Source organism: Dendrobates tinctorius, unplaced genomic scaffold, assembly GCF_039654945.1.
Source record: "Dendrobates tinctorius isolate UK_male_01 unplaced genomic scaffold, ASM3965494v1 ptg000117l, whole genome shotgun sequence".
NCBI classification, from domain to species: Eukaryota; Metazoa; Chordata; class Amphibia; order Anura; family Dendrobatidae; genus Dendrobates; species Dendrobates tinctorius.
In genome coordinates, this window is record NW_027361785.1 from 923,373 (window position 1) to 995,461 (window position 72,089).

Genomic DNA, 72,089 nt, shown 5'->3' on the forward strand with positions numbered 1-72,089 from the left:
AAGGTCAAGCGTATGCAGAGCCTTCTCTACCCTATGAACGGGAGCCGGGCAAAGAGACAGTAGTGATATTTCCTCATTGAGGTGGAAGCTGGACACGACATTCGGAAGGATGGTACTGTACGGAGAACCACCTTGTCCTGGTGAAAAACCAGGAAGGGTTGTCTGCAGGAAAAGAGCTGAAAGTTCAGACGCCCTGCGTAGCGAGGTGATTGCCACCAGGAAAAACCACTTTCTGTGATAGAAAGCGGAGTGAGACCACCTTAAGGGGTTCAAAAGGAGGTGACTGTAGTGCTGTCAAGACCAGGTTGAGATACAACGGACGTTTGTAGGGGGGAACCAATCGGGAAACCCCTTGGAGAAAAGTCTTCACTTGCAGCTTGTTAGCAATACGCCTCTGAAAGAGCACTGAGAGCGCTGACACCTGGCTCTTCAGCGAGCCCAGGGATAGCCCGGCGTCCAGGCCTGACTGAAGGAAACCGAGGACCTTTGGAAGAGAATAGGGAAGAGGAATCTGCCCACGAGAGTCGCACCATGTGAAGAAAATCTTCCAGGTACGATAGTAAATCCTGGCTGGAGTTTGCTTTCGAGCCCTGATCATGGTTTTAACAACGTCCGGTGAAAAACCTGCTAGGGTCAAAACCCACGCCGTCAAATTGAGAGCCCCTGAGTTCTGGTGGAAGAACGGGCCTTGTGACAGGAGGTCGGGATGTGTGGGGAGACGCCAGGGGGCGTCTGCTGTGAGTTGCACAACGTCGGCGTACCATGTACGCCTGGGCCAGTCTGGAGCGATCAGAATGGTGGGAACACCCTCTTGTTTGATCTTCCTCAGGACTCTGGAGATCAGGGGGAGGGGTGGAAAAAAGTACAGAAGCTGGAACTGGGTCCAGTCCTGAACCAGGACATCTGCTCCGAGCGACCGCGGATCGCGCGTCCTGGTCATGAAATTGGGAACCTTGGCCTTGAGATGGGATGCCATCAGATCCACGTCCGGGGTACCCCAACGATGACAGATCTGACAGAAGACTTCGGGATGGAGAGACCATTCCCCCGAGTCCATTCCTTGTCGGCTGAGATAGTCGGCTTCCCAGTTGTCCACACCCGGAATGTGGACCGCGGAGAGTACCTACCTTGCAGCCTCCGCCCATTGTAGGATACGCGTTACTTCGGTCATCGCCTGGATGCTGCGGGTGCCGCCTTGATGGTTCACGTATGCCACTGCCGTGGCATTGTCCGACTGTACTCTGATATGAGAGTCTGCCAGCAAGTGATGGAAGGCTTTCAAAGCCAGGAAGATGGCCCGAATTTCCAGGATGTTGATGGGCATGGTCGATTCCCTTGGTGACCACCTGCCTTGCTCTCTGATGTAGGTGCACCGCGCCCCAACTCGTAAGGCTTGCGTAGGTGGTCAAAACTTTCCATTGACCGGAGAGAAAGGATTTTTCCCTTGCAAGCGAGGTTGGCTTGAGCCACCAGTGCAGGGACCTCCTGGTGTTTGCTGATAACCGGAACTCCCTGTCGAGGGAGAACGGATTCCTGTCCCAGGACTTGAGGATGGCCAGTTGAAGGGGTCTGAGGTGAAACAGGGCAAATGGTACCGCCTCCATTGCTGCTGCCATCCTGCCAAGTACTCTCATGGCATACCGGAGAGATCTGGGGGACTTGCGGAGGAGTGTGTGAACTCCCAGACAGAGAGCCAGTGCCTTGTCCCTGGGGAGGATCACCAGACCCTTGGAGGTGTCGAATAGCATCCCCAGGAAGGTCAGAGACTGACTCGGGGTAGTCAAGGACTTCTGTAAATTGACTAACCATCTCAGGCGCGTCAGAGTGTCGATCGTGATCGAGACATTGACCTCGCAGTCCTTGAGGGTGGGGGCCTTGATGAGAAGGTCGTCCAGGTATGGAACGACTACTGTGCCTCTGGAGTGCAGAACGTCCATGGTAGCTGCCATGACCTTTGTAAATGTTCTGGGAGCCGTGGCGAGACCGAACGGGAGGGCCACAAACTGGTAATGGTCTTGGTTGATTGCGAATCTGAGAAACCTCTGATGGGCGGGAGCAATCGGTATATGCAAGTATGCGTCCTGTATGTCTATGGAGGCAAGATATTCTCCTTTTCCATAGACGCAACGATTGACCGGAGGGATTCCATGCGGAAGTGACAAACTCGAACATACTTGTTGAGTTGCTTGAGGTCTAGTATGGGTCGGACGCCGCCTCCCTTCTTGGGCACCACGAACAGATTGGAGTAGAACCCTCGGAAGCGCTCTTCTGCTGGGACTGGCACTATGACTCCTGCTCGCAGGAGGGAAGAAACCGCTTGACGGAAGGCCTGAGCTTTGAGCGGGGATTTTGGAGGGACAGAGGGAAAAAACCTGTGCGGTGGGCTGGTAGTAAACTCGATTTTGTATCCTGAAGACACTATTTCCTTGACCCACTTGTCTTCTGTAATAGGCAGCCAGACCTGCTGAAAGAGTAGCAGTCGTCCGCCTACAAGTGGGGTGTCTTCCAGAGGGCATGAGTCAGGATAAGGGAAAAGTCTGAGGTTTTCCTCCTTTAGGTTTTGCCTGGCTTGTCTTTGATTGCCAGTTCCTGTCCGGCCTCTGTGCCGCACGTGTGTTGTCCCTGCCGGGGAACGATTACGGTTTTGTGCTGGGCGTGAGACGGACCAGCCTGAAGAATTCCGAAAGGATCGGAAACGAGATTGATTACGCCTTTTAAACGTGCGTTTTGGTCTTAGTTGGGGAAGTACTTTTGCCCCCGTAGCAATGGATATCATTGTATCCAGCTTTTCACTGAAAAGACGGCCACTGAAGTACGGGAGATTTGTTAGGGACTTTTTTGAGGCCGCATCCGCTTTCCATTCTCTTAGCCAGAGAATACGCCGGATTGTGATGGCGTTTGATGCTATTCCCGCTATTCCTCTTGCAGAGTCCAACGCTGCATGGACCATGTAATCTGCCACCCCTGCAATTTGCACCGCCTGGTCCGCCAGCTGAGGATTTGAAGCTTGAAGGCCCTTTTGCAATAGATCAGCCCAAGCCATGATGGCCTTGGCTGCCCAAACTGAAGCAAATGCGGGAGCCAAAGAGGCACCTGCCGCTTCAAAGATTGAACGAGCCATGCGTTCGACTTGTCTGTCTGCTGTGTTCTTGAACTGTCCGGCAGCGAGAGAAGCGTTTGTGCTGCCAGCGTAGAGACTGAAGGGTCCACTTCAGGTGAATCTGTCCAATCCTTGGTGTCTTTCTGTGGAAAGGGGTAATTTGCTTCCAAATACTTTCGATTGGCAAATTTTTTCTCAGGCTGCAAAAAATGCTTAGAAAGGATTTTTTGAAATTCCGGGTGATTAGGGAAGACCTTCGATGGTTTCTGAACACTTTCAAAGGAAATCTTGTGTTCTAGTGCTTCCGGGGTTGGATCTGAAATGTCCAGCACCCGAAGGATGGGAGAGACGATATCCTCAACTATTGCAGTATTGCTAGGGGGACAGGAGACGAGATAATTCTCTGTTTCGTTGTCTGGTTTAGAGTCACATATGCCTTCCGAGTCTGTGGTCGGAAATCGTTGCGGAGATCCGCATTGTCTGTCTCTGTCAGGGGACGGACTAGGTGACCTGGAGCCACTGTGTCTCTCCCTGGAGGGGGACGACCGAGTGCTATGTGAGGACGCAGATGAATGCGACCTGTGGTCGGAAGTGGCATGTCCCCGAGATTTAAACGCATGACCCCGGACCTGCTAGCGCGGGCTGGTCTCCCATTTGGGTTCCGGCCAAGGCTCAAGCTGCTTAGCGGCCGCCACCTGACGAATGCAGTCACGCTAGGCCTAGAACGGCCGGTGGCCTGGGTAACGTTCATAGCCGAGACATGACCCTGCAAAGCCTGCAGTAGTGTAGAGGTCAGGCTATGTATGGACTGTGTTATAGACTGCAACATCTGAGTAGCCCATTCCGGTATGGAAGAAGACGCAGAAGCGTTGGTTCTGACCCAGTGTTTTGGACACAGTCCCGGCAGTGTGGGTCCGTGCTGCCCCTGGGGAGTGGTCTTGCAGGCTGTGCAGAATGCTCTTGCCTGGTTTTCTTCCTTGAGCCCGGCATCATGCACGAGGCTGGCTAGCAGGGGTCCTACAGGGGCTATGCAAAGGGGAGAACTTATAGGTAATATGAATGCACAGCTGAGTAAAGAGAGCCCAGCTGTGATCTTACCCCACCAGTGTGCCCCTAAGTCCAGCGCCGACAAATCACAGTCCTGTGCCCCCCGAAGACTGTTGTATGGCTGTCAGCTATGTTTCCTGCTGCAGCAAGATGGCCACCGGGATTCTGAGGTGGAGGGGGAAGGGGGCGGAGAGCTGAAAAGGGCGCGCTGAGCTATGTAAAAGCACGCCCTTCCTGCCTCGATCCGCCCCTTCTATGACACTGCAGTGTCATTTTCGTCATCCAGGGGGCGGGAATAGGGCGGCGACTTCGGCTAGGCCGAAGCCGCGGCCTAAATTTGATACCTCATGCCCAGAAGGGCTCCAGGACGGCGCGGTTGTCCAGGGGGGTTCGGATTCAAACCAGACCCCCCCCCGGATTGAACGGCAGGCTAGCGGTGGGGTTATGAGCGCGAACTAGGCCCTGTGGGGGGTCCCTTTGAGGCGCTATGCAGCTGGTGCTGCCACAGAGACAGGGGCGCAGGGAGCCCCGTCTCTGACAAGTGCCATGCCTGCCTGCACCTCCCCCAGTCCCAACAGGAGCCCGCAGCTGGGCTGGGGTCCCTGGACTTGTAAGTGGCCGAATGGTGCCTGATACAGGCCCTACCTGCGGTGTCTCAACCTAATGCCCCCAGAGGAGGATTAGGGAGGGTGCTGCTGTCACCGTCAGGGGGCTTCATCCTATCCTCGACCTCAGCCCAGAGCCCAAGGGAACTGGGGAAGGAGGGGGGGTCTCGACTTCAAGCCAGTACCCGAGGGACTGGGGAAGGAGCGACATGGGGAATAGCCGTCTCGACCTCAACCGGGTACCCCTTAATAGGGGACCGAGGAGGGAGCCATGCCGGGAGTCTCGCTGGGGACCCGCTTTTCTTCATCTGTAATCCGTTGAAGAGAAAAAAAAAAAAAAATCAAGGAAAAAAACGGAGTAAAAACTCTTAGGTGTGCCTCCTTGCGACACTAAGCAAAAACTGGAGAAGGCTGACGCCGTCCAGGGGTGTATACTGCAGAGGAGGAGCCAAAGTTAATCTTTTTCAGATTATGCATAGTGTCGCCTCCTAGTGGACAGCAGCATAACACCCACGGTTCTGTGTCCCCCAATAAGGCGACAGAGTAATGATATTTTTGCCCCCAATTTTTTATTTTCCTAACGGTAACAGGAGAAATTGGACCCCAAAAGTTGTTTTGCAATTTGTCCTGAGTAGGCCGATACCCTACATGTGGGGGTAAAACACTGTTTGGGCTCATGGCAGAGCTTGGAAGGGAAGGAGCACCATTTGACTTTTTCAACTCAGAATTGGCAGGAATTGAGATCAGACGCCATGTTGCATTTGGAGAGCACCTGATGTGCCCAAACAGTGGAAACCCCCAATTCTAACTCCAACCCTAACGCCAAAACACCCCTAACCCTAATCTCAGCCCTAACCCTAGCCCTGGCCCTAACGGGAAAATGGAAGCAAATACATTTTCTTTTAATTTTATTATTTTTCCCTTACTAAGGGGGTGATAACGGGGGTTTGATTTACTATTTATGGCGGTTTTTATATTTGGCAGCTGTCATACGCGAAAAGACGCTTTTTATTGTAAAAATAGTTTTTGCATCATCACATAGTGAGAGCTATAATTTTTCCGTATTTTGACCCACCGAGTCATGTGAGGTCTTATTTTTTGCGGGACGAGTTGACGTTTTTATTGGTACCATTTTCAGGCACGTGACATTTTTTGATCGCTTTTTATTCCGATTTTTGGGACGCAGAATGAACAAAAACCAGCGTTTCATGAATTTCTTTTGGGGGGGGTGCGTTTACACCATTCCGCGTGTGGTAAAATTGATAAAGTGGCTTTATTCTTCGGGTCAGTACGGTTACAGCGATACCTCATTTAGGTTTTTTTTTAATGTTTTGTCGGTTTTATGCAATGAAAACTATTTTATATTAAAAATAATTATTTTTGCATCGCTTTATTCTGCGAGCTATAACTTTTTTATTTTTTCTCTGATGATGCTGTGTGCCAGCTTGTTTTTTGCGGGACAAGATGACGTTTTCAACGGTACCATGGATATTTATATGCATCTTTTTGATCGCGCGTTATTGCACTTTTTGTTTGGCGGTAAGATAATAAATCATTTTTTGCTTCGTTTTTTATTTTTATTTTTTAAGGTCTTCGCTAAAGGGGTTAACTAATGGGACAGTTTTATAGGGCAGGTCGTTACAGACGCGGCGATACCTAATATGTGTACTTTTATTGTTTTGTTTTTTTTTATTTCCAAAAAATGGATTTATTGGGGGAATTTTTTTTTTTCTATTTGGCAATTTTTTTAAAATTATTTTAACACTTTTTTTTTTTTTTAACTTTACTACATAGTCCCAGGTGGGACATCACTGTCCTGTGACAGATCGCTGATCTGTCACATCATAGATCACTGTGACAGATCAGCGATCTGTCACAGGCACTGCTGCAGACTTCCTCATGCCTGCGCTTTGCAGGCACTGAGGAAGCCGGCTCCCTGCAGGCCCCCGTCGCCATCTTGGATTCGGGGGCCTGCAGGGCAGGAGCACCCCGCAGCAGCGCTGCACATTGTGCTGCTGTGGGGGGCTCAGGGAAGCACGGAGGGAGCCCCCTCCCTGCCGATGCTTCCCTTTAACCCCCGGTACACCGCGATCGTGTTTGATCGCGGTGTGCAAGGGGTTAACGTGTTGGGGGCGGTCCGTGACCGCCCCTGACATATTGTGCCAGGTGTCAGCTGTGATAATTAGCCGACACCCGGCCGCGATCAGTGGCGCTCACCACTTGGGCGCCGCTTATCGCTGAGACGTACTATCCCGTCCATGGGCATAGGGGCCCGGGTCCCATGGACGGGATAGTACGTCTGATGTCAGGAAGGGGTTAAATACCCTTCCTTCCTATGTGCCAGTGCACTTGAAGGGAACCCATCATCAGGTTTTATATTCCAAACTAATGCCATCTATGCAAAGCCACTATATAATGCTTTAATTTTAGAAATCTGGGTTTAATTTCCGAATCTGCCATATGCCCAAACATTAGTTTTTTACCACAATTGGGGTATCACTGTGTCTATGTTCGGGAAAAGATACATAACAATTAACAAATTATGGGGTCCATTTTCTCCTATTACCACTTGTGAAAATTATGAATATGGCGCTAAAACAGTATTTTACTGGAAAAAAATGTAACTTTCTGTTTTCACATCGAAATATTATAGTTTTGTGAAGCATATATAGGTTAAAACTGCTTAGTAACTCACCTGGATGAATTCTTTGAGGGGTCTAGTTAAATGCAATCACTTGTAGGGGATTTCTGCAGTATTCGCATATCAGGGGGTCTGCAAATGTGACATGGCGTTCCTTTTCTCCTCTTATCCCTTATGAAAATGGAAAAATTGCAGCTAAAGAAATCTGATACTTCAAAACATTAAATTTTTCAATCCACTTTGAATAAATTCATGTGAAGCACCTGAAAGGTTAAATTCCTAACAACATTTTAGATTAACTTGAAAAGTGCAATTTTTAAAATGGTATCACTTATGGGATTTTTTGATATATAGGCCATATGGTGTTTTTAAAATAACTTTTCTGTCTGTCAGGCATTGGTGTTTAATAAAGCCTTTCTATATATACATCTGATCTGTGTGTGCACTTTTTTCTGCACTTTTGTTTCTACCTTTTCTATTTAGGCTATGTGCCCACGCTAGCGTTTTTAAACGCTCAGGAAAAGGATCCCCTTTCCCAGAAAACGTGCGTTTCTTGACACGCGATTTCTGGGAACATTGGGGATGGCTAAAAACGCTGAGCAATGCGGGAATTAATGAGCATGCTGCATTTTTAACCGCTAAGCGATTCCTGAGCGGTGAAAAATGCATGCATTGGCACAAAAAGCCAAAAACACATGCTAATTAATTTGATGCATCTTTTAAGCATTTCTGCAGCGTCTGATCCGGCACAAACGCTGCGGAAACGCTTAACAAAACGCATCGTGGGCACACAGCCTTATAGTGTTTTTGGCGCATAGTAGCACCCGGGGTATTGATTACCTAAGATTTCATGTGGTGCCCACCTTTTCTTCTATTATTCCTGCATAAAATGATAGTCCCATGGTGTGACTAAGTAAAACAAAAATTAGAAAAAAGTAAAAAAAAAAAAAAAAAAATCAAAAGATATTATATCTCTAAAGAAATATTTGAATGAAAAAAATAAAAAAATTGTCTCTTTAAATACCGTAAATAATTGAATAAGCAAAAAATCTAAACAATAAAAGTACATATATTTGGTATTGCCGCGTCCGCAACGACCCAAACTATAAAACGGTCCCACTAGTTAACCCCTTTAGTAAACACCATAAAAAAATAAAAAGCAAAAAACAATACTTTATCATATTGCCAAACAAAACGTGGAATAAAACACGATCAAAGAGACGGATGTAAATAAAAATGGTACCGCTGAAAACGTCATCTTGTGCTGCAAAAAACAAGTCCTCGTACAGCTCCATCAGCGGAAAAATAAAAAAGTTATAGCTTTCAGAATAAAGTGATGCAAAAATAATTTTTTATTGTGCAAAAGCGCCAAAACATTGAAAAAAAATATAAATGAGGTATCGCTGTAGTCGTATTGACCCACCCCCCACCCAAAAGAAATTGCTGGTTTTTATTAATTCTGACTCCCAAAAAAATAAGAACAGAAAGTGAAAAAAAAGTCATGTGCCCAAAAATGGTACCAATAAAAACTTCAACTCATCCTGCACAAAACAAGCCCTCACACGACTCACATGTCAAAATATGGAAAACTTTTAGCTCTCAAAATGTGGTGATTCTAAAACCAATTTTTGCAATAAAAACCGTCTTTTAGTGTGTGACAGCTGCTCAACATAAAAACCTCGATATAAATCTGATATCGCTGTAATCGCATCGACCCGAAGAATACAGTCGCCTAATGACTTATACTGCACATGGAACGGCGTAAAAAATAAATAAAACCAACTCTTCGCATGCTGTTGATTTTTTAATTCTGCCTCCTCATTAGATACCCGATGTGTACGTTAGTTACCAGCTCCCTGCATCAGCGCGCTGGTTACTAACGTGTGCGATGCCTGGCGCTCGGCGTCGCTGTGCTGATCGCACGTCCCTTGGATACCCGATGTGTACGTTAGTTAGCAGCAGGTCACTGGTCTCCCGCCTGTCACACTCAGCGATGTGTGCTGGCCAGCGACCAAAAAAAGTTCTGGCCTTTCCTGCAGTGATCAGTGATACCGGCAGGGGGGCCGGCCGCTGATCGCTGTCACACACAGCGATCTTGCTGGTGAGATCGCTGTTGTCACAAGAATTGTGATTCAGCAGCGATCTTGCTAGCGAGATCGCTATGTGTGATGGGGCCTTAACACTCCCCTCATCTGCCAACTTAGTAAACTTATTGGGGTGTGCCAGATCAGGACTAGCCTTTCAGTAGTGCTCCAAATCTGTCAGATTGTGAGGGGATCTCCTATGTACAGAGTTCTTCAGATAATCCATAGATTTTCAATTTGATTCAAGTTAGGGCTCTAGCTGGGCCTTTCCAAAACTTTGCTATTCTTCTAGCAAAGTTTTTCCTTTTGTCGATTTAGACTTGTGCTTAGGCTTATAGTCATACTGAAAAGTGAAATTCTTCATATTTGGCTTTTTATTAGAAGCCTGAAGGTTTTGTTCCAGGAGTTACTTATATTTGGAACTGTTTATAATTCCCTCCAGCTTTATTAAAGCCCCAGTTCCAGCTGCTGAAAAACAGCCCCAAGGCATATTACTGCATTCACCATGCTACACTGTATGATGTCCTTTTGTTGTTGGGAATTATGGCTAAAAAGATCAACCTTGGTTTCATCAGACCATAACACTCCCCCCACATACTTTTGGCAGACTTCATGTAGGTTTTGGCACAACATAGCCAGGCTTGAATGTTTTGTTCTGTTTAAGAAAATGCTTCCATCTTGCCACCCTATCCCACAGACAACATATGAAGAATGTGGGAGATTATTGTCAGATGTAGTACTTGCCAGAAATTCCTGCAGCTCCTTTAATGTTGCTGTAGGCTTTTTAGCAGCCTCCTGGACATATTTACATCTTGTATTTTAATTTATTTGAGGTGTGCCCATTTCTTTGTAATGTCACTCTTGTGACAAGTTTTAAGCCACTTCTTGATGTCCATCTTCAAATTGTTCCATGGTATATGTAATGCCTTTGAAATTTTGTAACTTTCTCGTGACTGATAACTTTTAACAAGATCCCTTTGTTGTGTTGTAAGCGGTTTACGGAACATAGTTTTTGCTGTAAAATGCAACTAAGACTGTCAAGAAGATCCTACTATAAACGTCTAAACTTTATCTGAAGTTACTTTTATTCTGATTAAGTGGTGGCATCTATGATTATCTTTACATGACAAATACCTGTAATTTTAAAAGGGGTGTGGGGTATAAACTTTTTATTTCTTCGGTTTACTGCAATACCAAATCTCAGCTATCAGAGCTAGCCCTGGTTGTGAATTTACAGGCAGATATCAGCTATGTAACGCAGCCAGAATCTGCCTGGTATGAATCAGGCCGTTCTCTGCTCCTTAGCTGACTTCATACTGTCTTTTATTTTTTTGTTAATATAGGTTGTTAAGGAGTTAAAAGATATTAGAACAACCCATCACATCTGACAGAACACCAGCCTTCATATTGTATTGGTACTACAATTTATGTAATTTTTTTTGCCATAAATGAAAGAATATCTGCTTAGCTGTGGGAGGCATCGATCCCTCTCTGGACGAACCCACTCTGTCCAACAAGAACCCCCTTATTTTTTGGAAAAATGGCTAGTGGTGCAAAAATAAAAAAAAAGTGACTTATGACACGCATATTGCGAGCTTCACTATTTGTGAATTTTCAATAACAGTAGCTTAAAGCATTGAATACATTTCCTTTCATTTTTAAAGGCCATTGCAGAGAGTGTCCAAGTCCTTTATCTAGCCAAATGATATACAAAAACTTGGCACACACTTGTGGATTCTGATGCAGAAAAGTGATTGATTTTAATAAAGTACAGTACATACAAATAGACGTTTCGGTCTATGACCTTCATCAGTGTACGTGAGACTGTACTGTGAGCTCAAAAAATAACTGGGCAATAGCGCTATTGACTTGCGGCGGATACCGCGTCCATTAACTATTTACAAGCAACGAGAAACGGCCTTTTGTGCCTCCTCATTTATTGGATTTCTAGATTTATGCCCAGTTATTTTTTGAGCTTTTGTTTGTTTTGTTTGTTTTGAGCTTGAGTTTTTGTATATCACGAGTCACGGATTGGGATCCTACTTGAGCACCACTAATACTACAGGGTTGTGCCAACGGTTTTGTTTAACTTTATCTAGCCAAGTGATGAGCAAATATGTGACACTATGCTCCCCTCCTTCCATCCATCAGGGACACACATAGCAGCAGTTACAGGGAGAAGATTGTACACAGATTTGTAGTGAAGACGAAATAAAGTATCTAAAGTCTCATGAGGGACAGATGAAACCGGCCATAGACGAAGAAAGCAGAAGAGATAAGTACAGTATTGGAGATGTGCCGATGACAGCAGCACCCTGAATACACACAGAGCGAACATCCAGCATATTTTACTGGAAAAGACCCTCCCATAAGAGAAATAGCTGAAACACTGATGAATGAAGAGATGAAGATTGCTGACAAAACATTTTTTATAAATAAAGGTAACCACTGATATGTAAAACAAACTTTTTACTTTTCCATGTAAAGGTGTTAATAGTCTCCAGTGACTTCAGGAAAATGATGATATTTACGTTTTGTGATGCTAGTGTAAAGTACATTTTTTTTTTTTTACCTTGCTTGAATTATTAATTCACATATAATCCCTCTGCTGATAATAAATCAGAGCAGCAACATTTTAAAATGACTGTACAAAAGTAAAATAAAAAGCATATAAATTAGTCTGATTAATCTGAATCAGTGTCTTTGGTTGTAACAAAAGAACTCCTAATGGAAGACATGAACTGATCCTGAATTTGTTGCCGTGGGTTTTCCTCGAGGTCTGTCTTAATAGCTCCAGATTCAGATAATTTCCATTCTAATTCTGTAGCAAAAGAAACAACAGTGTCAGAGAAAATAATAGAGACACAATACTGAACTGGTACATTCGAGTACAGATCATTCAGGCTCTGTTCACACTTATTCCACAAGGATAGTACAGGGTGCAGTGCTATCCCATCATTGTTACGAGGCATAAAATACATAGTATATACAAGAAAATCAAGATATGACTGTCAAACAGATCCATCATGAACTCCGAAAAAATAAATCTAGGCGACACTGAGGTCACCTATGTGCATTTCTAAAATATTCATGACTTGTTACATGACTTAGGATAAAAGCCAAGCCAGAATCTCAATTTGCAGGCACTGTGTTTCAGGGTACTGCCCCTCGTCAGTGCAAAGTGTGAGAGGCGTCTGACCGATATCCAAGAAGTATCATTTCTCCTTGTTTCTGCAAATTGAGATTCTGGCTTGGCTTTTATCCTAAGTCATGTAACAAGGCTCGTTAAAGGGACAACATTGACTTCTAGGATTGCTACTTCCAATAGATGGCACCAGAGTTCTAGTCTTCATCCTCTCTGAAGAGACAATTTGCATAATTAGCATATTTCCCAGAGGAGCATTGCGGCTTTAAGTCTCCGCACCTCGACATGCTTAGCATGTCATTCTCCGCAAGGAGAAATGATACTTCTAAAATATTCATAAGACATCTTTCCACTAACCAAAACAATGGCACAAAACATCCAGAACAAACAACCTAGATATCTCATTTGGAAGCAAATTCACATCTTTTTCTATTCAAATATAGTGGCCTTAAAGGGAACCTGTCATGTAAAAAAATTAACTATTAACCTGCAATATGGGGTTAATCTGCAGGTTAAAAGCATTCTGAAGCAGTGATGTCTCTGTACTGAAAGCATAGCTCCCAGAAGGAAATTAACTTTATTCCTCCTGGCAGCCTCAGGCTTTCAGTCATAATGGTGCAACTTCAGTCACGGCTCAGTACATAGAGTGCGGCGCCCGCCACACTGACCAACAGCAAGCTCGGTACTGATGCACTGTAGAGCTATCAGTCAGTGGCCAGGCTATGGTTACATTTGCCGCTCACTGAATCCTGAGCGGAGACTGAAGCCATGCCCCTACGACTGAAAGCCTGAAGCTGCAGGGAGGAATACAGTTCCCGGTAGTCAGGCTTTCAGTACGGTGGCCACACTGTTTCACAATGTTATTAAACCTGCAGACTAACCCCATATATACTGTACATGTTAATAGCTTTTTTCATATGACAGGCTCCCTTTAAAGGTGGTTTTCGATAACTGATTTTCATACCTGTACTTCCCTTGACCCAGCTTTCCCCTTGGTGTACCAGTTCTTATGGATTGATAGTTTGGACCAGTAACATGGATGCGTCACTGATGAGAACTGTGTACTCACCAATGCTGCAAGGGGCTTCAGAGGAGTGCTGCGCTCCTTGCCTACAAGATAGGCCAAGGCTGATACTGCACAGATTGCCAGTGACCCAAGAATCGATCAGTACCACCATCAAATTAAAAATCCTTTCACTCTTCTTAACAGCACATTAAATAATAAGTGAATCGCTAAGTTGCTTGTTTTTATAATAATAAAATATCCATTGCCTACTTATTCAATCTCCCTTGTACCTGCAGTGTGGTCACAGCCTTCATTCACATGACCACTGCAGCCAATCATTCACGTGAGTGTCTGCAGTAGTGAAGGGAATGATGGCCATGACATCATAACTACAGAATCTGAGGATAAGTGATAATTACTTTATAATTTCTTTGGTTGCTTTATTATATGTTAACACTTATCCTACAAAACCACTTTATATTATTTCATAAATAGTAGCCGACATGGTCATTGATACTTTACTTACCATCCTGAGTTAGATTCATTCCACCAAACAGCAGTGGTCCTATAAACCGAGCACGGATGTCCCCATCAAGATAAACAAAGATGGTAGGAAGGTTCTTGTCAGGGTAGTTTGGTATACAGGTGGTTGAAATGGATTTCACAAATTTCACATCTTTAAACTTTCTTGCAAGAGCAGCTAAATGTTGGTTTATTAACGTGCACAGAGGAATTCTAGAAAAACAGAAATGTGCAGAATGTTCACTATACAACAATGCGAAGACACAGAAGACATGACTATTATAAACGGCAGGTGGTGAACTGCTACATTTTACAGCTTTCTGCACAAGAGAACGTGTCTCCATAATCAGGGCAAAACTTCACAGGCTGGAATATTGCATTCTTGGGCTAGGACTCCACTAGGAGTTAATGCAAATGATAACGATTATTAACGACAATGACAGAACGTGCAATGTATTTTTATGGCATGGGAGTGTATATGAGATTCCATACATTGCAACTGCAAGACTTCTAAGATTGTCACAAAAGCTCCTCCAATCACATAAAACCAAATACTTAGCTCCTATTTATTATTATTGTAGGTGGTAGCTTTTTTAAATTTTGCAAAGCTTGATCCACCTTTAACCCCTTAGCAACCGCCGATACGCCTTTTAACGGCGGTATTTAACTGTACTAAAACCACAGCGCCGCTAATTCACGGCGCTGTGGAGAAAGCGAATAGCGCGCCCCCCCAGTGTCGGATTTTCTCCAGGGTGTCGGCTGCCAGGGGTAGCCGAGACCCCAGAGAACATGAATCAGTCGGTTTTTACCGACCCCGCTTTTGCGATCGCCGTTATTAACCCTATAACGGCGACCGCAAAAAAAAAAAAAAAAAAAAAAGCCGCGATTGTGCATTAAATTTCTCTTTCCTCTTATGTGATCGCACATCAGAGGAGAGAGAAAGAGGGTCCCCGATCCCCCCCCCCCCCGGTACCTCTCCGTGGTCCTCTTCCCCCTCCCGGTGGTCCTGCATCCCGCCGACGTCCTCCGGTGGGCGCCGCCATCTTGGATCCGCAGAAAATGGCGGGCACATGCGCCCGCCGGGAATCTGCAGGCTCCGGCTGGCAGATTCCATTCGTTCATTTTGATCACGATGATAAACTATCATCGTGATCAAAATAAACAAAATAGTACATAATCCCCCCATTTATCACCCGCTTAGTTAGGCCAACATAACGAAATAAACAAAATATTTTTTTTTTCAGTTTTCCGTCAGGGCTAGGGTTAGGGTTGGGCTAGGGTTACAATTAGGGTTAGGGGTGTGTTGGGGTTAGGGTTGGAGCAAGAATTGAGGGGTTTCCACTATTTACCAACTTTGGGGGTCTAAAAATTGGGTCTAAAAAAATCACTTGTGGAAATAAAAAAATACTTTTTATTTTCACGGCTCTGCGTTTATAAACTTCTGTGAAGCGCTTGGGGGTTCAAAGTGCTCACCACATATCTAGATAAGTTCCATAGGGGGTCTAATTTCCAAAATGGGGTAACTTGTGGGGGGCTTTCCACTGTTTAGGCCCATCAGGGGCTCTACAAACGCAACATGACACCCGCAGACCATTCCATCAAAGTCTGCATTCCAAAATGACACTCCTTCCCTTCCAAGCTCTCCCATGCGCCCAAACAGTGGTCCCCCCCCACATATGGGGTATCAGCGTACTCAGGACAAAATCGCACAATAACTGTGGGGGTATGATTTCTCCTGTTACCCTTGTAAAAAATAAAAATTTGGGGGCGAAAAGATCATTTTTGTGGAAAAAAATGGATTTCTTATTTTCACGGCTCTACGTTATAAACTTCTGTGAAGCACTTGAAGGTTCAAAGTGCTCACCACACATCTAGATAAGTTCCTTAATGGGTCTAGTTTCCAAAATGGGGTCACTTGTTGGAGGTTTCCACTGTTTAGGCACATTAAGGGCTCTCCGAACGCAACATGGCATCCGATCTCAATTCCAGCCAATTCTGCGTTGAAAAAGTCAAATGGCGCTCCATCCCTTGCGAGCTCTGCCGTGTGCTGAAAAAGTGGTTTACCCCCACATATGGGGTATCGGCGTATTCAGGAGAAATTATACAACAAATTTTGTGGTTGATTTTCTCTTTTAACACTTGTGAAAATGAAAAAAATTGGTTCTGAAGTAAATTTTTTGCAAAAAAAAAGTTAAATGTTAATTTTTTCCATCCACATTGCTTTCGTTCCTGTGAAGCACTTAAAGGGTTAATAAACTTCTTGAATGTGGTTTTGAGCACCTTGAGGGGTCTAGATTTTAGAATGGTGCCACTTTTGGGTATTTTCTGTCATGTACACCCCTCAAAATGACTTTAAATATGATGTGGTCCCTAAAAAAAATGGTTTTGTAAATTTTGTTGTAAAAATGAGAAATTGCTGGTCAACTTTTAACCCTTATAACTTCCTAACAAAAAAAAATTTTGCTTCCAAAATTGTGGTGATGTAAAGTAGACATGTGGGAAATGTTATTCATTAAGAAATTTTTGTGACACATCTCTCTGATTTAAGGGCATAAAAATTTAACGTTTTAAAATTGCAAAATTTTCGCCATATTTCCGTTTTTTTTCATAAATAAACACAAGACTTATCGAAGAAATTTTACCACTAACATGAAGTACAATATGTCACGAGAAAACAATCTCAGAATCAGCGGGATCCATTAAAGCATTCCAGAGTTATAACCTCATAAAGGGACAGTGGTCAGAATTGTAAAAATTGGCCCGGTCATTAAGCTGCAAACTGGCTCTGTCGCTAAGGGGTTAAAACAAGAGCAAAAAAAAACAAAAAACACATTAGTGAGGCTTAGCTGAAGGGGCATGGACCAACTGCAGCCTTACAACAATCTTATGCCATCAAGGTTTAGTTCAAGGATAATGTATAAAAAAAGAGCATTAGTAATCCCCGATTGTGTGCAATGTGTAGACTTGGAGACCTTAGAATTTATTTATCCACAGTAATAAGGGCTTTATAAATTCCCAATAAGAACAAGGTACCCATTTTGGTTTTAGGAATTTTGTAGACAAGGGAATTATTTTTGTTCATGGCTATAGTAAGGGTTGGGAAGTGAAAATGACAACATCAGTCACTTGATGGTAATATGCGCAGAAGCAAGCAGAGCAATAAAAAAAAACCCCTACAAAAAATATATAGGAGATTGTTAGGTGAGGAAGGCAGGAGAGGATTAATAACAGCTCTTCAGCCGATTGTCTAATCTCAATGACAGTGGAGATCGCATATGTCTCAGGCTCGGGAAAAGGTGTTGCTACAACAAATTCTTCCTTTGAGCACCACGATTGGTGATCACATGAGTTGGAACTAAATTAAATCAGGTGATACTTACCCTTGTTTGTAAAGGTGCAAAATCACCCAGACATCCTTACTAGCGTTCGTCACTTCTTGTACATAGTCCTGTCCAGAGATCTCCAACACCTCCCCAAATTTATTCTTTATTTGTGTTGCTTGCCACTGAGCCAACCTTTGTTGCCTATGACAAAGAGCAAAAATTATTAATATCACTTTACATACATAATTATAACTGCAGCTTTCAGACTTGCCAGATATTTCCACAAATGTGAGGATTTTGCTATAAGTTTATCCCTTTGCAACGCAAAGAGCGACATTTGTACGAAAGCTGCAACACATAGGGCATATGAAGTTTTAGAAAGTCAGGAGCATCATCGTAAATCTGCTCAGACTTCTGCCCTCTCAACAGCGTGAATGAGATTAATTAAGATTTACCAGCATTATACTGCAAGTTTATTGCCGATTTTTAATGAAGCCAAACCAAAAATCAATTTTGCGATAGCAGTATCCTCAGTGAAAAATGCTACCGACCTCTATACACCTTAGAATGGCTGCTTACAGACAGCAACAATATTTCTTGCCATTTCTGCATTTCCAATTAAAGGAGTTATCTGGGACCATTTTATTTATTTTTTTTTTGTCATGGGGATAAGAACTAACAGGCAAGTTTTTGCCAACTGCTTTCTTGTTCCACCTCATGCTGGCTCAAAGCGGTCGCAGACAGCCGGCAATTCTGCTGTCTTATGTCAACAGAGTAGATCTTCCTACTCTGGGCTGCACTGTCGTACATTGCACTGTGGTACACGATTGCCAACATTGTGCTGATTTACAGCTGGCTCCCCGCTGTGTTAGGCTGAACCACCTGTCAATCAGCATGACCGGTAGTCACGTCCCACCAACAGAGAAGAGCGGAGGAGAAGGGACTGCTCTGTCAATGGGACGTCACCTCGAAGACGCAGAAACACCGGCAGGAGAGTTCTGTGACCACTTTGAGCTGGCAGAGCTCAGAGCCAGGCACAAGTATGTAGTTAGAAACTATCTGCAAGTTAATTAAAAAAAAACAAAAAAACCAAACACGATTAAAATGAACCATAGTGGGAACTTGATTTGCAGTCTTACTAATTGTAGCGATTAATTACAATTAACTGAGTTCAACTGTTCTATGTCACCTCCATGTTAGTCCAGAAGTATCCAAGCAAGTGTGCACAGGTGAGAACTGACAAATGTGTGTAATGTACAGTCTCCTGGATTCTCCATTTACCATGCTGGATACAGTCTTATTAAGAAAACAGATTTGTTCTGTTTGTACAACCCCTATATAGCTGAAATGTCCCCCAAAAAGCTGAATGTAAAAGATTTATACTGCTGAGACCAGTTGTAATAAGCAGGAAAGTGACCAGCTGGCCTTATTTTATTCCTATTGAAATTATTGAGTTATGGATGAGCCAGGCCCTATGAAGGTAAATCTAGACCACTAGTCTGGCTAAATAGAGGGTCCTGGATGATTAAATCCTCTCTCATTGGAGCCGTATTTTCATAACAGATTTATGGCTACAGAAGAAATATTCTGAAAACGTCCCAGACCTCACTTTGATGTAACATTATATACAGTCTTACCATGACTAGGAAAACAGGTTATATACTTACCATACATAAAAATATTATTCTAGTCGCCCTCTTGCTTCTACCTATGAGCCTGGGGTAAGGACTACGACTAAGGCTATGTGCACACGTTGCGGATTCTGCTGCGTTTCCGCAGCGGTTTTGGCCCTGTGGAAACGCAGCAGTTCCGCTGACATGGTACAGTACAATGAAACCCTATGGGGTTTCAAAACCGCTGTGCTCACGGTGTGGTTTTTTTCCACGCGGTTTTGCTGCGGTTTACAAACCGCAGCATGTCAATTGTTTGTGCGGCTTCCGCAGCGGTTTCACACCTTTAACATAGTAGAGGTGTGAAACCGCAGGGCAAAACCATAGACCAAACCGCAGGTCACTTTACCTGCAGTTCCGCGCGGAAAAAACCGCAGCGGAATCCGCAACGTGTGCACATAGCCTAAGTGATTTTGTGAAGTGAAGCAGCTCCGTGATCCAAACACTGCAGGTGACAATTTCTCACAGGAGCAACTGGATAAAGCCGTGACTTGATTTTATATTACTATAGCGGAAGTGTCACTAAGGCTGGGATCACACATGCGAGAAAATCGGACGAGTCTTGCATGTTAATACCCTGCACTACCACCGGCACTCAGGAGCAGAGTGTGCGGCTCCATATATTTCTATGCAGCCGCACGCTCCACTCCTGAGTGCCGGCGACAGCGCCGGGTATTAACATGCGAGACTCGTCCAAGTTTCTTGCATGTGTGATCCCGGCCTAACACTTAGTATTTATTAGGGGCAGAACAAATCTTCTGTTTTTTTTGTAAGAACAGGAATTAGGTGGCTCACCTGTATTGTTCTATTGCTCTCTCATCTTCCTCACTAAATTCATCCTCATTCTCATCGAGTTCTTCCAGTGTCATGTCCTCATATGTTTTAACTGAAGAAAAAAAAAAAATACATAAAGTTATACGTATTTATTACTCAAAGGATCTAAACAAACAGTGTGAATAAAGCAAAGTCTCAGTACCACAGTATAGCTCAAAAAGTTGCAAAAAAGTCCTACAAATTAAAAACTCCTCCGGAAATTTACTCCAGGCAATGACTGGAATGAGATGCGCCAAAGGAAACGCAAAATAAAAGATGCAATATTTGGTAGAGTCGCATTTCAGAAGTCTGTCAACAAGAAAAATGAAATAAAAAAGTCAATGTGCTTTGTAAAATTAAATACATTAAATAGAGAACAAGGCTTGACCAGAAAAGTTAGCACGATCTGTAAAAATATTGATAAGAATACGTAGAAATAATAAAAAGGTTAGGTTTAATTTACACCTACATTGGAAGCTCTACTAGGAGCATTGGTCTTCATTTTCACTAGACTTACCACTAATTTTTAATTGGAACATGAGGGATACTATAGAAAAAACCTAATGGACTCCAAAACAGGAGCCATTGCTATCCATTATGTGACATATCCAGCTTTGCCATCAGATTCATTGCAAGATAACGGAACTTGACAAACGCAGATGTGAACAAGGCTTTAAAAGTACTCTGGTATTATCACATCAGGTACTCACCAACTGATTGCTGCTTGAGGATCTCTGCTTCTTCCTCCTCATCCTCCTTTGGTACCTCCTTGGGAGGAAGGATGCCTTTTCTGCGCAAGATATCATTCCACTCTGTATCTTCGTTTGGGTCCTGAGATAGATGCATTTTAACAAAATCCACATTTTCAAATGCACATACATATCTAGAGCCATGAAATTTCCATATATACCGAGTCTGCAAACCAAGGTGGCTGTGCATGTGTGCAGCTCTCCCCAATAAAGTCAGTGGGAGTTAGGACTGCCCAGATGAATATGACATTAGTCGTTTCAAATTTCACAAACTCAAAACTCCGGAAAGTAAATGAATGTCTGAGATACCGATATGATGTGGTGACGCATTTACAGCATACATTTAAATGAAGGGGTGACCCTGTGAAACTTGGTCAGTGCCTACTATGTGCCATGTAGCACTTTAGCAGTCACATAGCCTACATGTAAAGCAAAAAAACAGACTGGAACCAACGTGTAATCAGTAATGCCTCCGATAACTCATTAGAGATTTCTTTTGCTACACATAATTAGGCTATGTGCACACGTTGCATTTTTGCAGCTTTTTTTGTGCAAATTTTCAGCTGCGTTTCACAGTTCCAGCAAAGGCAGAAATCTCATGCACACACCTTGCTTTCTTTTTCCTGAATGATTTGTCAAAGAACTGAGTTTTGGCAAAATGCAGCATGTCACTTCTTTCAGCGTTTTTTTCACGCACTAAAAGCAGTAAGTGGAGAAAGGCAGCAAAAATGCAGGTATCAGGTTTTGCTGCGTTTTTGGAGCCAAAACCTGACGATGTTTTATCAGATTATTCTATCACCTGAAGTTTACTGAGTTAGAGTATGTGTAAAGTGTCCTGCGGTTTTGCTGCGGTTTGGCCTGTGGTTTTGCCCTGCGGTTTGACACCTGGACAATGGAATAGGTGGCAAACCGCAGCAGAATCCGCAGAAACAATTGACATGCTGCGGAAAAAAAAACGCAGCTTTTCCGCAGGTAAAAAAACGCAGTGTGAGCACTGCGGTTTTGAAAACCCATAGGCTAACATGGTAAAGTACCATGTCTGCGGAACTGCTGCAGTTCTGCAGGGCCAAAACCGCAGCAAAACCGCAGCGTGTGCACATACCCTTAGTGGTAGGAGTTGTGCCGCACAGACTTGGATATTAGTGATGAGCGAGTATACTCGTTGCTAGTGTTTTCCCGAGAATGCTCAGGTGTCCTCTGAGTATTTTGGCGTGCTCGGAGATTTAGTTTTCGTCGTCTCAGCTGTATGATTTGCGACTTGTAGACAGGCTGAATACTAGGGTGCTAAGGAAAAATGAACTTTGCAAATTGGTAAGTCTTACCCCTCAAATTTGTTCCTTTTGGCATAAGAATTCACCATGTAAAATATGTTGACATTAAATTTAGATTTACCACTTGCTCAAGTATATATTATATACAATATATATATATATATATATATATATATATATATATATATACACACACACATACACACACATTTGGTATTGCTGCATTAAGAAACGCCTGATCTATCAAAATATAAAATCAATTAATATGATCGGTAAACGGCATTACATACCGTGCATAACACGGGATATGCATGACGATAAATACTAAACGAACATTTAAAACTGCAATATGATGTGCCATTGAGCAACCAGTAAATGATAACTAATCTTAAAAAAGAAAATAATAAAATATCTATGACCAAAAAGGAACAAAATTAGGAGGTAAGACCTTCAAAAACTTGCTACTTAATTTTTACCATGCAATTCCTTGGCACCCTACTGAATACATGTGGGAATTCCCTAACCAACAGACATTCCACACATTCAACCTGTCCAGCAGCCGCAAATCATGCAGCTGAGATGACGAAAATTAAATCTCCGAGCACGCCAAAATACTCGGGAGGACACCTGAACATGCCCGGGAAAACCCAAGCAACGAGTATACTCGCTCATCACTATTGGCTATACAATTGATGGAGCAGGACACCACATCCAGAGCCAGCGCAGACTCTTGGGGCGGTCAAAAAAAACATTGTAGGAAATCAGACACACTGGATCCTTCTCTCCCACACGATCGTCTGTCAGAGAAGTGTCAAGGGCACCTAGAAACATTGGGCTGTCAGCCAACATAAACCAATGTGCATGGGGGCCTTAAAGAAGCTGTACCAAGTTTGAATGTTATCCCCTAGCCACAGGATTGGGTATAACTTCCCAATCGCTGGGAGTCTGACTACTTGGACCCCCCACCGATTCTAAGAACAGGGCCTCTTAAGACCCCTATGTTACTAGTCATGCGCACCTCAGCTCCATTCATTCTCTGTGAGACGGCTAGAAGTAGCAGAGTGCAGTGTTCGGCATTTCCAAAAAGAAATAATGGCGCGGAGGTGCTCATGATCGATCAACGCACCATTCACACGGAGCTCTTCTCAGTATCGTGGCAGTTGCAGCATTGAGCCCCCTGCAACCAAGAAGTTATCCCCTTTCTATTAGAGGATAAGATAAAAAACTTGGCAGAACCCCTTTAAGGCTACTTATATTCCCCGTTGGCACTGGACGCAATAACGTCCAATTGCTTCTCGTCCATACAAACAGCACAGCTGAAGCCACTAAACAACGGACATGTTGTCTCTTCTGTGGTGCAGTGGGGGGCGATGGGCATCACTGCGGGGGGAGCGATGGGCATCACTGCGGGGGGAGCGATGGGCATCACTGCGGGGGGAGCGATGGGCATCACTGCGGGGGGAGCGATGGGCATCACTGCGGGGGGAGCGATGGGCATCACTGCGGGGGGAGCGATGGGCATCACTGCGGGGGGAGCGATGGGCATCACTGCGGGGGGAGCGATGGGCATCACTGCGGGGGGAGCGATGGGCATCACTGCGGGGGGAGCGATGGGCATCACTGCGGGGGGAGCGATGGGCATCACTGCGGGGGGAGCGATGGGCATCACTGCGGGGGGAGCGATGGGCATCACTGCGGGGGGAGCGATGGGCATCACTGCGGGGGGAGCGATGGGCATCACTGCGGGGGGAGCGATGGGCATCACTGCGGGGGGAGCGATGGGCATCACTGCGGGGGGAGCGATGGGCATCACTGCGGGGGGAGCGATGGGCATCACTGCGAGGGGGAGCGATGGGCATCACTGCGGGGGAGCGATGGGCATCACTGCGGGGGGAGCGATGGGCATCACTGCGGGGGGAGCGATGGGCATCACTGCGGGGGGAGCGATGGGCATCACTGCGGGGGGAGCGACGGGGACCATGAGGGGGTGCGGTGCTGGAATATATCCAGTTTTTGATAATGGGGAAAACTCTTTTTCAGCTCCAAATGCGCTGTAATAATAAAGTGGGAATTTCCTATTGGAAACCATTATCCCCAGTGTGAGGCACAGCACTGCTCCTAATGTGGGGACATGGGCGCAGCCAGGAAATGTCAGCTATTCTAGGAGACGTACAAATCACCTTTACATACACTAACCTGCATGGCAGCGACAAACGTGGAATTACCGGCAGATACAAGCGCACCGACAGCACCTCTCACATTCACAGGGCACGGCAGGGGGAAGCAATTCTCTGTCACACCGCACCCGACTTCCGGTTCCAGCGAGCTCCATATATGGACGTGCTGTGCGGCGTCTGAGGCGCTGTGTGACGGGAGCAGCTGCGTTGTGGAGGGAGGAGGCGCTGCAGTGCTGCCGGGTGCAGCTGGATAACATGTCCCTCGTGCCCGCACCAGCTCTGCCACTAACCCCCAGTGCTGGTGTGCAATGAGCGCACTGTCAGGAGGTTATTACAGGGGTTGTCAGAGAATGGCGTCCTCCATTACATGAGACACTGGAGGGAAAATGCGAACACCTTAAAGGGGATTTTTACCTTTAACTTTTTTAATGGTTTTTCTCACGCTCATACGTTAAATTGCAAAGTGCTAGTAAAAACACAAGCAACTTTGCAATGTATGCCTTTTTACAACTCCTGTCCGGTGTGAAGTCTAACGTTATAGTGGGCAACGTACTAGCCGGCTGAGAGAGCAGATTTCACACGGAAAACCACTGCATTTTTGGAAACTTCAGCATGTCTCTTCTTTCTACGTTTTTGCAGCGTGTCTTCACTCTGACATGCCGGGCTTGACACGTTAAGGGCCTTTTACACATAGCGATATTGCTAAAGCGTCACTGAATTTGTGACGCAGCAGCGATCTCGCTACATGTGACACTCACCTCTGACCGGCCCCCCCGCTGGCCATCGCTGATCGCGCGAGATCGTCCTGGTCCATTTCTCGTCGCCGGCTTCCTGCTGGCGCCAACGAGCGACTCCATGGACACGGGCGGAAGTCAGTCATCATCGCTGCGTCTGACAGGTAAGTAACAACCGCCGAGCATCGCAGCGTCGCTAGTGAGATCTGCCTATTTGGCAGCTCACTAGCGACCATTTAGCGATGCACCAGCGATCCTGACCGGGTCATACCGTGGTCGGGATCACTGGTGCATCGCTAAATGTAACGGGGCCTTAACTGTCCACAAGTAGAAACGTTACCCCTTACACCCTGGAGAGTAGAGATGAGCGAACCCAGATCGTAAAGGTCAGGGTTTGTACTGGACACCTAGAGTGCTAAAGTCCGAACACGGAACTCCCCAGAAGTCCGTTTTGGGGTTCTGAGAGAACAGAGTGTGAGAGACTCCTCGGGCAGCCCCCTAACCCTTACTCCAACCATTTTCCAGCGTCAACGTTTGGGTCCCCATTAACTTCTATGGGGTTCGGGTTCTGATTCAAGTCCGAGTAGAGTTCTTATACCCGAACTTTGAACTAAAGTTTGGTCGAATCCACGGGTCCACTCATCCCTACGGGTGAGAATCTGAAGTCAACATTAATTCCAATACCTCTGAATTTACCCTTATAGGGGTACTCTTATCTTGTGCAATGATGCCGTATCCATGGATATTACATAATGGATGGTACAGTATATACGGATCTCACAGATGGGACCCACATGTATCCCAAGAATGAGGCGCTACTGATTTTGTGGCTAGGTGGTATAAATTCCTCTCCACATGAATGGAATTCTGCCATCTCTTGGCTGAGAGCGGTGCCTTCCCAGTTCATGGGATCCACATGATACATCTACTACGAGGGGCGCCTGAAAACTTTGAGGCCCACCCATGAAATCTTTTTTGCATGGTCTTGTTTTGCAATGCAATATGTTATTTAGTTAGTTGAATGGTCTCATGAGCAATCTGGATTTATTTTGATTTTTTTTTTGTTTCCGTTATAGCATTTTAAAGTTGGGTCGCAAGGCTGAAATATGGAAATGGAGAAGTTGGCAAAGTTCACACATCGGCTGCTGCAATTCACTTCTGTGGTTTCCAACTGCTTCAGCACCCACCCTATTCCCCTGATTTGGCTCCATCGGACTATCACCTATTCCCACAGATGAAAAAGCACCTTGGTGAAAGGTGGAATTGCAGCCATTGCAATAGCCGATATGTGAACTTTGCCAACTTACACTACTGTTCAAAAGTTTAGGGTCACTTAGAAATTTCCTTATTTTTGTAAGAAAAGCACAGTTTTTTCCAATGAAGCTAATATTAAATCATTCAGAAAAACACTCTATACATTGTTAATATGGTAAATGACTATTCTAGCTGCAAACGTCTGGTTTGTAGTGCAATATCTTCATAGGTGTATAGAGGCCCATTTTCAACAACCATCACTCCAGTGTTCTTATGGTACTTTGTGTTTGCTAACTGTAAGAAGGCTAATGGATGGTTAGAATACCCTTGAAAACCCTTGTGCAAGTATGATAACACAGCTGAAAACAGTTTGGCTGATTAGAGAAGCTATAAACCTGAGCTTCCTTTGAGCTAGTTGAGAATCTGGAGCATTACATTTGTGGTTTCCATTAAACTCTCAAAATGGCCAGAAAAATAGAACTTTCATGTGAAGCTCGACAGTCTATTCTTGCTCTTAGAAATCAAGGCTATTCCATGCGAGAATTTGCCAAGAAACTAAAGATTTCCTACAACGGTGTGTATCTACTCCCTTCAGAGGAGAGCTCAAACAGGCTCTAACCAGAGTAGAAAGAGAAGTGGGAGGCCCGCTGCACAACTCAGCAACAAGACAAGTACATTAGACTCTGTAGTTTGAGAAATCGACACCTCACAGGTCCTCAACTGGCAGCTTCATTAAATAGTACACGCAAAACGCCAGAGACAACGTCTACAGTGAAGAGGCGACTGCGGGATGCTGGCCTTCAGGGCAGAGTGGCAAAGAAAACTGAAAAGATGCTGGAAGAATGCCTGAAGCCATCTGTCAAGCATGGTGGAGGTAATGTGATGGTCTGGGGTTGTTTTGGTGCTGGTAAAGTGGGAGATTTGTACAAGGTAAAAGAGATTTTGAATAAGGAAGGCTATCACTCCATTTTGCAATGCCATGTGATACCCTGTGGACAGCACTTGATTGGAGCCAATTTCATCCTAAAACAGGACAATGACCCAAAGCAAACCCCCAAATTATGCAAGAACTATTTAGGGAAGAAGCAGGCAGCTGGTATTCTATCTGTAATGGAGTGGCCAGCGCAGTCACCAGATCTCAACCCCATTGAGCTGTTGTGGGAGCAGCTTGGCCGTATGGTACGCAAAAAGTGCCCATCAAGCCAAACCAATTTGTGGGTGGGGCTTCTGGAAGCATGGGGTGAAATTTCTCCAGATTACCTCAGCAAATTAACGGCTAGAATGCCAAAGGTCTGCAATGCTGTAATTGCTGCAAAGGGAGCATTCTTTGATAAAAGCAAAGTTTGAAGGAGAAAATTATTTCAAATAAAAATCTTTTTTCGAACCTTGTCAATGTCTGGACTAGATTTTAAATTCATTTGACAACTAATTTGATTAATAAAAGTATGAATTTTCATGGAAAACACAAAATTGTCTGGGTGACCCCAGACTTTTGAACTTTAGTGTAACTCAGCTGCTGCAGAAGCTCACAATACACATCTCAGTTGCTGCAGAATCTCATAATACACACCTCCGCTGCTGCAGAACATCAAAATACACTTGTCACCTGGCAGAGAAAGTCATAATGCAATTATCAGCTGCTGGAGAACCTCACAATACATACCTCAACTGCTGCAGGACATAATATTACACCTCAGCTGCTGCTACATTATAGTACAAACAGCTGCTGCAGAACATTATAATACACATCTCAGCTGCTGCAGAACCTCATAATATACATCTCAGCTGCCGCAGACACTCATGAATGATACACACCTCAGCTGCTGCAGAATCTTACAATATATATACTGGTACCCAATACATCATGTTTTGGAAGTGCTTCCCCACCTTGGATATACAATGTACAATCCAGGCGATTTTGTGCGCACAAAAGTTGTGCGTGCACAATTGCAGTCTGGTGTTCAGCTGATATCACAGCTGGCACCCAGAACTCACTGCCAGGAGTGGTGCCCAATTAGGGGCTCTGTTTATGGAGTCCACAAACTATTCTAGGAAAATCTGCGCCCCAGGAAGCCAATAATGCTTCGTCCTTCCCGAGTCTAGTCATATGGCTAAACAGTACTGTACAGCCACATATGGGGTATTTCTACATTCAGCAGAAATTGTGGGACAAATTTTGGGGTCATTTTTACCCATTTCTCCTTGTGAAAATGTAAAATCTGGGATTAAAATAATTTTTTTTTTGTAAAAATATAATTATTTTTTCTTCACTGCCCAATGGTATAACATTCTATGATACACCCGCGCTGTTAATATGATCACTGCAACCCTAGATGAATTCATCGAGAGGTGTTGTTTGTGTAATGGGGTCACTTATGGGTGGTTCTGCTATTCTAGCACCTCAGGGGCTCTTCCAGTGGGTCATGGCACTCGCAAACCATAACAGTAAAATCTAAACTAATATGACGATCCTTCCCTTCTGAACTTTGCCCTGTGCAACAAATGTAGTTCCCAATTATATGTAAGGCATTGGCACAAGAAGAGATTTTTATAACAAACTTTAGTCCATTTTTTCTTATTAGCCCCTAGAAACATTTAAAACTTGGGGCTAAAACAACATTTTAGTGGTAAAAGTGTAATTATTCTTGTGGGAAAAATGTGATTTTTTTTTTTTATTTTTGTGGCTCTACTTTAAAAACTTCTATGAAGCACTTGAGTGTTCAAGGTGCTCACCACACATCTAGACACATTCCTTGAGGAGTCTACTTTCCAAAATGTGGTCACTTGTGGGGTATTTCCACTGTTTAGGCACATCAGGGGCTCTCCAAATGAGACATGTTGTCTGCTAATGATTCCAGCAAATTTTGCATTCAAAAAGTCAAAAGGCGCTCATTCCCTTCCGAGCCCTGCCATTCTTCCAAACAGTAGTTTTCCACCACATATTGGGTATCGACATACTCAGGAGAAATTGTCCAACAATTTGAGATCCAATTTTTACTGTTACCCTTGTGAAAAAATTTGGGGTCTAAAGTAAGATTTTTGTGAGAAAAAGTTTAATATTCATTTTTTTCCTGCCGCATTCCATTCATTCCTGTGAAGCACCTGAAGGGTTATTACACTTCCTGAATGTGGATTTCAGCAACTTGGGTTGCAGTTTTTAGAATTTTGCCAATTTTGGGTATTTTCTGTCATATAGGCCCCTCAAAGTCAATTCAAATGTGAGGTGGTCCCTAAAAAATGATTTTGTTAGAAAAATGAGAAATCAATGATCAAACCTTAACCCTTCTAATTTCCTAACAAAAAAAATGTTCCAAAAATTGTGCTGATCTAAAGTAGATATGTGGGAAATATTATTTATTAACTGTTTTGTGTGATATGACTCTCTGGTTTAAGGGCATAAAATTAAAAGTTTGAAAATTGTAACATTTTACAAATTTTCGACAAATTTCTGATTTATCTATATATATAATTGCCTTAAATTGTCCTTCATCCACTTCTGTCTGGATGTCCCCGAATCCCACGATCTACCGCTCCGCAGCGGAAGTACGCTGACCGCCATATTGAAATACCCAAGTGATGGGTATTCCAATATGGCACTCGCTGGTGGTACCAGGCCCTTCCACAGTACCACCAGCGGGACACCGCCGGGACCCCCCTGGTGCCGCTGCTGGACCCATTGCCGCCGCCGGACCCGCCGCTCCCTGCCCACCAACCTCCGTCACAGCCGGCAGGAAAGACCGCGGCTTGCGGCCTGTGCTGGTGGCGCCACACCCCATCTCCAGCACAGGCCACAAACCGCAGTCTTTCCTGCCGGCTGGCCGCTGCCAGGACAGCCACCGCTGAACCCCCCCGCCGCTGCCGCTGGACCCGCCGCTGCTGGCCACACCGCTGGACCCCCCTGCCGGACCCACCGCTGCCTGCCCATCATGTACATACACACACATGTACTTACACACACACGTACATACACATGTACGTACACACACACACGCACGTACTCACATATTCACATACATGTACTCACATACACACACGCACTCACACACGTACTCATACACGCAAACACGTACTCACATACACACACGTACCCATATATACACAGACGTGTACTCACATATACACACACGTACTCACACGTACCCACATACACACACACACGTACAGTTGTGGCCAGAAGTATTGACACCCCTGCAATTCTGTCAGATAATACTCAGTTTCTTCCTGAAAATGATTGCAAACACAAATTCTTTGGTATTATTATCTTCATTTAATTTGTCTTAAATGAAAAAACACAAAGAATTGTCCTAAAGCCAAATTGGATATAATTCCACACCAAACATAAAAAAGAGGGTGGACAAAAGTATTGGCACTGTTCGAAAAATCATGTGATGCTTCTCTAATTTGTGTAATTAACAGCACCTGTAACTTACCTGTGGCACCTAACAGGTGTTGGCAATAACTAAATCACACTTGCAGCCAGTTGACATGAATAAAAGTTGACTCAACCTCTGTCCTGTGTCCTTGTGTGTACCACATTGAGCATGGAGAAAAGAAAGAAGACCAAAGAACTGTCTGAGGACTTGAGAAACCAAATTGTGAGGAAGCATGAGCAATCTCAAGGCTACAAGTCCATCTCCAAAGACCTGAATGTTCCTGTGTCTACCGTGCACAGTGTCAAGAAGTTTAAAGCCCATGGCACTGTGGCTAACCTCCCTAGATGTGGACGGAAAAGAAAAATTGACAAGAGATTTCAACGCAAGATTGTGCGGATGTTGGATAAAGAACCTCGACTAACATCCAAACAAGTTCAAGCTGCCCTGCAGTCCGAGGGTACAACAGTGTCAACCCGTATTATCCGTCGGCATCTGATTGAAAAGGGACTGTATGGTAGGAGACCCAGGAAGACCCCACTTCTTACCCCGAGACATAAAAAAGCCAGGCTGGAGTTTGCCAAAACTTACCTGAAAAAGCCTAAAACGTTTTGGAAGAATGTTCTCTGGTCAGATGAGACAAAAGTAGAGCTTTTTGGGCAAAGGCATCAACATAGAGTTTGCAGGAGAAAAAAAAGAGGCATTCAAAGAAAAAAACACGGTCCCTACAGTCAAACAGGGCGGAGGTTCCCTGATGTTTTGGGGTTGCTTTGCTGCCTCTGGCACTGGACTGCTTGACCGTGTGCATGGCATTATGGAGTCTGAAGACTACCAACAAATTTTGCAGCATAATGTAGGGCCCAGTGTGAGAAAGCTGGGTCTCCCTCAGAGGTCATGGGTCTTCCAGCAGGACAATGACCCAAAACACACTTCAAAAAGCACTAGAAAATGGTTTGAGAGAAAGCACTGGAGACTTCTAAGGTGGCCAGCAATGAGTCCAGACCTGAATCCCATAGAACACCTGTGGAGAGATCTAAAAATGGCAGTTTGGAGAAGGATCCCTTCAAATATCAGGGACCTGGAGCAGTTTGCCAAAGAAGAATGGTGTAAAATTCCAGCAGAGCATTGTAAGAAACTCATTGATGGTTACCGGAAGCGGTTAGGCTGAGGGTGCCAATACTTTTGTCTGGCCCATTTTTGGAGTTTTGTGTGAAATGATCAATGTTTTGCTTTTTGCTTCATTCTCTTTTGTGTTTTTTCATTTAAGACAAATTAAATGAAGATAATACCAAAGAATTTGTGTTTGCAATCATTTTCAGGAAGAAACTGAGTATTATCTGACAGAATTGCAGGGGTGTCAATACTTTTGGCCACAACTGTACTCACATACACACACACACACACGTACTCACCTACACACACACGTACTCACACACACACACACGTACTCACACACACACACGTACTCACATACACACACACGTACTCACATACACACACACACACGTACTCACACACACGAACTCACATACACACCCATGTGCTCACATATACACAGCCATGCACTCACATACACACACACATGTACTCACATACACACACGTACTCACACACACACGTACTCACATACACACACGTACTCACATATACACACACACACGTACTCACATATACACACACATGCACTCACATATACACAGACATGTACTCACATACACACACACGTACTCACATATGCACACATGTACTCACATACGCACACACGTACCCACATATACACACGTACTCACATACACACACACACATGCACTCACACACACACATGTACTCACATACACACACGTACTTACATATATACACACACACATGCACTCACATACACACGTACTCACATACACACACACACATACTCACACACACACGTACTCACATACACACACGTACTCACATATACACTCACACATATGCTCACATATACACAGACATGTACTCACACACACACACACGTACTCACACACACACGTACTCACACACACACACACGTACTCACACATGTGCTCACATATACACAGACATGTACTCACATACACACACACACGTACTCACATACACACACGTACTCACAGAAACACGTACTCACATATACACACACACGTACTCACACACACACACGTACTCACATATACACACACATGCACTCACATATACACAGACATGTACTCACATACACACACACGTACTCACATACGCACACACGTACTCACATACACACACATGCACTCACATACACACACGTACTCACATACACACATGCACTCACATATATACATGTACTCACACACACACGTACTGACATACACACACACGTACTCACATACACGTACTCACATACACACACTCACACGTACTCACATATACACACACGTACTCACATACACACACGTACTCACATACACACACATGTACTCATATGCACACACACACATACTCATATCTCCAGCACAGGCCGCAAACCACCCTCTTTCCTGCCGGCTGTGACTGCACGGAGGTGGGTGGGCAGGCAGCTGCAGGACACACACACACATGTACTCACACACACATGTACACACACACATGTACACACACCCCACACACACACTTCCCTCCCGATGCGATAGCATCGGGCACACCTCTAGTTTCATAAATAAGCGCCAGTCATTTCAAACAAATTTTACCACTATCATGAAGTACAATATGTTACCAAAAACATTCTCAGAATCAGTAGGATTCATTGAAGCGTTTCAGAGTTATTAGTTCATAAAGTGACACTGGTCAGAATTGTAAAATTTGGCCTGGTCATGAAAGTGGAATAAGGCTTTGGGGTTATGCAGTTAAATTGATAGAATCACTTTTATTTCCACATTGAACCATTACATGTGATCTGCAAAGAGCACTGACGCTATGTAATGTATGAGGTTTCCAATGTTCTTCTATCTATCTACTGTATCTATCTATCTATCTATCTATCATCAGTCGAAGCCCTTGAAGTGAAGCCAGTGTTCTCTGCAGCTTCAGGTATCTGATAGGCCCCTAGCTGTGGACTAGGTGCAGGGCATGTGTAGAGTGTAATGTGTATGCGTTTAAAATATACAGTAAGCGTAATTTGCATGTTTGTAATTCTGCAAATTGGCATGCCGATTCCTAAATGTTGTAATATGCGCTCTGTTAGGATGTCGCTCTGCTTGCCGATTTGTGCAGTCGTCACATACAATTTGCAGACTTGTGGTCATGTGATGACTCACATCTCCTGCTTCTTTCACTGTTCTAATTTTCAATTGAGAGAAGCAGGAGGAGACTTCAGTTGGCACATGACCACAAGTCTGCAAAATGCATTTTAGTAATCACATAATGGCCACTCGAATCAGCAAGTAGGGCAAAATCCTATCAGAACACCTATTACGCAGCTTTAGGATTCAGCATGTCAATGTGCAGAATTACAAACTTGCAAATTACCATACCTCCCAACCATCCCGATTTTGACCCCCCCACCCGCTTTCCCCCCCGGGAGCTATTTATCCCACACTGCACTGAGCCGCCACGCCCCCCCATGCACCGACCCCATCCTCGCCCTCCCGGAGAGACCCACCGCAGCCCCTCACAGCCAGCAATGACGTGGTTGGGATGCTCTGTGCGCACAGGACCTGTGATGAGGTCACAGGAGGGGAGGAGTCAGGGGTCACATGATCAGGGGCCTCAGTGTATGTAGGACTCTGCTGTGCTGGTTGTCATGGTGCTGGATGGGGGGAAGTTTATGTGCTTCGTCTGGAGGGGTTTACAGGGTGGATGTAGCAGAGCTGTGTGTGTACAAGGTGTAAGGAGCGGAGCTGTGTGTGTACGAGGCATACGGAGCGGAGCCGTATGTGTACGGGGCGTACGGAGCGGAGCCGTGTGTGTACGAGGCGTACGGAGAGGAGCCGCGTGTGTACGAGGCGTACGGAGCGGAGCCGCGTGTGTACGAGGCGTACGGAGCGGAGCCGCGTGTGTACGAGGCGTACGGAGCGGAGACGCGTGTGTACGAGGCGTACGGAGCGGAGACGCGTGTGTACGAGGCGTACGGAGCGGAGCCGCGTGTGTACGAGGCGTACGGAGCGGAGTCGCGCGTGTACGAGGCGTACGGAGCTGAGCCGCGCTTGTGCGAGGCGTACGGAGCGGAGCCGCGCGTGTACGGGGTGTACGGAGCAGAGCCGTGTGTACGGGTTGTACGGAGCGGAGCCCTGTGTTTACGAATTATACGGAGCTGAACCGTGTGTGTACGGAGCGGAGCAGAGCCGTGTGTGTACGAAGTGGAGCCGCGTGTGTATAGAGCGGAACCGCTTGGGTACAAGTTGTATGGAGCAAAGCAGCATGTGTATAAGGTTTACGGAGTAGAGCCAGTGTACAAGGTGTACAGAGTGTGGCTGCATGTGTACAAGGTGTAAAGAGCAGAGCCGCATGTGTACAAGGTTTACGGAGTGTGTACTGAGTGGAGCCGTGTGTGCGCGAGGTGTGCGGAGTGGAGCCGTGTGTGTGTGTGAGGCATGCAAAGCAGAGCCATGTGTGTGAGGTGTGCGGAGCAATGCGTGTACAAGGTGTATGGTGAGGAGCATTCATACCTACCAACCATCCCGGATTCAGTGGGACAGTCCTGATTTTGAGAGAGAGTCTGCCCCACTGCCCCAGCCGGGAGCTTACTTTTCCCATGGACACAGGAGTACACGGTGGAGCCCCGAGGAGCACTTTAAAATTCGCACTTGACGTTCCACCGGAAGTGACGTGCTAGAAGCTGACCGGAAATTAGGTAATTTTGGGAGGAGATTGTGACGGAACCATGCAGGCACTTCAGGGAATGCTTCCGATCCATCACTATGCCATCTTCCAACAGCACAGACAGCGGGATCGCCTTGGAATCGGGGATGCTGGCCATGTGAGCGGATCATGATATGTTCTGCATCGGGAGGCTCAGGTTTGCACTACAATGTGAGCCAGGCTGCTATAGTATCTTTATAGAATCTTTATCTGTTTCATTCTCTTTTCTTTCTTTCCCTCTGTTCTTTCTTTCCTCTCTTTCTCTCTCTATTCTTTCTTTCTCTCTCCTTTCTTTCTCACTCTCTGTTCTTTCTTTCTCTGTTCTTTCTTTCCCTCTTTCTCTCTCTGTTCTTTATTTCTTTCCCCTCTTTCTTTCTCTCTCCCTCTCTGTTCTTTCTTTCCCCTCTTTCTTTTTTCTCTCTATATTTTTCTTATCCACTTTCTTTCTCTCTGTTCTTTCTTTCTCTCTATTCTTTCTTTATGTTTTTCCCCTTTCTTTCTCTCTCCCTCTCTGTTCTTTATTTCCCCTCTTTCTTTTTTTCCTCTCTGTTCTTTTTTCTGTCCAATCTTTCTTTCTCTCTCTGTTCTTTTTCTTTCTTTCTTTCTCTATGTTCTTTCTTTCCCCTCTTTCTTTCTCTTGCTCTGTTCTTTCTTCCTTTTCTCTCTTTCTCTTTCTCTCTGTTCTTTCTTTCGCTCTGTTCTTTCTTTCTCTTTCCCCTCTTTCTTTCTCTAATCTTTCTCTATTCTTTCTCTCTCTCTGTTCTTCCTTTCTCTCTCTGTTCTCTTTCTTCACCCTCTTTCTTTCTTTCTTTCTTTCTCTTTTCTTTCTTTCACTCTCTGTTCTTTCTCTCTCTGTTCTTTCCTTCTCTTTCTCTCTGTTCTTCCTTTCCCATCTTTCTTTCTCTCTATCTCACTGTTCTTTCTTTTCTTTCTTCCCCTCTTTCTTTCATTCTTTCTTTCTCTCTCTGTTCGTCTTACCCCTCTTTCTTTCTCTCTCCCTCTCTGTTCTTTCTTCCTTCCCCTCTTTTTTCTCTCTCTCTGTTCTTTTTTTCTGTCCCCTCTTTCTTTCTCTGTTCTTTCTTTCGATCTGTTTCTTTCTTTCTTTATCTCTTTGTCCTTTATTTCCCTCTTTCTTTCTCTTTCTATTCTTTCTTCCCCTCTTTCTTTCCCTCTCCCACTCTGTTCTTTTTTCTGTCCCCTCTTTTTTTTCTCTCTCTGTTCTTTCTTTCTTGCTTTCTGTTTCTTTCTTCTTTTTTTCTCTCTGTTCTTTCTTTCCCCTCTCTCTCTCTCTCTCCTTTTTTTCTCTCTCTCTCCTTTCTCTATCTGTTTTTCTTTTTTCTCTCTCTCTGTTCTTTCTTTCTTTTCTTCAGTACCAGCCACTGTGCCCATAATGCCAGCCACTGTGCCCTCAGTACCAGTCAGTGTGATCAGCAGTGCTAAATGGGTGTGGTTGGGGCGTCGACAGGTGTGACTAGTTGTGAAATGTGTGTGGTCGGGGTGTGGCCTAAATTTTGCAGCTACATGCGCCGCAGTCTTTGTCCCTCTTTCCCTTCAAAAGTTGGGAGGTATGAAATTACACCTATTGTATATATTACACACATACACATTACACTCTACACATGCATTGGAACATAGTCCACAGCTAGGGGCCTATCAGATGCCCGCAGCTGCAGAGAATACTAGTGTCACCTCACAGGCTCTGTCTGATGTCCGATAGATATATAGATGGCACACAGTGGAGGACAGACACATATCTTATATGTGACACATATAGATAGCACATAATACATTACACATATGACACACATCAGTGGTGGACATATCACATGTGTAGCCGGTGCAACTGCACAGGGGCCAGAAAGTGGAGGGAAGCCCCTGCAGGGCGGCTAACACTATGGGCAATATGGCCTGTTAATGCGGCTCCGAGGTCCTGGGGAGGCCCCTGGCCAGATTGCCCTTGTGTGGTGGGAAGGGAGCGATCTCTGCAGCTCTGCTGCCTACAGGAGAAAATGGCAGTGGAGCGGAGCTGCAGGGATCAGTCCTGCTTGCTCTTCCTATCTGACACAGCAGCTCGGCTGACAGAAAGAAAGCTGACAGCGATAAAGATTCTGAGGGAACATGCAGAGAGTTGTGTGTGTGCGCACATGCGGAGAGGTGAGGGGTGCTCTGTGTGTATGTGTGTGTGCACGTGCTGAGAGGTGAGTGGTGTGTATGTCTGCTGCGGCTGCTGGGGAACGTGCAGAGAGGTGTGTGTGTCCATCTGTATCTGTGTGTGTGTGTGTAGGTGATGGAGAGGGAAGTGAAGGGGAGAAAGCAATGATAGAGGTGGTGGTGAAAAAGGCAATGATTGGGGTGGTGGGGGAGAAGGCAACAATGGAGGTTATGGAGAGGGCCATGATGGGGGTGGTGGAGGAGAGAAAGCAGTGATAGAGGTGGTGGAAAGGGCAATGATGGGGTAGTGGAATGGGAAATGATTGGGTCGTGGGGGAGAAGGCAATGATAGAGGTGGTTGAATGGGCAATGATGGGGTGGTGGGAGAGAAGGCAATGATGGAGGTGGTGGAAAGGACATGTGACGAGGTCGTTTTCTTTAGAGTGGACCCTCTGGGCCGTGGCACCCACCCACCTAGGGCGAGCTGACCTTGTGAGGAACCACTACCTATAAAGGGAGTGTTAGGGGCAAGACCAAGGGGGTGAGCCACCACGACTGCTGGAACCAGACGGCCGGCTCAGGTAGACACTAAGTACGAGTGTCTGACGACAAAGGACGTGCAGGAAACAAGACAAGGCGTGAATTGAAGGTATCTTCATTAAGGCATACTCAGGGTAACATCAGGTGCAAAACGTGATAGCAGGCAAAACACAGCAAGGTGCGTGGCACGCCAAGGTCCATGGCATGGTACGTGCGAGAAGGTAAGCCCGGTTACTGGCAAGGACACGATGGTATCGGACTCCGGACAGCTGGCAAGGATCAGGGCATCAGGCTGCGTACACCAGCTCCGGACATCAGGCCGCAGTCTTCCTGCTTACGATCTCTGGCAGTGATGGCAGGTTCCGGGAATCCAGCAGGCAAACCAGGGTACAGGCAAGGAGGCACGACAGATCTCCAGACATGGTGCGTGTTAGGGAACACGCCGAGGTCCAAGGCAAGATTCCAGGCGGGTGCGTGCTAGGGGCACACCAGGGTCCAGGGCAAGATGCAAGGTGCGTGTGTAGGGGACATGCCAGGTTCAACGTGCAAAGTACGGTGCGTGTGTAGGGGACACGCCAGGGTTCAAAGTCTTAGGCAAGGTCCTGCGTGTGCCGAGGGACACGCCAGGGACAGGGTTCGAGGCAGAGTCCTTCACGTTGCAGAGGGGCACGCCAGGGTCAGGGTTCGAGGCAGAGTCCTGTGCGTGCAGAGGGGCACGCCAGGGTTCGAGGCAGAGTCCTGCGTGTGCAGAGGGGCACGCCAGGGTCAGGGTTTGAGGCAGAGTCCTGCGCGTGCAGAGAGGCACGCCAGGGTATAGGCTAGGACCTGTGCGTGCTAGAGGGCACGACAGGGTACATGACAAGACCTGCGCGTACTTTTACAGAAGCACGGGGAGGTATGCCACGGGGTAGGCGAGGGCCTGCGCGTGCTATTAGAGAAGCATGCAAAGCACAGTGCAGAGACAGCGTGGGTGCAAGGAAGCACAGAGAGAACAGCTGGGGCACTGGCTAGCTGGTCGTGCTGCAGCACAGACAGGCGGGAAAGACTCCTGCGAACCCGGCTGGGGCATAATAGGCGACACAGCTGTCACTGGCCAACGAGCACGGCTGAGGCACAAGCAGGCGGGCACGGCTAGGGTGGGCACGGCTGAGGCACAAACAGGCTAGGAAGGCCAGGCGCATGCAAAGGGCACACAAAACAAGGCAAAGCTAGACAAGGTACGGAACAAGGAGCAGAACGTAGGCAGAAGCACAGAGCAGGGTCAGAGAGAGTATAGGAGTAGCAGGGGAGCGTAGGCCGAAGCCCAGAGCCGGGTCAAGGGAGAACCTTGAGACTAGCCATGGAATGTGCAAGAGAGCACAAAAGGTAAGAGAACAGAAATGGTGCATGTGCCAGGAGGCACAACAGAGCACCATAGGTAAAAGGGGAGAAATGGTGCATGTGCCAGGAGGCCCTACAGAGCGCCGTAGGTAAGAGCAAGGAAGAACAAGCAAAGACAGAGAACATAGGAAGGACCACAAGGCAAAGTGTAGCAAAGGCAAGACATGGCAAAGCAGGCAAGGCAGAGAATACCGGAAGGACTACAAGTCCAAGCATGACAAGACAAAACATGGCACAATGGACAAACACAAGACAAGGCACGGGACAAGAGGCAGAGTACAAGCACAGAGCGTGTGCAGAGATGCACTACAGGGCAGAGTGCAGGGGCACAGAATACAGATAGCAACCGAGCAGACCAAGCAGCCATGCAGGGAAGCAACACGATACTCAGGCCCCGACCATAGGAAGGGGCGGTCTGATATAGGGCATTAGCACCTGCACTTCCGGGTCAGGACCAGGGGAGAACTTCTCGTTCAGATCCTCCAGGATCATAGAGAGCATTGCTAGATCAGACTGGGCTGGACCATAGAGAAGGTCACATGATCAGGGGTTCCACAAACACTGAGAGGTTAGCTGGGTCAGGCAGTGATGGAACATGGGAAAGGTCACATGATCAGGGGCTCCAGGAATACAGAGGATTGCAGAATCAGAGCAGAAACGGATGGTTACCTAGCAACGGCGTGCAGCCATGAGGTAAGGCGCGCGTGCATACTGCTCCAGGCATCTTGCAGAACAACAGTCATGAGGTGCATGTGCACACTGCTTCCATGGATTTTGCAGCATGAGACATAACGGGCATGAGAATTCAGTGCACATGCACACTGCTCCAGGGGTCATGCGGCACAACAGACATGGAGGGCATGACGGACATGGCGGGCATGACAAGACAATTAATGGGGATGGAATGGACAATGAAGAGGTGGTGTGGGAAAATACTGATGAAGGTGGTGGAATGAGCAATGATGGGATGGTGGGGGAGAAGGCAATGATGGAGGTGGTGGAGAGAACAATGATGGGGTGGAGGGGGAAAACAATGATAGAGGTGATGGAGAGGGTAATGATGGAGGTGGTGGAGAAGGCAATGATGGAGGTGGCAGAAAGGGCAATGAAGGGGTTGGTGGGGAAGAAGGCAATGATGGAGATGGTGGAGAGGACAATGATGGAGGTGATGTGGGAGGGCAATTATTGGGGTGGTGGAGAGGGCAATCATAGAGGTGATGGAGAGGGCAGTGATGGAGGTGGGGGACAATGATGGGATGCGAGGGGGAGGAGGACAATGAGGGATGTGGGGGATTGGGATGGGAAGAAGGGGGACATATAATGGACTTACAAACTGGGGGAGGTGGATGAAGATGTTAGATATGGATGTAAAATGAATTGGGAGGTGGAGGAGGATGCTAAGCCCCTGATAGCGTCCTCCCCATCTCACAATTCATTGTAACATAGTAACATAGTTATTAAGGTTGAAGGAAGACTTTAAGTCCATCTAGTTCAACCCATATCCTATCCTAACTTGCCCTAACATGTTGATCCAGAGGAAGGCAAAAAAAAACCCCATGTGGCAATGATCATGACAAGACGAGTCGTGGCTGGGAGATGTCGACATGAACATCTGACCAGATGGAGAAGAAACAGGAGAAAGCGGTTCTAATCAGACGAGACCTCAGCGATAAGTGCCTGGGTGTAGATATTATTCTGTATCTGCACTGTGTGAGGTGGAGTGTTAATGTTATCTGTAAAATCCCTTATTCTACATTCTCATATCTGTGTGAAATGTCAGTGTGCTTCCAGGTTTTTTTAGCGGATGGCACAAGTACTCATAGACTTTTATAGGTCCATTCACACATACTGTACATGAAAATCATGGATCTGAGAATGAGATCTGTGAGGATTAGAGAATGTTCTGTTCTGATCCAATTTTGAGATTCAGAATAGGACATGCTCAATGTGTAAAAGCAGGCAGCACACCTACACTGCACACAGACACATGAATGTAGCCTTATTATGTATAGCACAGTCCCTTAGTATATAGTGTACTCACTTTTTATGTATTGCACAGTCCTTTAGTATATAGTGTACTCACAGTATGTATTACACCTTCCTTAGTTGCATAGTTTTCTCTTTTATTATGTATAACACTGTTCCTTATTGCGTACCATCCTCTCTAGTTATATATGAAGAAGGGTTGCAGGATTTGGGAATGTTTAGTTTGCAAAAGAGAAGACTGAGAGGAGACTTAATAGCTGTCTACAAATATCTAAAGGGCTGTCACATTGTAGAAGGATCAACTTTATTCTCATTTGCACAAGGAAAGACTAGAAGCAATGGGATGAAACTGAATGGGAGGAGACACAGATTAGATATTAGAAAAAACTTTTTGACAGAGTGATCAATGAGTGGAACAGGCTGCCACGAGAAGTGGTGAGTTCTCCTTCAATTGAAGTCTTCAAACAGAGGCTGGACAGACATCTGACTGGGATGATTTAGCGAATCCTGCTTTGAGCAGGGGGTTGGACCAGATGGCCCAGGAGGTCCCTTCCAACTCTACGATTCTATGATTTTATGATTCTATATGGTGCCGTCCCTTATTATATAGCTTCCTCTGCTGTTATGTACAGTGCTTTCTCTTACATAGTTTATGCTTTTATTACATAGTCCCCCTCTCTTGTTAGATATAAAATGACTGCTGATGGAGCAGCAAGTGACAAGTCGACCAGTCCATCAGCTCCTCCATTAGAAAAGCTTTCCTATGCTCCATCAGCCATCATTGCATTATACAGCTAACAAGACAGGATGGTATGTAATAAAGAACAGGGCTATTTATAATCCAATATATAAGGGACGGAGATTTACATTACAAGAGAGGGCACTGTGTAATAAGGGACGACAATATACATAATAAAGGAGACAATGTAATATATACAGTTGTAGCCAAAAGTATTGACACCCCTGCAATTCTGTCAGATAATACTCAGTTTCTTCCTGAAAATGATTGCAAACACAAATTCTTTGGTATTATTATCTTCATTTAATTTGTCTTAAATGAAAAAACACAAAAGAGAATGAAGCAAAAAGCAAAACATTGATCATTTCACACAAAACTCCAAAAATGGGCCAGACAAAAAATATTGGCACCCTCAGCCTAATACTTGGTTGCACAACCTTTAGCCAAAATAACTGCGACCAACCCCTTCCGGTAACCATTAATGAGTTTCTTACAATGCTCTCCTGGAATTTTTGACCATTCTTCTTTGGCAAACTGCTCCAGGTCCCTGATATTTGAAGGGTGCCTTCTCCAAACTGCCATTTTTAGATCTCTCCACAGGTGTTCTATGGGATTCAGGTCTGGACTCATTGCTGGCCACCTTAGAAGTCTCCAGTGCTTTCTCTCAAACCATTTTCTAGTGCTTTTTGAAGTGTGTTTTGGGTCATTGTACTGCTGGAAGACCCATGACCTCTGAGGGAGACCCAGCTTTCTCACACTGGGCCCTACATTATGCTGCAAAATTTGTTGGTAGTCTTCAGACTTCATAATGCCATGCACACGATCAAGCAGTCCAGTGCCAGAGGCAGCAAAGCAACCTCAAAACATCAGGGAACCTCCGCCATGTTTGACTGTAGGGACCGTGTTCTTTTTTTAATGCCTTTTTTTTCTCCTGCAAACTCTATGTTGATGCCTTTGCCCAAAAAGCTCTACTTTTGTCTCATCTGACCAGAGAACATTCTCCCAAAACGTTTTAGGCTTTTTCAGGTAAGTTTTGGCAAACTCCAGCCTGGCTTTTTTATGTCTCGGGGTAAGAAGTGGGGTCTTCCTGGGTCTCCTACCATACAGTCCCTTTTCATTCAGACGCCGACGGATAATACGGGTTGACACTTTTGTACCCTCGGACTGCAGGGCAGCTTGAACTTGTTTGGATGTTAGTCGAGGTTCTTTATCCAACATCCGCACAACCTTGCGTTGAAATCTCTTGTCAATTTTTCTTTTCCTTCCACATCTAGGGAGGTTAGCCACAGTGCCATGGGCTTTAAACTTCTTGACACTGTGCACGGTAGAAACAGGAACATTCAGGTCTTTGGAGATGGACTTGTAGCCTTGAGATTGCTCATGCTTCCTCACAATTTGGTTTCTCAGGTCCTCAGACAGTTCTTTGGTCTTCTTTCTTTTCTCCATGCTCAATGTGGTACACACAAGGACACAGGACAGAGGTTGAGTCAACTTTAATCCATGTCAACTGGCTGCAAGTGTGATTTAGTTATTGCCAACACCTGTTAAGTGCCACAGGTAAGTTACAGGTGCTGTTAATTACACAATTTAGAGAAGCATCACATGATTTTTTGAACAGTGCCAATACTTTTGTCCACCCTCTTTTTATGTTTGGTGTGGAATTATATCCAATTTGGCTTTAGGACAATTCTTTTTGTGTTTTTTCATTTAAGACAAATTAAATGAAGATAATAATACCAAAGAATTTGTGCTTGCAATCATTTTCAGGAAGAAACTGAGTATTATCTGACAGAATTGCAGGGGTGTCAATACTTTTGGCCACAACTGTATACATGTACAGTGGGGCAAAAAAGTATTTAGTCAGTCAGCAATAGTGCAAGTTCCACCACTTAAAAAGATGAGAGGCGTCTGTAATTTACATCATAGGTAGACCTCAACTATGGGAGACAAACTGAGAAAATAAAAATCCAGAAAATCACATTGTCTGTTTTTTTTCATTTTATTTGCATATTATGGTGGAAAATAAGTTTTTGGTCAGAAACAAAATTTCATCTCAATACTTTGTGATATATCCTTTGTTGGCAATGACAGAGGTCAAACGTTTTCTGTAAGTCTTCACAAGGTTGCCACACACTGTTGTTGGTATGTTGGCCCATTCCTCCATGCAGATCTCCTCTAGAGCAGTGATGTTTTTGGCTTTTCGCTTGGCAACACGGACTTTCAACTCCCTCCAAAGGTTTTCTATAGGGTTGAGATCTGGAGACTGGCTAGGCCACTCCAGGACCTTGAAATGCTTCTTATGAAGCCACTCCTTCATTGCCCTGGCAGTGAGCTTTGGATCATTGTCATGTTGAAAGACCCAGCCACGTTTCATCATCAATGCCCTTGCTGATGGAAGGAGGTTTGCACTCAAAATCTCACGATACATGGCCCCATTCATTCTTTCATGTACCCGGATCAGTCGTCCTGGCCCCTTTGCAGAGAAACAGCCCCAAAGCATGATGTTTCCACCACCATGCTTTACAGTAGGTATGGTGTTTGATGGATGCAACTCAGTATTCTTTTTCCTCCAAACACGACAAGTTGTGTTTCTACCAAACAGTTCCAGTTTGGTTTCATCAGACCATAGGACATTCTCCCAAAACTCCTCTGGATCATCCAAATGCTCTCTAGCAAACTTCAGACGGGCCCGGACATGTACAGGCTTAAGCAGTGGGACACGTCTGGCACTGCAGGATCTGAGTCCATGGTGGCGTAGTGTGTTACTTATGGTAGGCCTTGTTACATTGGTCCCAGCTCTCTGCAGTTCATTCACTAGGTCCCCCCGCGTGGTTCTGGGATTTTTGCTCACCGTTCTTGTGATCATTCTGACCCCACGGGGTGGGATTTTGCGTGGAGCACCAGATCGAGGGAGATTATCAGTGGTCTTGTATGTCTTCCATTTTCTAATTATTGCTCCCACAGTTGATTTCTTCACTCCAAGCTGGTTGGCTATTGCAGATTCAGTCTTCCCAGTCTGGTGCAGGGCTACAATTTTGTTTCTGGTGTCCTTTGACAGCTCTTTGGTCTTCACCATAGTGGAGTTTGGAGTCAGACTGTTTGAGGGTGTGCACAGGTGTCTTTTTATACTGATAACAAGTTTAAACAGGTGCCATTACTACAGGTAATGAGTGGAGGAAAGAGGAGACTCTTAAAGAAGAAGTTACAGGTCTGTGAGAGCCAGAAATCTTGATTGCTTGTTTCTGACCAAATACTTATTTTCCACCATAATATGCAAATAAAATGAAAAAAAAACAGACAATGTGATTTTCTGGATTTTTTTTTCTCAGTTTGTCTCCCATAGTTGAGGTCTACCTATGATGTAAATTACAGACGCCTCTCATCTTTTTAAGTGGTGGAACTTGCACTATTGCTGACTGACTAAATACTTTCTTGCCCCACTGTATGTGTGTGTTGCCATGAAAGGAGGGGGGCCCAGATACATTTCTTGCACAGGGGTCGCAAGCTGTCAGTGTCTGCCCCTGACACACACTACATACAACACACTATACTCACCAATGTGGAGGGCTGTTTTCCTTCTTGGGGCTTCAGGAGAGCACTGTATGTTTAGCATTAGCTTATGCAGCCGGAGCAGGGCAGGCACCCCTCAGCATCTCTCTGGTGCCGACTGCCATGAAGATAGGACGCAGAGCACAGAGGGAAAAGGGGAAAGTCTCCCTCTACATTGTTCGTGCTGCAAACTGGGCAGAGTGGGAACAACAAATGAAAGTGAGTTGCTGTCTCCCTGCGGCGCCTCCTCTGGTGTCTGGCAGGTGGTGCCCTGTGTGACTGCATTGGTCACACATAGGTAAGGCCAGCCATGTGCTGAACACCCGATGAACAAGCAAAACATAAATTCAAATGACCAGTTTATTGATCATCAGTCGTATCACGTTACTTGTCAGTTGGTGTAATTAGAACTTTAGTATTAATTACACTGTGTTACCAAGGTTATTTTCCTCGGACAATTTTGAGTATTCCTGATAGATTTTTTCATGCTGATTTCAGAAGTGACATCACGTAAGGTTTTTGAGAAATTATATGAAACATTCTAATATTCTGTTATAAGTCTAAAAACTCATATATGAACTTTTTCTTAAACAGTATATTTTGAATTTTCCACTGAAATAACATAAATCACTGATCTACACGTATGCAAGCACTTATTATGCGAATTCCGCGCAGGTGCAGTGAATCATTCGGCTGACCGTGTAGGGAGCATACCACATCTCCTGGCCAGGGGAGGAATCAAAAGACAATACTGACATACTTAGAGCATGGCTGAATGGATCACGACCTTCAATGCCGTTCGCTGTCCCAATGATATGGAGAGAGCAGAGAGATCATATAACAGATTGCTACTTCTGCCTTACAAATGTAACAGGATATTCAGCAAAGAAGAAGAAATCAATAGAATATCCAAATCTTCCTTCAGCCATAAGACCAGTGCCACACAATGAAAGTCTTTGTGTTCCAAAGCCGCACAAAGTTAGGACAATGGAGGTCGACGAAGATGAACTAACAATGTCAGTGGAAAATGAAACTGCTGTAGACCCAGACTTTGAGCCTTCTACATCTAATCCACATCTGTTCAGTCAAGCTGATCTGAGTGACTTAGTCCGAGATTTGAAATTGTCAAAGAGGCAGGCAGAATTATTGGGATCAAGGCTACAAGAACGGAATCTCTTATTACCAGGAACAAGAGTTTCTGTTTTTCGCAGTCGTCAAGAAGACCTTAATCAATTTTTCAACTATTTCGACAGTTTAACCTTTCTGCAATGACGTCTTAATAATAATTATAATAATAATTTTTATTTATATAGCGCCAACATATTCCGCAGCACTTTACAATTAAGCGGGGACATGTACAGACAATAAATTCAATACAAGTTAAGACAATTTAAACAGTGACATTAGGAGTGAGGTCAATGCTCGCAAGCTTACAATCTACAATGAAATGGGGGGGGACACAGTAGGTGAAAAGTGCTTGTTAATTCAGGTCTGGCAATTAAAATAAAGATTTTAATAAAAAGCTGCGTGATCCAGTCATCAGTCCGTGTGTTTAAGTGCAATAGTCAAGTATCAAGTGCAGTTATCGTGTGCATGGAGGGTGTGGAGACAGATGAATAGTAGGGTGCAGATTCAGAATAATATTTGGAAGGAGAGAACAGGGCAAAGTTAGTTTACTGAGTAGTTGATGTGGTAGGCTTGTTTGAAGAGATGGGTTTTCAAAGCGCGCATGAATAGGTCGGGGCTAGGTATCAGTCTGATCGTCTGGGGATGTGCATTCCAGAGAGCTGGAGCAGCACGAGAGAAGACTTGGAGACGGAGGTGCGAGGTTCAGATTACGGGGGATGTTAGTCTTAGGTCATTTGTAGAATGGAGGGCACATGTAGGGCGATAGAGATGAGAGAGGAGATATAAGGCAATGCAGAACAGTGGAGAGCTTTGTGGGTGAGAGAGATGAGTTTATACTGGACCCTGTAGCGAATAGGTAGCCAGTGTAATGACTGGCACAAGATGGAGGCATCGGTGAAGCGGCTGGACAGAAATATGACCCTGGCTGCCGCATTCAAGATGGATTGGAGAAAGTTTGGTAAAAGGGAGACCGATCAAAAGAGAGTTGCAGTAGTCCAGCCGAGAATGAATAAGAGCGACAGTAAGAGTCTTAGCAGTTTCAAAGGTGAGAAAAGGTTGGATTCTGGAGATGTTTTTAAGATGCAGGTGACAAGAGCGAGTGAGTGATCGGATATAGGGAGTAAAGGAAAGTTCAGAGTCGAATATGACCCCAAGACAGCGGGCATGCTGCTTGGGAGTTATGGTTGAACCCTCCAGGGTTATTTCGATGTTAGGTAGAGTGAGGTTAGTAGAGGGGAGAAACACAAGAAATTCAGTTTTGGAGAGATTTAGTTTCAGATAGAGGGAGGAGATGATGTTAGAGACAGCAGACAGACAATCCTTGGTATTTTGAATTAGGGTAGGGGTGATGTCAGGGGAAGAAATGTATAATTGGGTGTCATCAACATAGAGATGATACTGGAACCCAAATCTGCTGATTGTCCAATAGGGGCAGTCTATAGAGAGAAGAGGAGGGGGCCTAGGACTGAGCGCTGTGGGACCCCGATAGTAAGGGGACGAGGAGAGGAAGAGGAGCCGGCAAAAGATACAGTGAAGAAGCGGTCAGAGAGGTAGGAGGAGAACCAGGAGAGGGCTGTGTCCTTGAGGCCTATAGAGCGGAGCATAGTGAGGAGGAGCTGGTGATCCACAGTGTCAAATGTGGCAGAGAGATCCAGGAGAATCAGCAGGGAGCAATGACCTTTTGATTTAGCTGTTATTAGATCATTAGACACTTAAGTGAGGGCAGTTTCAGTAGAGTGTAAAGAGCGGAAACCAGATTGTAAGGGGTCGAGAAGAGAGTTATCTGAGAAATAGCGGATTAGACGGGAGTGGACCAAGCGTTCCAGGAGTTTAGAGATGAAGGAAAGGTTAGAGACAGGTCTGTAGTTAGCAGTGCAGTTCTGGTCCAGGGATGGCTTTTTAAGTAAAGGGGTTATGATGGCATGTTTAAATGAGGAGGGAAATATACCTGAGGAAAGAGAGAGGTTAAATATTTTAGTCAGGTGAGTGGTGACCACTGGTGAGAGAGACTGCAGGAGCTGTGAAGTGAAGAAGACGTCTTGGGGTTGTTTGGTGTTCTTGGATGCGAACATGACCTGAAGGAATGGCGACTGTTCATTGACTCGTCAGTTTTAAGTCTGAAAGCTGTTTTACTACACAACGAAAATATCTATCCTTCTAAACCTATTGGACATGCCGTACACATGAAAGAAACATATGAAAATATGGAGTTACTGTTGTCCCACATTAATTACAGAAATTATAACTGATCTAAAAGTTGTTGCACTGCTTTTTGGACTGCAGCTTGGATATACCAAGTATTGTTATTTTATTTGTGAGTGGGACGGTCGTGCAGGAGAAATGCACTATTTCAGAAAGGACTAGCCACTCCACGAAAACCTGGCTGCTGGACAAAAAAAGTTAAACATAATCCTCTTGTTGATCCAGCAAATATATTTCTCCCTTCTTTGCATATTAACCTTGGGCTTATGAAGAATTTTGTCAAAGCAATGAAAAAAAAATTGGAAGCCTTTTCTTGCGACAGAAATTTCCAAGAATAAGTAATGCAAAAATCAAAGAAGGTGTTTTTATTGGCCCAAAGATCAGAGATATAATGAATGACAGTAGCTTTAATGGTCTTTTGCAAGGTGCTGAACAAGTGGCATGGAGAGCCTTTAAAGATTTGACCTTCAACTTCCTTGGCAACAGTAGGGCACCGAATTTTAGACAACTCGTGGACAACATGCTCATAGCATATCATTTACTGAAATGCAATATGTCACTAAAAATGCACTTTCTACATTCTCACTTGGACATTTTTCCAGCCAATCTTGGTGTCGTTAGCAATGAACACGGTGAAAGATTTCACCAAGACATTGCGCTGATGGAGAAAAGGTACCAGGGAAAGTGGAGTACGTCAATGCTGACTGACTATTACTGGAATCTTATTCGAGAAGCATCTGACATGGTTAATAAATGAAAGTCGTCTGCAAAACACTTTTTAAAAATTGCTTTTGCTTCTAACATCGATGCACATGTATGTAGTGTGTCGGACGTCATAATGTAGACTACAAACTGTTGTTTCTTAACCCCTGATTGCCAGCTGATGGAATAGTAAATCAGCTGGCTTATCCCCCGCTTTAAGGTGGGCTCCGGCTGTGAGCCCACCTCAAAGCCACGATATGTCAGCTGTTTTTAACAGCTGACATGTGCCTGCAATATGCGCGAGTGGAATTGCGATCCACCCGCGCCTATTAAATAGTTAAATGCCACTGTCAAACTCTGACAGCAGGCATTTAAATGCACTTCTTGATGCCGGGACAGAAATATGCGCAGCGATGACCCCCGTCACGTAATTGGGAGTCATCGCTGCATTGCCATCACAACCAGAGGTCTCCTCGAGACCTCTATGGTTGTTGATGGCAAATTGCTATGAGCGCCACCCTGTGGTCGGCACTCATAGCAAGCCTGTAATTCTGCATGGAGGTGATCTGAGCATCACCTCTAGGTAGCAGAGGCGATCGCGCAATGGTAGCTTCTAGCCTCCTATGGAAGCAATGGAAGCATGCCAAAAGTAAAAAAAGGTTTAAAAAAATAAAAAAAGCATAAAAGTTCAAATCACCCCCCTTTTGCTCAATCAAAATAAAACAATAAAAAAAATCACATATTTGGTATCACCACGTTCAGAATCGCCAAATCTATGAATAAAAAAAAGAACCTGATCGCTAAACGGCGTAGTGACAAAAAAAATCAAAACTCCAGAATTACATTTTTTGGTCGCCGCGACATTGGATTAAAATGCAATAACGGGCAATCAAAAGAACGTATCTGCACAAAAGTGATATCATTAAAAACGTCAGCTCGGCTCACAAAAAATAAGCCTGCACCCAACCTAAATCACGCAAAATGGAGACGCTACGGGTCTCGGAAAATTGGGCATTTCTTTTTTTAGCAAACTTTGGCATTTTTTATCACCAAAGAGAGCCTAGAAGAGAGCCTAAAAGAGAGCCTAGACATGTTTGGTGTCTATGAATTCGTAATGACCTGGAGAATCATAGTGGCAGGTCAGTTTTAGCATTTAGTGAACCTAGCAAAAAAGCTAAACAAAAAACAAGTGTGGGATTGCACTTTTTTTGCAATTTCACTGCACTTGGAATTTTTTCCCATTTTCGAGTACGCGACATGGTAAAACCAATGGTGTCGTTCAAAAGTCCAACTTGTCCCGCAAAAAATAGGCCCTCGGCCATATTGACGGAAAAATAAAAAGTTATGGCCCTGGAAAGAAGGGGATTGAAAAACAAAAATGAAAAAGGTCCGGTCATGAAGGGGTTAAAAACCTTATGTGATACAGACTTTTGGGGCACATATTCATGTTCAGCATATCAAAATCTATAAGATACAATAAAATTTTTGCCGGGGACAAGAACTTCCCTGAAATTTGTTGCGCAGTGTTATCAGTGCTTTGTAAAAGCCGTTTAGGCTGGAATCACACATTTAATTTTTGGTGCAAGTTTTTGAGCTAAAGCCAGGACTGTATAAAAGGGAAATGGGAAATATAAAGAATGACTAGCTTGGCCAATGCAAAATTTTCGCAGATTGGTCGTCGGGGGCACAGGCAATTTTAGAAAGAGTAAGCTGGTCAAATGTAAATGTATTTCATGAACTGGTGAACACAGACAGGTATTTATATACAGTCATATGTTAAAGTTTGGGCACCCCTATTAATGTTAACCTTTTTTCTTTATAACAATTTTGGTTTTTGCAACAGCTACAGTATTTCAGTTTCATATATCTAATAACTGATGGACTCAGTTATATTTCTGGATTCAAATGAGGTTTATTGTACTAACAGAAAATGTGCAATCTGCATTTAAACAAAATTTGACCGGTGCAAAAGTATGGGCACCCTTATCATTTTCTTGATTTGAACACTCCTAACTACTTTTTACTGACTTCCTGAAGCACTAAATTGGTTTTGTAACCTCATTGAGCTTTGAACTTCATAGCCAGGTGTATCAAATCATGAGAAAAGGTATTTAAGGTGGCCACTTGCAAGTAGTTCTCCTATTTGATTCTCCTATGAAGAGTGGCATCATGGGCTCCTCAAAACAACTCTCAAATGATCTGAAAACAAAGATTATTCAACATAGCTTTTCAGGGGAAGGATACAAAAAGTTGTCTCAGAGATTTAACCCGTCAGTTTCCACTGTGAGGAACATAGTAAGGAAATGGAAGAACATAGGTACAGTTCTTGTTAAGCCCAGAAGTGGCAGGCCAAGAAAAATATCAGAAAGGCAGAGAAGAAGAATGGTGAGAACAGTCAAGGACAATCCACAGACCACCTCCAAAGACCTGCAGCATCATCTTGCTGCAGATGGTGTCACTGTGCATCGGTCAACAATACAGCGCACTTTGCACAAGGAGAAGCTGTATGGGAGAGTGATGCGAAAGAAGCCGTTTCTGCAAGCACGCCACAAACAGAGTCGCCTGAGGTATGCAAAAGCACATTTGGACAAGCCAGTTACATTTTGGAAGAAGGTCCTGTGGACTGATGAAACAAAGATTGAGTTGTTTGGTCATACAAAAAGGCGTTATGCATGGAGGCTAAAAAAAACAGCATTCCAAGGAAAACACTTGCTACCCACTGTAAAATTTGGTGGAGGTTCCATCTTGCTTTGGGGCTGTGTGGCCAATGCCGGCACAGGGAATCTTGTTAAAGTTGAGGGTCGCATGGATTCCACTCAGTATCAGCAGATTCTTGACAATAATGTGCAAGAATCAGTGACGAAGTTGAAGTTACGCAGGGGATGGATATTTCAGCAAGACAATGATCCAAAACACCGCTCCAAATCTACTTAGGCATTCATGCAGAGGAACAATTACAATGCTCTGGAATGGCCATCCCAGTCCCCAGACCTGAATATCATTGAACATCTGTGGGATGATTTGAAGCGGGCTGTCCATGCTCGGCGACCATCAAACTTAACTGAACTGGAATTGTTTTGTAAACAGGAATGGTCACAAATACCTTCATCCAGGATCCAGGAACTCATTAATAGCTACAGGAAGTGACTAGAGGCTGTTATTTTTTCAAAAGGAGGATCTACGAAATATTAATGTCACTTTTATGTTGAGGTGCCCATACTTTTGCACCGGTCAAATTTTGTTTAAATGCAGATTGCACATTTTCTGTTAGTACAATAAACCTCATTTGAATCCAGAAATATAACTGAGTCCATCAGTTATTAGATATATGAAACTGAAATAGCTGTTGCAAAAACCAAAATTGTTATAAAGAAAAAAGGTTAACATTAATAGGGGTGCCCAAACTTTTACATATGACTGTATGTAGATTGGTAATACAATAAATTGTTTTGATAAGTAGAGGCCAAAAAAAGTTTTCCGGTTGAGGTGCCACCTGCAGGTCATTGTGTCTTTCTGCAGGTTTATGAAAATGAATGTTTAAAATGTATTTTTTGATAAAATCGTGAGTGTGTGGTTTGTTTGGCTATTTTCTTGCTGAAGGGAGCAAGTCTACCTTTCAAATGGTGTATCATGTGTGTATGTGGGGCGATGTAATCAGCGAAAAAGCAGTGCATGTTTACAAATGTGTTGGTAGTGTGCTTTGGGGTACTGTGGTGCCACCAGCTGGTCATATTTCCTTACTGCAGGTTTATGAAAATTAATGTTTAAACTGTATTTTGTGATCAAATTGTGGATGTGTGGTTTGTTTGGCTATTTTCTTGCTAAAGTGAACAAGTTTACCTTTCAAATGGTGCATCATTTGTGTGTGGGTGCAGTATTAACGGGGATCCAAAGGAATCACCGAAAAACAATGTTTAGAAATAATAGAGTCTTTCAACCATATTAGAGAATATTCAGATAATAGAGGAGGCCTATTAAAATGACAATTGTAAACCAAGTGAATATCAGAAATCTGAGTGGATAATCGAAAAGAAATATTTCATATGCTGTGTTGTTCAGTACATATGAATAGAGTGAAGCACTAAAAAGAATCCCTTTATTATATAAGAGCAAGAATCCTGGAACTATAAAGCCGTAGTATAAAGGATGCTGTCACCAGCAGCTCCTAAATGGATAGCCTGCCTATGGAGCAGCACAATTCACAGGACAAATTGGCTGCTCGATAATGAAACAATCTCTCAGTGTGAAAAAATCCAATTTTCAGCTATACTTCTCATCTCTCCAGAAAGTGTAACTTTTTCAAATGTTTAATTGAAAAGATTTAACGCTTTAGCTCTGTCCTTGTAATGTCACACTTCATAGTGCAAAGGTACAAGGTAATGGTACGTTGTCCATGTGCTTTTCTAACTGGATTCAAATTGCAGTTCTAAAGAAGCGCTTCCACCCAACCATTGTTACTTCTAGTCAACTTTGGCTATTAACCCCTTTCCTTCATTGGACGTAATATTCCATCCATGTGCCCTGGGCCCTAATTACAATGGACGGAATATTACATCATAGCGATAAGCGGCGCCCACGTGGTGAGCGCCGCTTATCGCGGCTGGGTGTCAGCTAGTTATCATAGCTGACACCCAGCACAATGTGTCAGGGGCAGTCACGGACCGCCCCCGACACGTTAACCCCTTGTACACCGCGGTCAAACACGATCGCGGTGTACCGGGGGTTAAAGGGAAGCATCGGCAGGGAGGGAGCTCCCTCTGTGCTTCCCTGAGCCCCGCACGGCAGCGCAATGTGCAGCGCTGCTGCGGGGGGCTCCTTTCCTGCAGGTCCCCGGATCCAATAAGGTGGCGGGGACCTACGGGGGCCTGCAGGAAGCTGGCTTCCTCACTGCCCGCAGAGCGCAGGCATGAGGAAGCCTGCAGCAGTGCCTGTGACAGATCGCTGATCTGTCACAGCGATCTGTGATGTGACAGATCAGCGATCTGCCACATGACAGTTATGTCCCCCCTGGGACATTGTAATAAAGTAAAAAAAGAAAAAAAAAGTGTAAAAATAATTTTAAAAAAATCGCTAAATAAATTAAAAAAATATATATATTCCCCAATAAATTCATTTTTTGGAAATAATAAAAAAAAACAATAAAAGTACACATACAGTGGGGCAAAAAAGTATTTAGTCAGTCAGCAATAGTGCAAGTTCCACCACTTAAAAAGATGAGAGGCGTCTGTAATTTACATCATAGGTAGACCTCAACTATGGGAGACAAACTGAGAAAATAAAAATCCAGAAAATCACATTGTCTGGTTTTTTTCATTTTATTTGCATATTATGGTGGAAAATAAGTTTTTGGTCAGAAACAAAATTTCATCTCAATACTTTGTGATATATCCTTTGTTGGCAATGACAGAGGTCAAACGTTTTCTGTAAGTCTTCACAAGGTTGCCACACACTGTTGTTGGTATGTTGGCCCATTCCTCCATGCAGATCTCCTCTAGAGCAGTGATGTTTTTGGCTTTTCGCTTGGCAACACGGACTTTCAACTCCCTCCAAAGGTTTTCTATAGGGTTGAGATCTGGAGACTGGCTAGGCCACTCCAGGACCTTGAAATGCTTCTTATGAAGCCACTCCTTCATTGCCCTGGCAGTGTGCTTTGGATCATTGTCATGTTGAAAGACCCAGCCACGTTTCATCATAAATGCCCTTGCTGATGGAAGGAGGTTTGCACTCAAAATCTCACGATACATGGCCCCATTCATTCTTTCATGTACCCGGATCAGTCGTCCTGGCCCCTTTGCAGAGAAACAGCCCCAAAGCATGATGTTTCCACCACCATGCTTTACAGTAGGTATGGTGTTTGATGGATGCAACTCAGTATTCTTTTTCCTCCAAACACGACAAGTTGTGTTTCTACCAAACAGTTCCAGTTTGGTTTCATCAGACCATAGGACATTCTCCCAAAACTCCTCTGGATCATCCAAATGCTCTCTAGCAAACTTCAGACGGGCCCGGACATGTACAGGCTTAAGCAGTGGGACACGTCTGGCACTGCAGGATCTGAGTCCATGGTGGCGTAGTGTGTTACTTATGGTAGGCCTTGTTACATTGGTCCCAGCTCTCTGCAGTTCATTCACTAGGTCCCCCCGCGTGGTTCTGGGATTTTTGCTCACCGTTCTTGTGATCATTCTGACCCCACGGGGTGGGATTTTGCGTGGAGCACCAGATCGAGGGAGATTATCAGTGGTCTTGTATGTCTTCCATTTTCTAATTATTGCTCCCACAGTTGATTTCTTCACTCCAAGCTGGTTGGCTATTGCAGATTCAGTCTTCCCAGTCTGGTGCAGGGCTACAATTTTGTTTCTGGTGTCCTTTGACAGCTCTTTGGTCTTCACCATAGTGGAGTTTGGAGTCAGACTGTTTGAGGGTGTGCACAGGTGTCTTTTTATACTGATAACAAGTTTAAACAGGTGCCATTACTACAGGTAATGAGTGGAGGAAAGAGGAGACTCTTAAAGAAGAAGTTACAGGTCTGTGAGAGCCAGAAATCTTGATTGCTTGTTTCTGACCAAATACTTATTTTCCACCATAATATGCAAATAAAATGAAAAAAAAACAGACAATGTGATTTTCTGGATTTTTTTTTCTCAGTTTGTCTCCCATAGTTGAGGTCTACCTATGATGTAAATTACAGACGCCTCTCATCTTTTTAAGTGGTGGAACTTGCACTATTGCTGACTGACTAAATACTTTCTTGCCCCACTGTATTTGGTATCGCCGCGTCCGTAACGACCCGCCCTATAAAACTGTCCCATTAGTTAACCCCTTAAGCGAACCCCTTAAAAAATAAAAATAAAAAACGAAGCAAAAAATAATGATTTATTATCATACCGCCGAACAAAAAGTGCAATAACGCGATCAAAAAGACGCATATAAATATCCATGGTACCGCTGAAAACACCATCTTGTCCTGCAAAAAACGAGCCATCACACAGCATCATCAGCGAAAAAATAAAAAAGTTATAGCTCGCAGAATAAAGCGATGTAAAAATAATTATTTTTTATATAAAATTGTTTTCATTGCATAAAAGCGCCAAAACATAAAAAAACGACCTAAATGAGGTATCGCTGTAACCGTACCGACCCGAAGAATAAAGCCGCTTTATCAATTTTATCGCACGCGGAACGTCGTAAACGCACCACCCAAAAGAAATTCAAGAAACGCTGGTTTTTGTAAATTCTGCGTCCCAAAAAATGAAATAAAAAGCGATCAAAAAATGTCAAATGCCCGAACATGGTACCAATAAAAACGTCAACTCGTCCCGCAAAAAATAAGACCTCACATGACTCGGTGGGTCAAAATATGGAAAAATTATAGCTCTCAATATGTGGTGATGCAAAAACTATTTTTACAATAAGGCTGTGTGCACACGCTGCGGATTCTGCTGCGGATCCGCAGCGGATTTGGCCCTGCGGATCCGCAGCAGTTTCTGCTGCGGTGTACAGTACCTTTATTCCCTATAGGAATTAAAAACCGCTGTGCAGACACTGCTGTTATGATGAGTCACCGAAAGAGGAAAAAACAAAATACTAGCTAAGTCCAGAAAAACCAGAGAGGTTGGCAGCTATCGGATTGCAGACCCCTGAACCTATCCACAACAACTAGCAGTAGCCGTGGTGGGTTCCTACGGTGCCCTAGACCCCTCGATCACAGCCGGAGAACTACATAGCCTAAAGACAGAAAGGGGAAAAACTAAACTGCCCCAGAGCAGACCCCAAAGCAATAGGCAGCCCCCAACATATAATGACGGTGAAGCAAGATGAAAACACTAACACAGATAGAAAGATAGGTTGAGCAAATGATGGGGCTCAAGCTAACTAAAATAGGACAGGATAGGAAAGCTGCTGTCTGCCATCCGCAAAAACCCTATCCAAAATGTGCCAACCGACTGATAGGAAAAACAGGCCCTGAAGTCGCTAGGCTTCAAAAGACTATATCAGCACTCAGGTATATTCTGAAGACAGACCAAATGATCAACAGATCAGAGACAAAAATGGAATTCAGCTCACCCCCGGCCGGGGATGGCAGAACTCTCAAAAAACAAGGCAAAACAAAAACAAAACTGAAGTGTACAAAGCAGAGCAGAAAAACTTAGCTCTGAGATGCAGGAATCAGACTGGTCTCCAAGAATCCAGCAGGGTCACCAGCAAGGCAGAAGGGCGTCGGCTGCCTTATATCCAGTCCTCAATTCCAGCCACCCAGTCATCATCTAGCTGCCCAGGTGTTTGGTAATCAGCCTCACTACGTTCCTTCACCAGAGGAGGGAGATCATCAGACCTCAACTGTGAAGGGAAAAATGAACTCACAACACACTGCGGAATTTTCCGTGCGGATTTTGCTGCGGTTTCAAATCCGCAGAAAGAATTGCATGTCAATTCTTTCTGCGGATTCCGCAGCGGTTTACCATCTCCTCCATTGTGGAGATGATAAACCGCAGGGCAAAACCGCAGGCTAATCCGCAGATAAACCGCAGGTCTTTTGACCTGCGGATTTATCTGCGGATTTTGCAAAATCCGCGCGGATGAATCCGCAGCAGAATCCGCAGCGTGTGCACACAGCCTTAAAAGCATCTTTTAGCGTGTGACAGCTGCCAAATATAAATACCGCCATAAATAGTAAATCAAACCCCCCGTTATCACCCCCTTAGTTAGGGAAAAATAATAAAATTAAAAAAATGTATTTATTTCCATTTTCCCCATTAGGGTTAGGGCTAGGGTTAGGGCTAGGGCTAGGGTTAGGGTTAGGGGTGTGTTGGGGTTAGGGTTGGAGTTAGAATTGTGGGTTTCCACTATTTGCGCACATCAGGTGGGTGCTCTCCAAATGCAGCATGGCGTCTGATCTCAATTCCAGCCAATTCTGCGTTGAAAAAGTCAAATGGTGCTCCTTCCCTTCCAAGCTCTGCCATGCACCCAAACAGTGTTTTACCCCCTCATATGGGGTATCAGCCTACTCAGGACAATTTGCAAAAAAACTTTTGCCCTTAGGAAAATAAAAAATTGGGGGCAAAAATATAATTTTTGTGGGAAAAAATATGATTTTTTTATTTTCACGCCTGGGCGTAATAAACTTCTGTGAAGCACTTGGGGGTTCAAAGTTCTCACCATACATCTAGATAAGTTCCTTGGGGGGTCTAGTTTCCAAAATGGTGTCATTTGTGGGGGGATTCCACTGTTTTGGTACATCAGGGGTTTTCCAAACGCGACATGGTGTCCGATCTCAATTCCAGTCAAAAAAGTCAAATGGCGCTGCTTCCCTTCCGAGCTGTGCCATGCGCCCAAATAGTCGTTTACACCCACACATGGGGTATCAGCATACTCAGGACAAATTGCACAATAACTTTTAGGGTCCTGTTACCCTTGGGAAAATAAAAATTGGGGGTGAAAAGATCATTTTGTGGAAAAAATATGATTTTTTAATTGCACCGCTGTACGTTATAAACTTCTGTGAAGCCCTTGTGGGTTCAAAGTTCTCACCACATATCTAGATAAGTTCCTTGGGGGGTCTAGTTTCCAAATTGGGGTCACTTGTGGGGGGTTTCCACAGTTTAGGTACATCAGGGGCTCTCCAAACGTGACATGGCGTCCGATCTGAATTCCAGCCAATTTTGCATTGTAAAAGTCAAACGGCGCTCCTTCCCTTCTGAGCTCTGCCATGCGCCAAAACAGTGGTTCCCCCCCACATATCAGGTATCAGCGTACTCAGGACAAATTGCACAATAATTTTTGCCGTCCAAATTCTCCTGTTACCCTTGGTAAAATAAAAAAAATTGAACCTGAAGTATTTTTTTGTGAAAAAAAGTTAAATGTTCATTTTTTTTAAATATTCAATAAATTCCTGTGAAGCACCTGAAGGGTTAATAAACTACTTGAATGTGGTTTTGAGCACCTTAAGGGGTGCAGTTTTTAGAATGGTGTCACTTTTGGGTATTTTCTATCATACAGACCCTTCAAAGTGACTTCAAATGTGATGTGGTCCGTGAAAATAAAATGGTGTTGCAAAAATGAGAAATCGCTGGTCAACTTTTAACCCTTATAACTTCCTAACAAAAAACAATTTTGGTTCCAAAATTGTGCTGATGTAAACTAAACATGTGGGAGATGTTACTTATTAAGTTTTTTGTGTGCCATATCTCTGTGATTTAAGGGCTGTGATAAAACACTCCGGGATCGCCTTTGCTGGGGTCAAAGGTCACGTGCGTTCAGCATGAAACTCAGGCGCAGAGCTGGGATTCGTGTATAACTGACCCTGGGTCAGGTTTATTAACGGTGAAAGCAATGCAAAAGGAAATAAAACATAAAACAAATCCTTGCCTGTCCGGCACTAACTAAACAATGGACAACCTAACTACCAACTGGCGGGCTTCTCCCGTCCAGCCAAACCACAGTTGCAGTAGGCACTGTTTCCACTCACGTGTGTCTCTCACACAGACAGGCTCTCTGTGTTCCCAGGCTGAGACACTCACCCAACCACCTGGCATCCTTTTATATCTACCTCCCATTATTCATTAGCAAGCAGGTATGATACTGACTAGACTAGGTCACATAGGAAAGGAATCTGGGCGAGATATACCTGCCCTCATCCACTATTCCCACATGATTCTCACATATCCCCCCCTCTGCTCAGACCACTCCGGTCGAGCAATGACACCCGCCAAACAGTGCACTCGGGACAGGGCATCAGCATTCCCCATCTGTACCCCTGGGCGGTGCTCCACCGTAAAAGTGTAGGCCTGCAGGGCAAGGAACCACCGGGTCACCCGGCTATTCCGTTCCTTGTTCAAGTGCATCCACTTGAGAGGGGCATGGTCAGTGATCAGCCTGAACTTTTGGCCCACCAGGTAATATTTGAGGGCCTCTAGAGCCCACTTAATGGCTAGGCACTCTTTTTCCACGACTGCATACCTTTGCTCGTGTTTATTCAGCTTTCTGCTGAGATAGAGGACTGGGTGTTCCATTCCGTCCCTCACTTGTGAGAGTACGGCCCCGATACCGGTATCAGAGGCATCCGTTTGTACCACAAACTCGCTGCGGAAGTCCGGAGTCACCAGTACGGGCTGAGAGCAAAGTGCCCGTTTTAGGCCATGGAAGGCTTCTTCAGCCGCTAAACTCCATTTAATCATGACGGAGTCTTTCCCTTTTGTAAGATCTGTCAGGGGGGTAGCGATGGCTGCAAAATTGGGTATGAACCGGCGATAATAGCCGGCGATCCCCAGGAAGGCTTGCACCTGCTTCTTGTTGACAGGTTGTGGCCAGTCCTGAACCGCCTGAATCTTATCAACCTGGGGTTTAACAACACCCCTCCCAATTACATACCCCAAATACCGGGCTTCTTCTAGCCCGATGTGACATTTCTTGGGGTTCGCGGTTAGACCTGCCTCCCACAGGTCGTCAATCACAGCTTGTACTTTCTGGAGATGAGTCTCCCAGTCCAAGCTGTAAATGACAATGTCATCCAAATAGGCCGAAGCGTACCGCCTATGTGGCCTCAAAACTCGATCCATCAGTCTCTGGAAGCTCGCCGGTGCCCCGTGCAGTCCAAACGGCATATACACATACTGAAATAAACCTTCCGGCGTAGCAAATGCCGTCTTTTCTCTGGCAGCCTCAGCCAGAGGGATCTGCCAATACCCCTTTGTTAGATCTAGGGTCGTAATATACCGGGCTTTTCCTAACCGATCTATTAACTCGTCGACCCGGGGCATAGGATAGGCATCGAATTTTGAGACCGCATTCAGTTTCTTGAAGTCATTGCAGAACCGGATGGTGCCGTCCGGTTTAGGAATTAGCACAATCGGGCTGGACCACGCACTGTGCGATTCCTCAATGACTCCTAACTCTAACATTGCCTTCACTTCTCGGGAAACAGCTTCACGGCGCGCTTCCGGGACTCGGTAGGGCTTTATGTGAACTGTGACACCAGGTTCCGTTACAATGTCATGTTTCATTAGCATAGTCTGCCCGGGTTTTTCTGAGAAAAACTTTTGGTTGTGAAGTAGAAACTGCCTGACCTCAGTCTTTTGCCGCTCCGAGAGAGTCTCTGCAACCCGTACCTCCGGTACGGTATGCGAGCAGACAGGACGGGCCAGCTCCGCTGACAAGGCAGACCGATCCTTCCAGGGCTTTATCAGATTTACATGATAAATCTGTTCAGGTTTCCGTTTACCTGCCTGGTATACTTTGTAGTTTACTTCACCAACTCTTTCCTTGATCTCAAAGGGGCCCTGCCACTTTGCCAGGAACTTACTGTCCACCGTGGGGACCAGGATCAACACCCTATCTCCGGGTGCAAACGTACGGATCTTGGCGCCCCTATCATAGATTCTTTTTTGGGCTCCTTGAGCCTGTATCATGTGTTCTTTGACGATAGGCATAACAGCCGCAATACGGTCCTGCATTTGTGTGACGTGATCTATCACTGTTTTAAACGGAGTGACCTGACCCTCCCAGGTTTCTTTTGCAACGTCTAACAGTCCGCGAGGACGTCGGGCGTACAATAACTCGAAAGGCGAGAATCCCGTGGAAGACTGGGGTACTTCCCTGATGGCAAAAAGCAAATACGGAAGTAAATAGTCCCAGTTCTTCCCATCCTTGTCTATCACCTTTTTCAGCATCTGCTTCAGAGTTTTATTGAACCGTTCGACCAACCCGTCTGTTTGAGGGTGATACACGGATGTGCGTAACGGTTCGATTTGTAACAATCGGCAGAGCTCCTTCATTACCCTGGACATAAAGGGGGTCCCCTGGTCGGTGAGTATCTGTTTTGGTATACCGACCCGACTAAACACATGCACCAGTTCCTTGGCAATCGTCTTGGTGGCCGTGTTACGCAAAGGGATGGCCTCCAGGTAACGAGTGGCATAATCCAAGATGACCAGGATATGTTGGTGTCCACGTGCAGACCGTGGAAGGGGCCCAACTAAATCCATCCCAATCCTCTCAAACGGGACTTCAATAATAGGTAGGGGTACCAAAGGGCTACAGAAACGGGGCTTAGGTGCAGAGGCTTGGCAGTCAGGATAAGACTCACAATATACTCGAATATCGTGATGCATGCCTGGCCAAACAAAACAGTGTAATATCCTTTCGGTGGTTTCCTGGACTCCCAGGTGACCTCCCATCACATGTCCGTGGGCCAGGTCCAGCACCTGCCGCCGGTAGGGTTTTGGCACGACTAATAGTTGCACCGTATCTTCCCCCTTTTTCTCTATCTGATAGAGTAAATCATTCTCCAGAACCATGTAAGGATATGCCAGCCTAGAGCCAGGTTCTACGGAAAGAAACGGGGCAATCAGGCCGGCCCATCGTGCCTTCGGCCATTTTCCTCGCACGGCCGTCCGTTCAAACGTGGTCAGGTATGCCTCGACGTCATCTTCGGTCGTCATTTTCTGCCAGTACCGACTCACGTGAATCACTCTCGACTCGGCTTCCAGGTTAAGCTCAGGTAAGCTTGCCAAGCGCTGCGCCACCTGCTGGAGAAGCGAACGATCGGCAACTGTCATGTCCACCAACTCCTTCAGCTGGGCCATCATCACCCGATTAGCTTCTTGCTGGACGGCGGTGGACTGTACCAGCGCTTTCACCACGTCCTCCATGCTCATGCTTGCAATGTGATGCCCGCGTTCTCCACCACAATGTGATAAAACACTCCGGGATCGCCTTTGCTGGGGTCAAAGGTCACGTGCGTTCAGCATGAAACTCAGGCGCAGGGATTCGTGTATAACTGACCCTGGGTCAAGTTTATTAACGGTGAAAGCAATGCAAAAGGAAATAAAACATAAAACAAATCCTTGCCTGTCCGGCACTAACTAAACAATGGACAACCTAACTACCAACTGGCGGGCTTCTCCCGTCCAGCCAAACCACAGTTGCAGTAGGCACTGCTTCCACTCACGTGTGTCTCTCACACAGACAGGCTCTCTGTGTTCCCAGGCTGAGACACTCACCCAACCACCTGGCATCCTTTTATATCCACCTCCCATTATTCATTAGCAAGCAGGTGTGATACTGACTAGACTAGGCCACATAGGAAAGGAATCTGGGCGAGATATACCTGCCCTCATCCACTATTCCCACATGATTCTCACAGGGCATAAAAATTCAAAGTTGGAAAATTGCGAAATTTTCCAAATTTTCGCCAAATTTCTGTTTTTTTCACAAATAAACGCAAGTTATATGAATGAAATTTTACCACTAACATGAAGTACAATATGTCATGAGAAAACAATGTCAGAATCACCGGGATCCATGGAAGCGTTCCAGAGTTATGGCCTCATAAAGGGACAGTGGTCAGAATTGTAAAAATTGGCCCGGGAGTTAACGTGCAAACCACCCTTGGTAGTGAAAGGGTTAATATGAGATTGGTGAGGGAATTATGTCTCTTGTTAGTTGCATTCAAAATTTCCAGTTTGTCTGGTGCAAACCCACGTGGATTAGATGAGACGTCTTAAAAAGGAACAGTATACCATTAATATACATTAAGTATAGGTGCAAAAATTCTCTAGATCTCTTCAATGAATATAAACTATCGCAACAGTAGTACGTGGAACGATTTAGCAGTCCTAGTCTCGTGCTCCATCACATGGCAATGATATATTGGTTCTAAAGCACAAAACTGACTAATCATACTTCATTCTGCTCACAAAAATGAGACATACAACAAAGTTCAACAGGTTTTTTGTTTCTTGCTAAAAGTATTTTCATGAAGAAAAAACAATAAACATATGAAAAACAAAGGACAACATTGTGAAAAAGTTTTAGGCAGATGTGGAAAAATGCTGCAAAGTAAAAATGCTTAAAACGATAGAAGTGTGAAAAGTTTATTATTGAGCAATTAACAAAATGAAAGTTAAGAACAAAATAGAAATCTAAAATCATTACCGTATTTTTCGGACTATAAGATGCACCGGACCATAAGACGCACCCCAATTTTCAGAAGGAAAATAGGGAAAAAAATAATAATGTGTCAAATGGGGGTCGGTCTTACAGTCCGAATTCAGCTTACCTGGGAAGGGATCCGGCACAGGTGGAGGAGTAGTCACAGGGGTCATTCAGTGGTCCAGGCTCATGTGGTGGTGGCTCTGTGCTGGGGCAGGTTGGTTGTGCTGGGGCAGCTGCGCTGGGGCAGGTGGGCTGTGCTGGGGCTGGGGCAGCTGTGCTGGGGCTGGGGTAGCTGTGCTGGGGCAGGTGGGCTGTGCTGAGCTGGGGCAGGTGGGCTCTGCGGGGTGAGGGTGGCGGCGGGCTGTGCTCCGTTGCAGGGGCGGCGGCTCCGCCGGCATTTCCTCGCAGCCCGGAGGCCCCCCGCACATCCCTTGCTGGCCGCCGCCATGTTGCGGTGGCCTCCGAGAACATGGACGCCGGGAAGCTGGCCACCGGTCCGGGGACGGCGCATGCGCAGGTTCAGATCTCATCCCGAGATCTCGGGGGACGAGATCTCATTGCCGAGATTTGAATCTCGTCCCCCGAGATCTTGGGACGAGATCTGAACCTGCGCATGCGCCATCCCCGGACCGGTGGCCATCATCCCGGCGTCCATGTTCCCGGAGGCCACCGCAACATGGCGGCGGCCAGCAAGGGATGTGCGGGGGCCTCCGGGTTGCGAGGAAATGCTGGTGGAGCCGCCGCCCCTGCACAGGAGCACAGCCCGCCGCCACCACCGCACCGCAGAGCCCTGCCCGCTGCCACCACCGCACCGCAGAGCCCCGGAGGTTAGTATATTGCGACCATAAGACGCACCCCCCACTTTCCCCCAAAATTTTGGGGGAAAAAAGTGCGTCTTATGGTCGGAAAAATGCGGTATTTGGTGTGACCACCTTTTGTCTTTAAAGCAACATCAAACCATTAATTTTTGGTAATTCACACGTAGTGAAACTCCCGTGGAAGTTACCATGAGAATTCCGGAATTCCATTCCGCGGGAAAATCACATTTTAAATTTCCGCGATTTTTCCGAGGAAAAACTAGCGATTTGCAAGAGTAATTAGCTTGCAGAATGCTAGCGTTTTCCAAGCGATCTGTAGCATCGCTTGGAGAACTGATTGACAGGTTGGTCACACTCCTCAAACATACACTGTGTTCCAAATTATTATGCAAAAAGAGTTTAGGAGTGATAAGGTTAGAATTTTTTTGTTTGTCATTTAAACTCATTGATGGTGATGTGTGTCAGGGCTCTTTATATCACTGAAAGCAATTGCAGATATCTGTGCAAATTAGTTTGGCAGGTGTGTCCAAATAAAGGCAAGACTACTTAAGAAGGCTGTTCCACATTATTAAGCAGCCTACATTTTTTGCCAAAATGGGAAAGAAAAAGGATGTGTCGGCTGCTGAGATGCAACAAATTGTTGAGTATTTAGGTCAAGGCATGACTACAATCAACATTGCCAACCAAGACACTTCATCGTGATCATCGCACAATCAAGAAGTATGTAGCTGATTCCCAGCACAGACGTGTGCGTGCTGATAAGGAAAAATTGAGGACTCTTTCCAACAGGCAATTGCGTCAGGTTAAAAGAGCAGCTGCAAAAATGCCTTGTCATAGCAGCAGACAAGTTTTTGAAGCTGCTGGTGCCTCCAACGTCCCCCGAACAACAAGATGCAGGGTCCTTCAGAGGTTTGCAGCTGTGCGTAAGCCATCCTGTCGACCACCTCTATCCACTGCACACAAGCAGGAACGGCTCCAGTGGGCCAAACGATACATGAAGACTCACTTCCAAACTGTTTTGTTCACCGATGAGTGCCGTGCAACGCTCGATGGTCCAGATGGATGGAGTAGAGGATGGCTGGTTGATGGACACCCCATGAAAACACGGCTAAGGCGCCAACAAGGAGGAGGTGAAGTAATGTTTTGGGCTGGAATCATGGGGAGAGAGATTGTCGGCTTCTTTAGGATCCCTGAAGGGGTAAAGATGAACTCCATAATCTATGTGGAGTTTCTAAAACAGCACTTCCTGCCATGATTCAAGAGGAAGAACCGTGCTTTCCACAGCAAGATCAATTTCATGCATGATAATGCACCGTCTCATGCTGCAAATAACACATCTGCATCTCTGGCTGCTATGGGCATAAAAGAGGACAAACTTATGGTGTGGCCACCATCTTCCCCTGACCTCAACCCCATTGAGAACCTCTGGAGCATCATCAAAAGGAGTGTCTATAACAGCGGGAGGCAGTTCACATCTAAGCAACAGCTCTGGGAGGGTATTCTGTCAACATGCAAAGCAATTGAAGCACAAACATCCAAAAACTGACAAATTCAATGGACGAGAGAGTTCAGAAGCTTCTTTCGAACAATGGGTCCTATGTGCAAATGTAGCATCACCTAGAATAAAGTTTTTACTTGAAAACTGTTTGATTTCATTTTGTAATAAGCTGATAATGCTAAAATTTCACAATTGACCATTTTTTTGTTCAAAATAAAAAGGTTGAAAACTCTGCTGTGCATAATAATTTGGAACATGCATTTTGAGTGTTTCTTATTTTTAAAAATATACTGTTTTCATAGGCAGTTTGTTCAAAAACATTGCAATTATACTAGAATATTAGATGACTGGAAAATAACAATGACTGAAATTCATATAGGTAATTTAGAGAAAATATGAGGAAATATTTTTTGCATAATAATTTGGAACACAATGTAGTGTTTGACTAGTGTGACCAACTCTTTACTATTGAGGCTGCCCGTGCAGCATCAGTATTAAAAAGATCTACTGTTAAAAATAATAATAAAAAAAAAAATAGGGTTATATTCACCTTCCGATGTCCCGTGCAGCATCCCCAGACCTCCGCGATGCTCCGGCAGGTCCCGTTCCCAGTGATGCATTGCGGCAATGACCTTTGATGACGTCACAGTCTCGCGAGACCGCTACAGCATCACGAGACAGCGACGTCAGCAAAGGTCATTATCGCAATGCATTACTGAGAACGCAAGCTGCCGCGTGTATCGCTGAAGCCTGGGGACGCTGCGCGGGATGTCGGAAGGTGAATATAACCTGATTTTTTATTTTTTATTCTATTTTTTACAGGGATATGGTACCCACAGCACGGAGGACAGTCTCCTCTGGACTATGGGTACCATCCGCAAATGTTCTTCCTCCTTTCGCATGGTGGGCACAGCCACATGCGGAAAGTAAGCAGAACAATGCATTTCTATGTGGGCGAAATTGCCGCGATTCAGCAAAATAATGAGCACGCTGCGTATTTTTCCGCAATGCGATTCCGCCGCGGGAAAATCCGCAGCATTAGCACAGCATTGCGGAATCCCATAGGATTGCATGGGATGCTGTTTTTTTGCGTTTTCGCAGTAAAATTGCGTGTTAAAAACCGCAGCGAAAACGCAAAAAAAGTGACTTGTGAACACAGCCTTACACACAGGTTTTGAAAGAACTCAGCTGGGAGGTTGTTCCAAACATCTTGGAGAATTAGCCATAGGTCTTCAGTGGCTGTTGGATTGCACAAATCCTTTTAGCTCTTCATAAATGCCAGACAGACTTGGTGATGTTGACATCAGCCATATCATCATTTACATGATTCCTTGTTCTTCAGTACACTGACGATAGTTCATAATTAGCGATGAGCGGATAGTGAAATATTCGGATTCTGAAAAATCGGCACAAATAATTTCTAATATCCGTGTATTTGTACCGAATAATGAATCCAATGCAAGTCAATGGGAAAGCTGAATATTTTTCTGCTGGACCCAACAAACCGGTCTGTGGGCAAGGGAAAAAAGCTGTAAAGGATGGGAAAGAGCTAAAACTAAATGGAAACAGAATGGATAAGATGCCTGCATGGCTTTCTGACTCACATATGGTATCTGGTAATAATGTTGTCAGAGTATTGCGCCGGTTTTACGGATTTATAAGAAGACCTGTGGCACCCCTGAGGCTCAGTCGCCAATGAGGTACTGCACCTTCTCCTAAGGTGTAGTGCCCCACCAACTAGGTTAGTTGGGAACTCCTTTCCACACTCCAATACCTGCATCCCACATACAGGAAAGTTCAGTAGGTCCGCCTAGCAGCTTCAGGCTGGGGGTAGCAGAGCACCCTTCCTGGAACCCTGCTTCGTAAAATGAGATGTGCTGGGAGGTGGGTGGAGTATACTAAAAGAGGGGGAAAGTGAAGGAGTGTAGGTCAGTCTGGGGTGAGTCCCAGAGAAGTTCAGTTCTGAAGTTAGTTTTGAGTTCAGTTTGAGTTCAGTTTAGAAAGAGTGCTGCAGTTGCCTCAGTGATCTGAGCCAGCTGGCACGGGAAAGAAGAGAAGGAGAAAGACGTAGACCTGCAACCTAAGCTTCCATAAGAGAGAGAAGGAACAGCGCGGAACGAAGGAGTAAGAGAACAGAGAGGAGTTGTGGGTTGGAAGAGGAACCCTGCCTATAGGTTCTCAGCACAATGCCGGGGCCCGGTCCTCGAGGTTGTATGGACACTTATGGTTCTGCAGCAGACACCGGTGGAGTAGTTGGCTGTAAATGCACTACTCCCATCAAAGATTTGAGACACAACAGCAACTGGATAGAGAGCCAGGACTTCTGAGAAGGAAGTCCCCGATAGAGGCTACAGCTGTCTGTCATACAAGTAAGGTTATAGGAACATCTGACAGGAGGAATTCCAGAGAACTACGGTACTGGAGTTCTTCACACTAAAAGGCGCAATAGAGGAGTCGTTCAGGAAAGGCACATGTTGGCGGAGTGTTGGAGAGGAGAACCCTGACTTGCCCGGGAGGTTGATTGAGTCTCTACCCCGGAGGACACGGCACGGAGGCAGGCACCAGTGGGTACCATGAACTGTGAGTAAAGCTTTGAAACTGCAAGCCCTGGTGTCCTCCATTCATTCGCCGTTAACACCTTCAGCACCGCTACATCTGGGTACCAGCATCTATACCATTCTGCGCCTCTCCTCATCCATTGCACCTACACTGCCCTGGGACTACAGCTCCACCTGTGGGGAGCTATACCATCTTTGCTGCACCACACCATCAGTCCCAGCGGATCTGCATGCAGCGTTGACTTACTATCTCCCTTGCCAAACACCACGGGTGGCATCACAAACTATTCAAATAAACTTTAACACCAGTAACATCACCGCATTGATATTGGGCGCCCAGGGCCACGGACCGGGTTACTGCTGCTGTGACACATCCCCCTGACACCGGCCCGGTACCGAGTATCCCGCTGCCCTGGGTGTGAGGGTGACCCAGACCTACCAAACCAAAATTTTAAAGTGAAAAATGCTAAGAAAAATTTTCTCCTTCATAGTTACATATCTATAATGCAAAATAAAAATGAATAAAAAATTATGCCTCCCCATTAGCATATGTTCACATAGAACGTTTGTGAGGGCTCTCACTCCTACATTTGGGAGGTCCCTCCCTCATTGCAAATTGTTAGCTAGATAGTGGAATACATATTCCCCATCCCTTTGGAATGCCATTTCAAGCATGCCCATTTGAATTTTGGGCTTCGCCCATCACCACCGCTACATCATTATACGGCCCTTGCTTCATTTTCATATGGCCAGAATATGCTGTGAAACCTGCGTTTTGTGAGCTCCACAGTTCATTTTTGAAACCGGATCCCAATGGAACCACTGTCATAGTGGGTGAAACCGCTGTAAGGTGAATGTAATACCGGAGTTGGGGGAGCGATATGCTCAATATCAGTAAATTGGATTCTACCAGACACCAAAAGCATTACAATTAAATTCTGAATACAGTGTTTGCAAGTTAGGGCTATATTGTGGTCAGTCTATCAGTTTGAAACCCATGTCAGGAACATGTACAAGCCTCATTTTACTTGGAAGCAGCCTCCTCAAGGGAAAGAGCCAGGAGTGCCATTGACCAATCTGCACAACCATACACACTTCTTCTGGAAACTACCCAACCAAGCAGAGTGTATCTTTTGCATGGTTTTGAGCAACAATGGAGTAATTACACTATATATCCAAAAAGAGTGTCGAGTTCTATGGAGTTAAGCAACAATTGAGTAATTACAGGATATGTCCCAGAGAGTGTCGAATTCTGTGGAGTGTATTACTCAGGTGACAGGCAGTGCTACAGAGCTCAGGTTAAGGCCTTAGCGTGGCAATGACCATATTCCAATATGTGTAAGGCTGCGGCCTGAATAGCTCTGTGGAGGGTATTAACCCAGTCTCTTAGGCGTGCTTAAAATGTACAGAAACTAGCCAATACACCACCACAATTTTTTTGTAAGGACCCGAATTTAGAAAATGTACGGGAAGCGATCGTTTAATAAAGAGACAGAAGTCTCATTTAGGAGCCTGGAAAAGTCAGCAATGGTCTTTGTCTAGCACCGTACAATGTAACGTGCTAACAAATATGTATGCCCTATCTAACTAACAATTTGTTAACAGACATATGCTGACAAAGGACAACTAAACGCTGTGCTGGGACAACAAATTGGATGTTGTTGCTGACTGTTGTGTCTGTGGAACTGCAGGTTGTGGACAGGAGGCATCAGCGCATCCTTACTGGACAGCAGATTGGGAAGGATGTAACACAGGGGAAGGGCCAGTGGTTTCACTGTCAGACACAGATTTTGCACCCAGGCATTCTGCTCACCTACTGGGGTGCTGTGTATATGAGTAGTATATGGTAGGGAAGGTGACCTGACGGACGGACGGACTAGTCAGAGTGAAGAAGGAAAGGTTTGCACAGTGTAGGTATGTGTCAGTTATTACAGTGGGGAAACAGCTAGGAAAGTGTAGTGGATGTGCAGTACCTTGGGTTGACCATTAGATGGCAGGGAGGAGTGTGAGCAAAGTACTTGACAACAGCTTAGGCTATGTGCACATGCTGCGGTTTTTGCTGCGGTTCCACAGACATGGTACTTTACCATGTTAGCCTATGGGTTTTCAAAACCGCAGTGCTCACGCTGCGGTTTTTTCCGAGCGGTTTTTTTTCCGTAGCATGTCAATTATTTCTGCGGATTCTGCTGTGGTTTCACACTTTTAACATAGTAGAGGTGTGAAACCGCAGGGCAAAACCGCAGGCCAAACCGCAGCAAAACCGCAGGTCACTTTACCTGCGGTTTTACCTGCGTTTCCACGCGGAAAAAACCGCAGCGGAATCCGCAGCGTGTGCACATAGGGCTTTAGAAACTGTTGGTCATGGGGGGCGGGGTTACAGTGACAGGGGACCGGGAGAGCTATAAATACAGAGGGAGGGTTCCAGAAAGTTCCAGTCCCCAGGGGGAGCTCCAGTGACAGGAGGACTGCGGCAGTCTGTGCGCTGTGAGGAGAATCTAAACCAGGGGGACTGAGGAGGGGACGGTGTGTGCAGACATGTCCCTAGTGTAAAGTACGGTGTGAGAAGCGGCTC

The 72,089-nt window shown here is 45.1% G+C and overlaps 1 protein-coding gene across 1 annotated transcript; it reads right to left on the reverse strand.

Annotated features, from left to right (window-relative positions):
• Positions 1–11,888: 11,888 nt before the first annotated feature.
• Positions 11,889–24,356, reverse strand: PDCL3 (phosducin like 3). The gene is made up of 6 exons (XM_073590464.1): positions 24,173–24,356; positions 20,667–20,787; positions 19,939–20,029; positions 17,531–17,674; positions 14,155–14,363; positions 11,889–12,298 (listed from the first exon to the last, which is right to left on the reverse strand). The coding sequence occupies exons 1-6, from the start codon at positions 24,176–24,178 to the stop codon at positions 12,162–12,164; spliced, it is 708 nt and encodes a 235-aa protein (XP_073446565.1). The 5' UTR covers positions 24,179–24,356; the 3' UTR covers positions 11,889–12,161.
• Positions 24,357–72,089: the final 47,733 nt, after the last annotated feature.

What these genes read in the sequence shown, in the direction of transcription:
- PDCL3 (XM_073590464.1), bottom strand. An exon ending in AGAGCAATAGAACAATACAG is followed by an intron (nt 17,675 to 19,938) that starts GTGAGCCACCTA and finishes TCTTTGTCATAG; the next exon opens with GCAACAAAGGTTGGCTCAGT. An exon ending in AATGAATCTAACTCAGGATG is followed by an intron (nt 12,299 to 14,154) that starts GTAAGTAAAGTA and finishes CTTTTGCTACAG; the next exon opens with AATTAGAATGGAAATTATCT.